This window comes from Lolium perenne, chromosome 5 (assembly GCF_019359855.2).
Source record: "Lolium perenne isolate Kyuss_39 chromosome 5, Kyuss_2.0, whole genome shotgun sequence".
NCBI lineage: Eukaryota > Viridiplantae > Streptophyta > Magnoliopsida > Poales > Poaceae > Lolium > Lolium perenne.
Genome location: NC_067248.2, coordinates 219,874,945 through 219,947,033, shown reverse-complemented (window position 1 = coordinate 219,947,033; position 72,089 = coordinate 219,874,945). Strand labels below are relative to the sequence as shown.

The 72,089-nt window shown below is 43.0% G+C and overlaps 1 protein-coding gene and 1 long non-coding RNA gene across 3 annotated transcripts; both read left to right on the top strand.

Moving 5' to 3' along the window:
• Positions 1-39,364: 39,364 nt before the first annotated feature.
• On the top strand, positions 39,365-45,023 carry LOC139831090 (uncharacterized). Its single transcript, XR_011745513.1, has 3 exons — positions 39,365-39,682; positions 40,230-40,405; positions 44,349-45,023. It is a non-coding gene; the product is annotated as an uncharacterized lncRNA (long non-coding RNA).
• An 8,438-nt stretch (positions 45,024-53,461) lies between these two features.
• LOC127301974 (uncharacterized) lies at positions 53,462-56,144 on the top strand. Of its 2 annotated transcripts, XM_051332291.2 has the most exons (4): positions 53,462-53,591; positions 54,770-55,190; positions 55,341-55,496; positions 55,592-56,144. In XM_051332291.2, exons 2-4 carry the CDS (start codon positions 54,789-54,791, stop codon positions 55,985-55,987), a joined length of 954 nt encoding a protein of 317 aa, XP_051188251.1. In that variant the 5' UTR covers positions 53,462-53,591; positions 54,770-54,788; the 3' UTR covers positions 55,988-56,144. The 2 variants fall into 2 exon arrangements, with proteins under 2 accessions (XP_051188251.1, XP_051188252.1); XM_051332292.2 differs by lacking the exon at positions 53,462-53,591 and having other exon boundaries at positions 53,599-55,190.
• Positions 56,145-72,089: the final 15,945 nt, after the last annotated feature.

The following is a 72,089-nucleotide window of genomic DNA, read 5'->3' as shown; positions in this document are numbered from 1 at the left end:
TTTAGAAACCCTTCTTAGAGAATTTGGTGGTCTAGCAAGAGAAGCTAGAAAGGTCTTTGCTAAATTTAATATGCTTGGTTCTCATACTAATTTTGTTAGTCTCCTTGAAAAGATGGATATGGATAGAATAAGATACACTAATAATATTGATGATGGAGGGGAGATCAAAGCACCAATACCATGTAAACTCCTAGCTATGAATGATGCACTAGAAAATAACTACGCTTGGCTTGTTCCCGAAAATTTGTTTGATGAGAGTAGCAAGCCCAAAACTAATGAAAAGGGAGACGCTAAAACTTATGTATCTAATATACTATGCTTGGTTGAGAAAAATCCACACCCCGCTGTAGAAGTACCACCCTTTGATAATACTTGATACACACTTTCTGCGCCTAGCTGAAAGGCGTTAAAGAAAAAGCGCTTATGGGAGACAACCCATGTTTTTACCTACAGTACTTTGTTTTTATTTTGTGTCTTGGAAGTTGTTTACTACTGTAGCAACCTCTACTTATATTAGTTTAGTGTTTTGTTGTGCCAAGTAAAGTCGTTGATAGAAAAGTTCATACTAGATTTGGATTACTGCGCAGTTTCAGATTTCTTTGCTGTCACGAATTCCGACCTGCCTCTCTGTAGGTAGCTCAGAAAAATATGCCAATTTACGTGCGTGATCCTCAGATATGTACGCAACTTTCATTCAATTTGAGCATTTTCATTTGAGCAAGTCTGGTGCCATTTTAAAATTCGTCAATACGAACTGTTCTGTTTTGACAGATTCTGCCTTTTATTTCGCATTGCCTCTTTTGCTATGTTGGATGAATTTCTTTGATCCATTAATGTCCAGTAGCTTTATGCAATGTCCAGAAGTGTTAAGAATGATTATGTCACCTCTGAACATGTTAATTTTTATTGTGCACTAACCCTCTAATGAGTTGTTCTAAGTTTGGTGTGGAGGAAGTTTTCAAGGATCAAGAGAGGAGTATGATGCAACATGATCAAGGAGAGTGAAAGCTCTAAGCTTGGGGATGCCCCGGTGGTTCACCCCTGCATATATCAAGAAGACTCAAGTGTCTAAGCTTGGGGATGCCCAAGGCATCCCCTTCTTCATCGACAACATTATCAGGTTCCTCCCCTGAAACTATATTTTTATTCCATCACATCTTATGTGCTTTGCTTGGAGCGTCGGTTTGTTTTTGTTTTTGTTTTGTTTGAATAAAATGGATCCTAGCATTCACTTTATGGGAGAGAGACACGCTCCGCTGTAGCATATGGACAAGTATGTCCTTAGGCTCTACTCATAGTATTCATGGCGAAGTTTCTTCTTCGTTAAATTGTTATATGGTTGGAATTGGAAAATGATACATGTAGTAATTGCTATAAATGTCTTGGGTAATGTGATACTTGGCAATTGTTGTGCTCATGTTTAAGCTCTTGCATCATATACTTTGCACCCATTAATGAAGAAATACATAGAGCATGCTAAATTTGGTTTGCATATTTGGTCTCTCTAAGGTCTAGATAATTTCTAGTATTGAGTTTTGAACAACAAGGAAGACGATGTAGATTCTTATAATGTTTACAATGTGTCTTTTATGTGAGTTTTGCTGCACCAGTTCATCCTTGTGTTTGTTTCAAATAACCTTGCTAGCCTAAACCTTGCATCGAGAGGGAATACTTCTCATGCATCCAAAATACTTGAGCCAACCACTATGCCATTTGTGTCCACCATACCTACCTACTACATGGTATTTCTCCGCCATTCCAAAGTAAATTGCTTGAGTGCTACCTTTAAAATTCCATCATTCACCTTTGCAATATATAGCTCATGGGACAAATAGCTTAAAAACTATTGTGGTATTGAATATGTACTTATGCACTTTATCTCTTATTAAGTTGCTTGTTGTGCGATAACCATGTTTCTGGGGACGCCATCAACTATTCTTTGTTGAATATCATGTGAGTTGCTATGCATGTTCGTCTTGTCTGAAGTAAGAGAGATCTACCACCTTATGGTTAAGCATGCATATTGTTAGAGAAGACCATTGGGCCGCTAACTAAAGCCATGATCCATGGTGGAAGTTTCAGTGTTGGACATATATCCTCAATCTCATATGAGAAAATTATTAATTGTTGTTACATGCTTATGCATAAAAGAGGAGTCCATTATCTGTTGTCTATGTTGTCCCGGTATGGATGTCTAAGTTGAGAATAATCAATAGCGAGAAATCCAATGCGAGCTTTCTCCTTAGACCTTTGTACAGGCGGCATAGAGGTACCCCTTTGTGACACTTGGTTAAAACATGTGCATTGCGATGATCCGGTAGTCCAAGCTAATTAGCACAAGGTGCGGGCACTATTAGTATACTATGCATGAGGCTTGCAACTTGTAAGATATAATTTACATGATACATATGCTTTATTACTACCGTTGACAAAATTGTTTCATGTTTTCAAAATCAAAGCTCTAGCACAAATATAGCAATCGATGCTTTTCCTCTATGGAGGACCATTCTTTTACTTTCATTGTTGAGTCAGTTCACCTATTTCTCTCCACCTCAAGAAGCAAACACTTGTGTGAACTGTGCATTGATTCCTACATATTTGCATATTGCACTTATTATATTACTCTATGTTGACAATATCCATGAGATATACATGTTACAAGTTGAAAGCAACCGCTGAAACTTAATCTTCCTTTGTGTTGCTTCAATGCCTTTACTTTGAATTATTGCTTTATGAGTTAACTCTTATGCAAGACTTATTGATGATTGTCTTGAAGTACTATTTATGAAAAGTCTTTGCTATATGATTCACTTGTTTACTCATGTCATATACATTGTTTTGATCGCTGCATTCACTACATATGCTTTACAAATAGTATGATCAAGGTTATGATGGCATGTCACTCCAGAAATTATCTTTGTTATCGTTTTACCTGCTCGGGACGAGCAGAACTAAGCTTGGGGATGCTGATACGTCTCCAACGTATCGATAATTTCTTATGTTACATGCCACATTATTGATGTTATCTACATGTTTTATGCACACTTTATGTCATATTCGTGCATTTCCTTGAACTAACCTATTAACAAGATGCCGAAGTGCCAGTTGCTGTTTTCTGCTGTTTTTGGTTTCAGAAATCCTAGTAACGAAATATTCTCGGAATTGGACGAAATCAACGCCCAGGGTCCTATTTTGCCACGAAGCTTCCAGAAGACCGAAGAGGAGACGAAGTGGGGCCACGAGGTGGCCAAACCCTAGGGCGGCGCGGCCTGGCCCCTGGCCGCGCGGCCCTATGGTGTGGGCCCCTCGTGCCCCTTCCTGACCTGCCCTTCCGCCTACTTAAAGCCTCCGTCGCGAAACCCCCAGTACCGAGAGCCACGATACGGAAAACCTTACTGAGACGCCGCCGCCGCCAATCCCATCTCGGGGGATTCAGGAGATCGCCTACGGCACCCTGCCGGAGAGGGGATTCATCTCCCGGAGGACTCTACGCCGCCATGGTCGCCTCCGGAGTGATGTGTGAGTAGTCTACCCCTGGACTATGGGTCCATAGCTGTAGCTAGATGGTTGTCTTCTCCCCATTGTGCTTCATTGTTGGATCTTGTGAGCTGCCTAACATGATCAAGATCATCTATCTGTAATTCTATATGTTGCGTTTGTTGGGATCCGATGAATAGAGAATACTTGTTATGTTGATTATCAAAGTTATGTCTATGTGTTGTTTATGATCTTGCATGCTCTCCGTTATTAGTAGATGCTCTGGCCAAGTTGATGCTAGTAACTCCAAGAGGGAGTATTTATGCTCGATAGTGGGTTCATGTCTCCGTGAATCTGGAGGGGTGACAAGAACCTCTAAGGTTATGGATGTGTTGTTGCCACTAGGGATAAAACATTGGTGCTATGTTCAAGGATGTAGTCACTGATTACATTACGCGCAATACTTAATGCAATTGTCTGTTGTTAGCAACTTAATACCGGAGGGGGTTCGGATGATAACTTTGAAGGTGGACTTTTTAGGCATAGATGCATGCTGGATAGCGGTCTATGTACTTTGTCGTAATGCCCAATTAAATCTCACAATACTCATCATAATATGTATGTGCATGGTCATGCCCTCTCTATTTGTCAATTGCCCAACTGTAATTTGTTCACCCAACATGCTGTTTATCTTATGGGAGAGACACCTCTAGTGAATTGTGGACCCCGGTCCAATTCTCTATACTGAAATACAATCTCTTTGCAATCTTTGTTCTCTTGGTTTCGCAAACAATCATCATCCACACTATACATCTAATCCTTTGTTACAGCAAGCCGGTGAGATTGACAACCTCACTGTTTCGTTGGGGCAAAGTACTTTGGTTGTGTTGTGCAGGTTCCACGTTGGCACCGGAATCTCTGGTGTTGCGCCGCACTACATCCCGCCGCCATCAACCTTCAACGTGCTTCTTGACTCCTACTGGTTCGATTAAACCTTGGTTTCTTACTGAGGGAAACTTGCCGCTGTGCCCATCACACCTTCCTCTTGGGGTTCCCAACGGACGTGTCAACTACACGCATCAGCCGGCAAGGCGGCCCATCTGCTACCTCCAAGACGGAGGCCCTTCTGTGCTCTGTTCGTCGGAGCTCGCCGTTTCACCACCAACAAGTGGTTCGTCCCCGGAGGAGGTGGAGCGGTCGGCGGATCAGAAGCTTCGCCGGAAGTATGCTGTCGAGCAATCTGGCATCGCATCTCGACGGCAACGTCTCGAGGTCGCCGGCGAATGGTGGCGGAGGCGTCCAGGAACCCGATTGCTTTCTCAGTTTCTGTCTCAGGGTGCTTGATGTAAAATCTGGAGGGCCTTTCTTCAAATACTGGTATCTCTGTGCAATAGATGCCATAGGACCTCCTTGTAAATTGTACCCGCCACGTGTGATCTAATGAAACTCTGGGGCCTTCTAAGAAAAAAAAACTCTAGTATCAAACAGGCCCTAAACCGGATGAACCATAACCAGCACGCGTGCGGGGGTTAATATGCGGCGGGGCGATATCCTTAGAGCATTGATACGTCCCCGACGTATCCATAATTTCTGTCGTTCCATGCTTGTTTTATGACAATACTTACATGTTTTGCTTGCACTTTATGATGATTTCATGCATTTTCCGGAACTAACCTATTAACGAGATGCCACAGTGCCAGTTCTTGTTTTCTGCTGTTTTTGGTTCCAGAAAGGTTGTTCGGGCAATATTCTCGGAATTGGACGAAATCAACGCCAAACCTCCTATTTTTCCCGGAAGGCTCCAGAACACCGAAGAAGAGTCGGAGAGGGGCCAGAGGGCCACCACACCCTATGGCGGCGCGGCAAGCCTGGGCCCGCGCCAGCCTAGGGTGAGGCGCCCCCAGGTGCCCCCCTGCGCCGCCTCTTCGCCTATAAAATCCCTTTCGACCTAAAAACACCGTACCAATTGACGAAACTCCAGAAAGACTCCAGGGGCGCCGCCACCGTCGCGAAACTCCAATTCGGGGGACAGAACTCTCTGTTCCGGCAACCTGCCGGGACGGGGAAGTGCCCCCGGAAGCCATCTCCATCGACGCCACCGCCTCCATCATGCTCCGTGAGTAGTTCCCCCATGGACTACGGGTTCTAGCTGTAGCTAGTTGGTACTCTCTATCCCATGTACTTCAATACAATGATCTCATGAGCTGCCTTACATGATTGAGATTCATCTGATGTAATCGGTGTTGTGTTTGTTGGGATCCGATGGATGATACATTATGATTAGTCTATCTATAAAGTTTGTGAAGTTATTGTTGCTGCAATCTTGTTATGCTTAATGCTTGTCACTAGGGCCCGAGTGGCATGATCTTAGATTTGAGCTCTATACTTATTGTTTAGATTGTATCTACAAGTTGTATGCACATGTCACTGTCCGGAACCAAAGGCCCCGAAGTGACAGAAATCGGGACAACCGGAGGGGATGGTAGTGATGTGAGGATCACATGTTTTCATGGAGTGTTAATGCTTTGCTCCGGTACTCTATTAAAAGGAGTACCTTAATATCCAGTAGTTTCCCTTGAGGCCCGGCTGCCACCGGCTGGTAGGACAAAAGATGTTGTGCAAGTTTCTCATTGCGAGCACGTACGACTATATACGGAAAACATGCCTACATAATTAATAAGCCTGATGTTCTATCTTAATGCTTTGATTCCTATCAATTGCCCAACTGTAATTTGTTCACCCAACACTTGTCACTTATTGGAGAGTTACCACTAGTGTAGATCGCTGGGAACCCCGGTCCATCTCTCATCATTATATACTCGTTCTATATGTCATTGGAAGTAGTATCAACTATCTTCTGGTGCCATTGCTCTCATATTGCTATTACTGCTGTTGTGTTACTGTTACTACTGCTCTCATATTACTGCTACTTTCACATCACCCCTGTTGCTAGTGCTTTTCCAGGTGCAGCTGAATTGACAACTCAGTTGTTAAGGCTTATAAGTATTCTTTACCCCCCCTTGTGTCGAATCAATAAATTTGGGTTATACTACCCTCGAAGACTGCTGCGATACCCTATACTTGTGGGTTATCAAGATCAAGTTTTAAAGCGCCGTTGCCGGGGAGGCATAGCTCTACTCATAAGTTCACCTGGGGAGTACACTCTACCTCTCTCTCTGTTTTATTTTATTTTGTTTTGCTTAGTTTACTTTTTCCTAGTTTACTTGTGCTTAGTTTATTTCTGTCTAGTATTACTTTGCTTAGTTTACTTTTGTCTAGTTTATTTCAGTTTTGTTTTATTTTCCTCATATACCCAAAAATCCATAAAAATTTGAAAAACCGAAAAATTAAAAACTGCTGTCATGGGAGAACCAACAACCTACTTGGAGCTTATGGAATGTTATAATTGTTATAGAGAATCAAGAACTGGTAAAGTAATGAGTGCTATGATAGAAAAATTGAATACAATTGCTAGAATCTTGCTTAGACGCCATGATATAAACTGTTGCTCTCAACAGGATACTAAACATCTTAAATTTGAATGTGGCTTTAGTGAGGAATTTTTTATTAAGAGCTATAATCGGAATTGCTATATTCATTATGGGTTCGAAGAGGTAGAACAATTTGTCTTATTTATGGGAGCCTCTGATGGCGTGTAACTCACACGTTCGTTGGGAACCCCAAGAGGAAGGTATGATGCGCACAGCAGCAAGTTTTCCCTCAGAAAGAAACCAAGGTTTATCGAACCAGGAGGAGCCAAGAAGCACGTTGAAGGTTGATGGCGGCGGGATGTAGTGCGGCGCAACACCAGGGATTCCGGCGCCAACGTAGAACCTGCACAACACAACCAAAGTACTTTGCCCCAACGAAACAGTGAGGTTGTCAATCTCACCGGCTTGCTGTAACAAAGGATTAACCGTATTGTGTGGAAGATGATTGTTTGCAGAAAACAGTAAAACAGTATTGCAGTAGATTGTATTTCAGTAAAGAGAATTGGACCGGGGTCCACAGTTCACTAGAGGTGTCTCTCCCATAAGACAAACAGCATGTTGGGTGAACAAATTACAGTTGGGCAATTGACAAATAAAGAGAGCATGACCATGCACATACATATCATGATGAGTATAGTGAGATTTAATTGGGCATTACGACAAAGTACATAGACCGCCATCCAACTGCATCTATGCCTAAAAAGTCCACCTTCAGGTTATCATCCGAACCCCTTCCAGTATTAAGTTGCAAAGCAACAGACAATTGCATTAAGTATGGTGCGTAATGTAATCAACAACTACATCCTTAGACATAGCATCAATGTTTTATCCCTAGTGGCAACAGCACAACACAACCTTAGAACTTTTTGTCACTGTCCCAGGTGTCAATGCAGGCATGAACCCACTATCGAGCATAAATACTCCCTCTTGGAGTTACAAGCATCTACTTGGCCAGAGCATCTACTAGTAACGGAGAGCATGCAAGATCATAAACAACACATAGATATAACTTTGATAATCAACATAACAAGTATTCTCTATTCATCGGATCCCAACAAACGCAACATATAGAATTACAGATAGATGGTCTTGATCATGTTAGGCAGCTCACAAGATCCGACAATGATAGCACAATGGGGAGAAGACAACCATGTAGCTACTGCTATGGACCCATAGTCCAGGGGTAGACTACTCACACATCACACCGGAGGCGACCATGGCGGCGTAGAGTCCTCCGGGAGATGAATCCCCTCTCCGGCAGGTGCCGGAGGCGATCTCTGGATCCCCGAGATGGGATCGGCGGCGGCGGCGTCTCGGTAAGGTTTTCCGTATCGTGGCTCTCGGTGCGGGGGTTTCGTCACGGAGGCTTTAAGTAGGCGGAAGGGCAAGTCAGGAGGGGGCACAGGGGCCCCACACCATAGGCCGGCGCGGCCAGGGGGGGCCGCGCCGCCCTAGGGTTTGGGCACCCTGTGGCCCCACTTCGTTTCGTCTTCGGACTTCTGGAAGCTTCGTGGAAAAATAGGCCTCTGGGCGTTGATTTCGTCCAATTCCGAGAATATTTCGTTACTAGGATTTCTGAAACCAAAAACAGCAGAAACAAAGAATCGGCACTTCGGCATCTTGTTAATAGGTTAGTTCCAAAATGCACGAATATGACATAAAGTGTGCATAAAACATGTAGATAACATCAATAATGTGGCATGGAACATAAGAAATTATCGATACGTCGGAGACGTATCAGCATCCCCAAGCTTAGTTCTGCTCGTCCCGAGCAGGTAAAACGATAACACAGATAATTTCTGGAGTGACATGCCATCATAATCTTGATCATACTATTTGTAAAGCATATGTAGTGAATGCAGCGATCAAAACAATGTATATGACATGAGTAAACAAGTGAATCATATAGCAAAGACTTTTCATGAATAGCACTTCAAGACAAGCATCAATAAGTCTTGCATAAGAGTTAACTCATAAAGCAATAATTCAAAGTAAAGCATTGAAGCAACACAAAAGAAGATTAAGTTTCAGCGGTTGCTTTCAACTTGTAACATGTATATCTCATGGATATTGTCAACATAGAGTAATATAATAAGTGCAATAAGCAAGTATGTAGGAATCAATGCACAGTTCACACAAGTGTTTGCTTCTTGAGGTGGAGAGAAATAGGTGAACTGACTCAACATTGAAAGTAAAAGAATGGTCCTCCATAGAGGAAAAGCATCGATTGCTATATTTGTGCTAGAGCTTTGATTTTGAAAACATGAAACAATTTTGTCAACGGTAGTAATAAAGCATATGTATCATGTAAATTATATCTTACAAGTTGCAAGCCTCATGCATAGTGTACTAATAGTGCCCGCACCTTGTCCTAATTAGCTTGGACTACCGGATCATCACAATGCACATGTTTCGACCAAGTGTCACAAAGGGGTACCTCTATGCCGCCTGTACAAAGGTCTAAGGAGAAAGCTCGCATTGGATTTCTCGCTATTGATTATTCTTCAACTTAGACATCCATACCGGGACAACATAGACAACAGATAATGGACTCCTCTTTTATGCATAAGCATGTAACAACAATTAATAATTTTCTCATTTGAGATTGAGGATATATGTCCAAAACTGAAACTTCCACCATGGATCATGGCTTTAGTTAGCGGCCCAATGTTCTTCTCTAACAATATGCATGCTTAACCATAAGGTGGTAGATCTCTCTTACTTCAGACAAGACGGACATGCATAGCAACTCACATGAAATTCAACAAAGAGTAGTTGATGGCGTCCCCAGTGAACATGGTTATCGCACAACAAGCAACTTAATAAGAGATAAAGTGCATAATTACATATTCAATACCACAATAGTTTTTAAGCTATTTGTCCCATGAGCTATATATTGCAAAGGTGAATGATGGAATTTTAAAGGTAGCACTCAAGCAATTTACTTTGGAATGGCGGAAAATACCATGTAGTAGGTAGGTATGGTGGACACAAATGGCATAGTGGTTGGCTCAAGTATTTTGGATGCATGAGAAGTATTCCCTCTCGATACAAGGTTTAGGCTAGCAAGGCTTATTTGAAACAAACACAAGGATGAACCGGTGCAGCAAAACTCACATAAAAGACATATTGAAAACATTATAAGACTCTACACCGTCTTCCTTGTTGTTCAAACTCAATACTAGAAATTATCTAGACCTTAGAGAAACCAAATATGCAAACCAAATTTAAGCATGCTCTATGTATTTCTTCATTAATGGGTGCAAAGCATATGATGCAAGAGTTTAATCATGAGCACAACAATTGCCAAGTATCACATTACCCAAGACATTTATAGCAATTACTACATGTATCATTTTCCAATTCCAACCATATAACAATTTAACGAAGGAGAAACTTCGCCATGAATACTATGAGTAGAAACCAAGGACATACTTGTCCATATGCAACAGCGGAGCGTGTCTCTCTCCCATAAAGTGAATGCTAGGATCCATTTTATTCAAACAAAACAAAAAAAACAAAAACAAACCGACGCTCCAAGCAAAGCACATAAGATGTGATGGAATAAAAATATAGTTTCAGGGGAGGAACCTGATAATGTTGTCGATGAAGAAGGGGATGCCTTGGGCATCCCCAAGCTTAGACGCTTGAGTCTTCTTGATATATGCAGGGGTGAACCACCGGGGCATCCCCAAGCTTAGAGCTTTCACTCTCCTTGATCATGTTGCATCATACTCCTCTCTTGATCCTTGAAAACTTCCTCCACACCAAACTCGAAACAACTTATTAGAGGGTTAGTGCACAATAAAAATTAACATATTCAGAGGTGACACAATCATTCTTAACACTTCTGGACATTGCATAATGCTACTGGACATTAGTGGATCAAAGAAATTCATCCAACATAGCAAAAGAGGCAATGCGAAATAAAAGGCAGAATCTGTCAAAACAGAACAGTTCATATTGACGAATTTTAAAATAGAACCAGACTTGCTCAAATGAAAATGCTCAAATTGAATGAAAGTTGCGTACATATCTGAGGATCATGCACGTAAATTGGCTTAATTTTCTGAGTTACCTACAGGGAGGTAGACCCAGATTCGTGATAGCAAAGAAATCTGGAACTGCGCAGTAATCCAAATCTAGTACTTACTTTTCTATCAACGGCTTAACTTGGCACAATAAAACACAAAACTAAGATAAGGAGAGGTTGCTACAGTAGTAAACAACTTCCAAGACACAAAATAAAAACAAAGTACTGTAGGTAAAAACATGGGTTGTCTCCCATAAGCGCTTTTCTCTAACGCCTTTCAGCTAGGCGCAGAAAGTGTGTATCAAGTATTATCAAGAGACGAAGTGTCAACATCATAATTTGTTCTCATAATAGAATCAAAAGGTACCTTCATTCTCTTTCTAGGGAAGTGTTCCATACCTTTCTTGAGAGGAAATTGATATTTTATATTACCTTCCTTCATATCAATGATAGCACCAACAGTTCGAAGAAAAGGTCTTCCCAATATAATGGGACAAGATGCATTGCATTCAATATCCAAGACAACAAAATCAACGGGAACAAGGTTATTGTTAACGGTAATGCGAACATTATCAACTTTCCCCAAAGGTTTCTTTGTAGAATGATCAGCAAGATTAACATCCAAATAACAATTTTTCAGCGGTGGCAAGTCAAGCATATCATAAATTTTCTTAGGCATAACAGAAATACTTGCACCAAGATCACATAAAGCATTACAATCAAAATCTTTAACCTTCATCTTAATGATGGGCTCCCAACCATCCTCTAGCTTTCTAGGAATAGAGGCTTCGCGCTCTAGTTTCTCTTCTCTAGCTTTTATGAGAGCATTTGTAATATGATGTGTAAAAGCCAAATTTATAGCACTAGCATTAGGACTTTTAGCAAGTTTTTGTAAGAACTTTATAACTTCAGAGATGTGGCAATCATCAAAATTCAAACCATTATAATCTAAAGCAATGGGATTATCATCCCCAATGTTGGAAAAAATTTCAGCAGCTTTATCACGAGCGATTTCAATAGCTTTAGCAGCTTTCGTGCAGTTTCGCGCTTTGCATTAGAAGTGGAAACATTGCTAACACCAATACTTTTATTAGTATTAGTAGGAGGTGCAGCAACATGTGTAGCATTAGCATTACTAGTGGTGGTAATAGTCCAAACTTTAGCTACATTCTTCTCTTTAGCCAGTTTTTCATTTTCTTCTCTATCCCACCTAGCACGCAGTTCAGCCATTAATCTTATATTCTCATTAATTCTAACTTGAATGGCATTTGCTGTAGTAACAATTTTATTATGATGATTCTCATTAGGCATAACTTTCGATTTCAAAAGATCAACATCAACAGCAAGACTATCAACTTTAGAAGCAAGTATATCAATTTTCCCAAGCTTTTCTTCAACAGATTTGTTAAAAGCAGTTTGTGTACTAATAAATTCTTTAAGCATGGCTTCAAGTCCAGGGGGTGAACTCCTATTATTGTTGTAAGAATTCCCATAAGAATTACCATAGCCGTTGCCATTATTATAAGGATATGGCCTATAGTTGTTACTAGAATTGTTCCGGTAAGCATTGTTGTTGAAATTACTATTTTTAATGAAGTTCACATCAACATGTTCTTCTTGTGCAACCAATGAAGCCAACGGAACATTATTAGGATCAACATTAGTCCTATCATTCACAAGCATAGACATAATAGCATCAATCTTATCACTCAAGGAAGAGGTTTCTTCGACAGAATTTACCTTCTTACCTTGTGGAGCTCTTTCCGTGTGCCATTCAGAGTAGTTGATCATCATATTATCAAGAAGCTTTGTTGCTTCACCAAGAGTGATGGACATAAAGGTACCTCCAGCAGCTGAATCCAATAAATTCCGCGAAGAAAAATTTAGTCCTGCATAGAAGGTTTGGATGATCATCCAAGTAGTCAGTCCATGTGTTGGGCAATTTTTAACCAAAGATTTCATTCTTTCCCAAGCTTGAGCAACATGTTCAGTATCTAATTGTTTAAAATTCATTATGCTACTCCTCAAAGATATAATTTTAGCAGCGGGATAATATCTACCAATAAAAGCATCCTTGCATTTAGTCCATGAATCAATACTATTCTTAGGCAGAGATAGCAACCAATCTTTAGCTCTTCCTCTTAATGAGAAAGGGAACAATTTTAGTTTAATAATGTCACCATCTACATCTTTATATTTTTGCATTTCACATAGTTCAACAAAATTATTAAGATGGGCAGCAGCATCATCGTAACTAACACCTGAAAATTGCTCTCGCATAACAAGATTCAAGAAAGCGTGTTTAATTTCAAAGAATTCTGCTGTAGTAGCAGGTGGAGCAATAGGTGTGCATAAGAAATCATTATTATTTGTGGTTGTGAAGTCACACAACTTAGTATTTTCAGCGGTAGCCATTTTAGCAACAGTAAATTAAGCAAACTAGATAAAGTAAATGCAAGTAAACTAATTTTTTTGTGTTTTTGATATAGCAAACAAGATAGCAAATAAAGTAAAACTAGCAACTAATTTTTTTGTATTTTGATTTAGTGCAGCAAACAAAGTAGTAAATAAAACTAAGCAAGACAAAAACAAAGTAAAGAGATTGAGAAGTGGAGACTCCCCTTGCAGCGTGTCTTGATCTCCCCGGCAACGGCGCCAGAAACCTAGCTTGATGGCGTGTAACTCACACGTTCGTTGGGAACCCCAAGAGGAAGGTATGATGCGCACAGCAGCAAGTTTTCACTCAGAAAGAAACCAAGGTTTATCGAACCAGGAGGAGCCAAGAAGCACGTTGAAGGTTGATGGCGGTGGGATGTAGTGCGGCGCAACACCAGGGATTCCAGCGCCAACGTGGAACCTGCACAACACAACCAAAGTACTTTGCCCCAACGAAACAGTGAGGTTGTCAATCTCACCGGCTTGCTGTAACAAAGGATTAACCGTATTGTGTGGAAGATGATTGTTTGCAGAAAATAGTAAAACAGTATTGCAGTAGATTGTATTTCAGTAAAGAGAATTGGACCGGGGTCCACAGTTCACTAGAGGTGTCTCTCCCATAAGACAAACAGCATGTTGGGTGAACAAATTACAGTTGGGCAATTGACAAATAAAGAGAGCATGACCATGCACATACATATCATGATGAGTATAGTGAGATTTAATTGGCCATTACGACAAAGTACATAGACCGCCATCCAACTGCATCTATGACTAAAAAGTCCACCTTCAGGTTATCATCCGAACCCCTTCCAGTATTAAGTTGCAAAGCAACAGACAATTGCATTAAGTATGGTGCGTAATGTAATCAACAACTACATCCTTAGACATAGCATCAATGTTTTATCCCTAGTGGCAACAGCACAACACAACCTTAGAACTTTCTCCACTGTCCCTGTGTCAATGCAGCATGAACCCACTATCGAGCATAAATACTCCCTCTTGGAGTTACAAGCATCTACTTGGCCAGAGCATCTACTAGTAACGGAGAGCATGCAAGATCATAAACAACACATAGATATAACTTTGATAATCAACATAACAAGTATTCTCTATTCATCGGATCCCAACAAACGCAACATATAGAATTACAGATAGATGATCTTGATCATGTTAGGCAGCTCACAAGATCCGACAATGATAGCACAATGGGGAGAAGACAACCATCTAGCTACTGCTATGGACCCATAGTCCAGGGGTAGACTACTCACACATCACACCGGAGGTGACCATGGCGACGTAGAGTCCTCCGGGAGATGAATCCCCTCTCCGGCAGGGTGCCGGAGGCGATCTCCTGGATCCCCCGAGATGGGATCGGCGGCGGCGGCGTCTCAGTAAGGTTTTCCGTATCGTGGCTCTCGGTACTGGGGGTTTCGTCACGGAGGCTTTAAGTAGGCGGAATGGCAAGTCAGGAGGGGGCACAGGGGCCCCACACCATAGGCCGGCGCGGCCAGGGGGGCCGCGCCGCCCTAGGGTTTGGGCACCCTGTGGCCCCACTTCGTTTCGTCTTCGGACTTCTGGAAGCTTCGTGGAAAAATAGGCCCCTGGGCGTTGATTTCGTCCAATTCCGAGAATATTTCGTTACTAGGATTTCTGAAACCAAAAACAGCAGAAACAAAGAATCGGCACTTCGGCATCTTGTTAATAGGTTAGTTCCAGAAAATGCACGAATATGACATAAAGTGTGCATAAAACATGTAGATAACATCAATAATGTGGCATGGAACATAAGAAATTATCGATACGTCGGAGACGTATCAGCCTCCGAGATAGAATCCTTCATGGTTGAGAATTATGAAACTTGTGCTATTTGTAAGGACCTTAAAGATTATGTCTCTACTATCCTTTATTCTTGCATAGAATGCTATAGTAGGAATCCTTATATCCTTGATTATAAAGAGAGACACATTAATGCACAAGAATGCACTCACAATTTGCAGGAACCTGTGGAAGAAGAAATTGATGAACCTGAAAGCTCATTGGATGAAAAAGAGGAGGAAATTGATGAACCTGAAAGCTCATTGGATGAAAAAGAAGAGGAGAGCGAAGAACAAAAGGGGGAAGAATGGATTAGCTACCCATGCCAACCTTCTAATGAGAGTAACTCTTTATCTCTTACACTATTTGATTGTCCTCCATGCTTACCGAAAGAGGTTGAATGTTATGTTCCTGTGGATTCTCTTGAAATATTCCCTATGAGTAAAACTTGTGAGAATAATTATGCTACTGTTATTTATGATAATCCATGCTACTTTGATAAATCTTATGATAATGCTTTGTTTGTGCCTGATGTCGAAATGCATGGTACTAAAGAATTTTGCTTAGCAAATGTTTATGATAAAGCTCTAGATGATGGTCCTATGTTACTTGATACTATTAATTGTACTACTAATGAAAATGGGATTGGAGAGTCCTTGACTTATTCTATGAGTCCCATATCTCTTGAGATTGATCAACTACCTTGTTATTTTATTAATAAAAGTAAGTTTGAAAGTTTTTATTCCACTATTCTTGAACTTGATAAAAATTATGTGTTTGGAAATCATGAGAAGCATGCTGCATGTGATAGTTATATTGTTGAGTTTGTTCATGAAGCTACTGAAAATTATTATGAGAGAGGAAAATATGGTAGTAGAAATTTTCATGGTACTAATACACCTCTCTATATGCTGAAATTGTTGAAGTTACACTTGTTCTATCTTCTTATGCTTGTCACTTTGTTCTTCATGAATTTATTTGTGTACAAGATTCCTTTGCATAGGAAGCATGTTAGACTTAAATGTGTTTTGGATTTGCCTCTTGATGCTCTCTTTTGCTTCAAATACTATTTCTTGCGAGTGCATCATTAAAAGCTATGAGCCCATCTTAATGGCTATAAAGAAAGCAACTTCTTGGGAGATAACCCATGTGTTATTTTGCTACAGTACTTTATTTTATATTTGTGTCTTGGAAGTTGTTTACTACTGTAGCAACCTCTCCTTATCTTAGTTTTGTGTTTTGTTGTGCCAAGTGAAGCCTCTAATCGAAGGTTGATACTAGATTTGGATTTCTGCGCAGAAACAGATTTCTATCTGTCACAAATCTGGGCTGTTTTCTCTGTAGGAAAATCCGAAAAATATGCCAATTTACGTGCGTGTTCCTCAGATATGTACGCAACTGTCATTAGTTTTGAGTTTTCTGATTTGAGCAACGTAAGTATTTTATTAAAATTCGTCTTTACTGGCTGTTCTGTTTTGGCAGATTCTGTCTCTGTTTTTTTGCATTGTCTCTTGTGGACTTTAAGCGAGCTTTTCTAGACATAGAGAGCTGTAGCTAATGTTTTATTGAGTTCTTGCAATGTGCCACTACAGGACCAAGGTGGATTCAAATTTTTTGAGTACTAACCCCTCTAATGAAGTTTATGAGAAGTTTGTTGTGAAGGAAGTTTTCAAGGGTCAAGAGAGGAGGATGATATATGATCAAGAAGAGTGAAAAGTCTAAGCTTGGGGATGCCCCCGTGGTTCATCCCTGCATATTTTAAGAAGATTCAAGTGTCTAAGCTTGGGGATGCCCAAGGCATCCCCTTCTTCATCAACTTATCAGGTTCCTCCCCTGAAACTATATTTTTATTCGGTCACATCATATGTGCTTTACTTGGAGCGTCTGTGTGCTTTTATTTTTGTTTGTGTTTGAATAAATTCGGATCCTAGCAATCCTTGTTTGGGAGAGAGACACGCTCCGCTTTTTCATATGAACACTTGTTCTTCGTTTTACTTTTAATGTTCAATGATAAAAGTTGGAAGCTATAGCACTTATTATTATTTGGTTGGAAACAGAAAATGCCTCATAATGTCTTGGATAATTTGACACTTGGCAATTGTTTTGAGCTCTCAAATAGATTAAGTTTTTTTCATGTGGTTTAAACCTATTAGTGGAGAACTACCGTAAAGCTTGTTGAAATTGGTTTGCATAATTGATCTCTCTTAAGGTCTAGATATTTTCTGGTAAAGTGTTTGAGCAACAAGGAAGACAGTGTAGAGTATTATAATGCTTGCGATATGTTCTTATGTAACTTTTGCTGTACCGGTTCATACTTGTGTTTGCTTCAAACAACCTTGCTAGCCTAAGCCTTGTATCGAGAGGGAATACTTCTCATGCATCCAAAATCCTTGAGCCAACCACTATGCCAATTGTGTCCACCATACCTACCTACTATGTGGTATTTCCTGCCATTCCAAAGTAAATTGCTTGAGTGCTACCTTTAAACAATTCAAAATGCTTCTCAATTTGTGTTAATGTTTTATAGCTCATGAGGAAGTATGTGGTGTTTATCTTTCATTCTTGTTGGACTACTTTCACCAATGGACTAGTGGCTTCATCCGCTTATCCAATAATTTTGCAAAAAAGAGCTGGCAATGGGATTCCCAGTCCCAAATTAATTAAACTAAATAGACACTCCTCCATGGTATGTGATTGTTGGACGGCACCCGAAGGATTCGGTTAGCCATGGCTTGTGTAAGCAAAGGTTGGGGGGAGTGTCATCATAATAAAACTAAAATAAAAAGGCACTCCTTCATGGTATGAGATTGTTGGCAGGCACCCGAGGATTCGGTTAGCCATGGTTTGTGAAAGAAAGGTTGGAAGGAGTGCCACCCAAAAATAAAATAAAATGGGAGCCGCTCTTTGAAGGTTTGTCTGGCAAGGGGGTTAGAGTGCCCACTACCATTCGTTGACAACAACAAACACCTCTCAAAATTTTACTTTTATGCTCTCTTTATGTTTTCAAAATCAAAGCTCTAGCACAAATATAGCAATCAATGCTTCCCTCTGCGAAGGGCCATTCTTTTACTTTATGTTGAGTCAGTTTACCTACTTCCTTCCACCTTAGAAGCAAACACTTGTGTTAACTGTGCATTGATTCTTACATACTTGCTTATTTGCATTCATCATATTACTTTATGTTGACAATTATCCATGAGATATGCATGTTGAAAGTTGAAAGCAACTGCTGAAACTTATATCTTCCTTTGTGTTGCTTCGATGCCTTTACTTTGAATTTATTGCTTTATGAGTTAACTCTTGTGCAAGACTTTTGATGCTTGTCTTGAAAGTACTATTCATGAAAAGTTTTGCTATATGTTATCTACTTGTTAGCAACTATAGATCATTGCCTTGAGTCACTTCATTCATTTCATATGCTTTGTAATAGTATGATCAAGGTTATGTAAGTAGCATGTCACTACAGAAATTATTCTTTTTATCGTTTACCTGCTCGGGACGAGCAGGAACTAAGCTTCGGGATGCTGATACGTCCCCGACGTATCCATAATTTCTGTCGTTCCATGCTTGTTTTATGACAATACTTACATGTTTTGCTTGCACTTTATGATGATTTCATGCATTTTCCGGAACTAACCTATTAACGAGATGCCATAGTGCCAGTTCCTGTTTTCTGCTGTTTTTGGTTCCAGAAAGGCTGTTCGGGCAATATTCTCGGAATTGGACGAAATCAACGCCAAACCTCCTATTTTTCCCGGAAGGCTCCAAAACACCGAAGAAGAGTCGGAGAGGGGCCAGAGGGCCACCACACCCTATGGCGGCGCGGCCAAGACTGGGCCCGCGCCAGCCTAGGGTGAGGCGCCCCCAGGTGCCTGATGACCCACAAGTATAGGGGGTGTATCGTAGTATCTTCGATAAGTAAGAATGTCGATCCTAACGAGGAGCAGAAGGTGTTGACAAGCAGTTTCGATGAAGGATTCACTGTAAATGCTCACAGACAAGTATTCAGGGGGTTTTGATGTAACAGTTGAATAAAGTACGAGTAAGTAAAGTGCGAGAGTAATAATTGCAGCGAGTGGCCCAATCCTTTTTAGCACAAAGGACAAGCCGGTTTGTTTACTTATAATGACCAAACGTTCTCGAGGACACACGGGATTTTAGTCTAGTGCTTTCGCTACATACGGCTAAATAATCTTCATTGTTATGATAAGTGTTGTGTGGGTGAACCTATGCTAATGTACCGCCCTTCCTAGGACTAATACATACTTGTGATTATACCCCTTGCAAGCATCCGCAACTGCAAGAAAGTAATTAAGAATAAATCTAACCACAGCCTTAAACTCTGAGATCCTGCGATCCCTCCTGCATCGATATACCAACGGGGGTTTAGGTTTCTGTCACTCCGGCAACCCCGCAATTAGCAAACGAATACAAGATGCATTCCCCTAGGCCCATAAATGGTGAAGTGTCATGTAGTCGACGTTCACATGACACCACTAGAAGAATAACACCACAACTTAAATATCATACCATTGAATATTACTCAACCATAGTTCACTACTAACATTTAGACTTCACCCATGTCCTCAAGAACTAAACGAACTACTCACGAGACATCATATGGAACATGATCAGAGGTGATATGATGATGAATAACAATCTGAACATAAACTTGGTTCAATGGTTTCACTCAATAGCATCAACAACAATTAGAGATCGATACCGGGAGAGTTTCCCCTATCAAACAATCAAGATCAAACCCAAATTGCTACAGCGGTGACGAGGTGCTGCGGAGGAGACGGCGGTGATGATGGTGGAGATGATGATGATGGTGATGGTGATGATGTCCAGCTCGATGACGGTGACGATGGCGTCGATTTCCCCCTCCCGGAGGGAATTTCCCCGGCGGATTCCTGCCCGCCGGAGAGCTCTTTTCTCTCTGGTCTTCTCCGCCCCGCAGAGGCGGCTGTGACTCTTCGCGAGGTACCCTCTGTGGCTTAGGTCTTCGGGACGAAGGGTTTCGCGAAGAAAAGGAGGCGAAAGGGGTCATGGGCCTCCCAAACCACATGGCGGCGCGGCCAGGGCATGGGCCGCGCCGCCCTAGGGTGTGGGCCCACCCTGGGTCCTCCTGGCCCCTCCTTCTGGCTTCCTTCGTCATCTTGAAAAATAGGATTTTTGGTATAATTTCCTCCCACAGTTGATCTTCCGAAATATTGTATTCTGACGGTGCTTTTTCCAGCAGAATCCTGGCTCCGGTGCTTGATCCTCCAATAATGATGAAACATGCAAAATAGATGAAATAACATAAGTATTGTGTCCCAATATGAAATATATCAATGAATAACAGCAAATTATGATATAAAATAGTGATGCAAATTGGACGTATCAACTCCCCCCAAGCTTAGACTTCGCTTGTCCCCAAGCGAAACTGAGCTCGATAGACAGGACCACATGTTTATGGAGTGAAGAGTCGATAAATAAAATACGGACAAGAAGCATCATATTCATTCACACATGACATTATAGTAAACAACCTCTTATAACTCATCTTGAAACAAGTATAAGGTAGTCACAAGTAAAGGTACATAAGAAATCATAATTAGTGATGGCAAACTTCGTTCTTGGTCAGAGAACAATTAACAGATTATATTTACCTCATTGAGCAGCGCTCTCATGTTAAAGTTTATAGGGCACAACTTGCATACTCAATCATAATGGTCTCTTCATAATCATTGATAACGTGCAAAGCTATATTCATTCAGATAAAACTTGTACTAAACAAGGAAGAATAAAAGACATGATGAAGCAAATCACAATATAATGGTTTGATCACAACTACTCAAATGCTTGCTTGAGATGGAGGGAAATAGGTTTACTGACTCAACATAAAGTAAAAGACATGCCCTTCACAGAGGGAAGCAGCGATTAAATCATGTGCTAGAGCTTTTTCAGTTTTGCAATCATATAAAGAGAATAAAAGTAACATTTTGAGAGGTGTTTGTTGTTGTCAACGACTGGTAGCGGGTACTCTAACCCCCTTGCCAGACAACCTCCTAAGAGCGGCTCCCATATTATTTTCATTTTGTGTGGCACTCCTTCCAACCTTTCTTTCACAAACCATGGCTAACCGAATCCTCGGGTGCCTGCCAACAATCTCATACCATGAAGGAGTGCCTTTTTATTTTAGCTTTATTATGATGATGACACTCCCCCCAACCTTTGCTTACACAAGCCATGGCTAACCGAATCCTTCGGGTGCCGTCCATCAATCACATACCATGGAGGAGTGTCTATTTAGTTTAATTAATTTGGGACTGGGAATCCCATTGCCAGCTCTTTTTGCAAAATTATTGGATAAGCGGATGAAGCCACTAGTCCATTGGTGGAAGTTGCCCAACAAGATTGAAAGATAAAACACCACATACTTCCTCATGAGCTATGAAACATTGACACAAATAAGAGATACTAAGTTTTGAATTGTTTAAAGGTAGCACATGAAGTATTTACTTGGAATGGCAGAAAATACCATGTAGTGGGTAGGTATGGTGGACACAAATGACATAGGTTTGGGTTAAGGTTTGGATGCACGAGAAGTATTCCCTCTCAGTACAGGTCTTTGGCTAGCAAGGTTAATTAGCAAGCATAAGAGTCGAGGGAAACAAACAAATATACATATGATAGAAACAATCATGCATCTTCCTTGTAAGCACAAACAATCTTAACTTCAGAATAATAAGCTATGAGCTAACAAGAAAGAAAGACAATGAAACATCTACATGTATTTCTCTTTTCTATTTAAACCTCAAAGTGTTGTTGCTATTGACCAATGCTAAGTTTGCCAAAACCAAATAGATTTATTCAATGCTCCCAAAGTGATACCAATACTAACCAACAAGGTAAATCATATGATAGAGATTGCAAACTAGAATAAGATGTGCAATATGTAAATGATAAGACTTCTCATTAATATTCCATAACGATAACTCACACCAAGGGATACATAGATAACCAACTAAAGAGAGATACTTCCAACTGCAACCCATCTTATATGATAACTTCCCTACTCATGATATGACACTACTTGACAATAAAAGTAAAAGGTAGTGATGATGTGATACCGCGGCACTCCCCCAAGCTTGGAACAAACCAAGGGGATGCCAATACCGATGATGAATTACTCCTTTGGTGATGGTGGTGATGAATTCACGACAAGCTTCTCAATAAGCTCCTAGCTCGTCAATCCTGTATATGAGGTTGCGAATCATCTCTGAATTGTGCTCGACGCGGTTAAAGAGTCTGTCTGACGGCGAGTCCCAGCTCTTGGAGTTATTTCCCCACTCTTCAGCCTCAGGCTCCTTCTCTCCTGCAGTGTTAGAGCGATCTATATCCCACTGGCTAGGCAATGCTGCCTTGGGAGTCCCTTCAATTTGATTATTGAAAATTAGATTGTGGAAGGGGTGATGAGTGCCTGATAGAGATGTTTTCGAAGCTAGGTAATGACGTGGAACCCCTCCTCCAGTGCGAATTCTTGCGCTCTTGTTTGCACTAAAAGGGTTGTCCTCCACCTTGATGCTTGCGATAGTAACACGCGGGCGTGCGCGCGAATCTTCCTCCACCTCTTCTTCATCCTCTTCCTTGACGTCCTTGTCTTCCTCTTTCCACCCAAGATCTCGATCTTCTTCATCCGGAAACTCCTTGTCCTTGTTCTTGGAGACCATGATGCTTCTAAACTGAAAACAGATCCTGGCAGAAACAGCTCGAAACAAAACACGTCGAGAAAGCGATATACGGACCTCCAGGGGTCCGGGGATTATATAGCAAAAATTTTCGCAACATAAGGAAAGTACCAGATCGAACTAGAGTCGGAAAGGGGCGACGGGGCGGCCAAACCATAGGTCGGCGCGGGCCCAGGGTTGGCCGCGCCGGCCTATGGTGCCACGCCCTCGTGCGTCCTTTCCACTCCGTTTCGAACTCGTAATTTTTCATATTTTCCAAAAACAGCGAAAATATTGTTCGGAAAGTAAATTGCGTACTTTTCATTACCAAGCATCGTTACCTATTCAAAGTCGAGTTCTGGCGGACTGTCAATTTGCCCTTTGATGAAAGCTTCCGGTGTTTCCACTTGAATAATATCAACATCAACATTATAGGAATCACCTGAGATATAATGCTTGAGTCTTTATCCATTCACTACTTGCGTAGCATTGCCTTGGAGAGAGCTAATTTTGATTGCTCCTGAACGATACACCTCCTCGACAACATACGGTCCTTCCCATTTCGAGAGTAATTTCCTGCAAAGAATCTGAGACGAGACCGATACAATAGGACTTTATCCCCAATATTAAATTCTCTTTTGATAATCCTTCTATCATGCCATTTTTTAACTTTCTCTTTAAAGAGTTTAGCATTTTCATAAGCTTCACTTCTCCATTCATCTAGAGAACTTAATTGCAACAACCTCTTATCACCGGCAAGTTTAGTATCTTTATTTAATTCTCTAACAGCCCAATAAGCTTTGTACTCTAGTTCTAAAGGTAAATGACAAGCTTTCCCATAAACCATTTTATAAGGTGACATTCCCATGGGATTTTTGTAAGCAGTTCTATAAGCCCAAAGTGCATCCTTCAATTTACTAGCCCAATTCTTTCTAGTTTTATTAACGGTCTTTCCCAAAATAGATTTAATCTCTCTATTTGATAATTCTACTTGACCACTAGTTTGAGGATGATAAGCAGAAGCAATTCTATGATTAATACCATACTTAGCAAGGGTTTTTCTAAAACCTCCATGAATAAAATGAGAACCTCCATCAGTCATAATATATCTAGGTACTCCAAATCTAGGAAAAATAATATCCAAAAGCATTCTTAAAGAGGTCTCACCATCAGCACTTTTTGTAGGTATAGCTTCCACCCATTTAGTAACATAATCAACAGCAACAAGTATGTGAGTGTTACCTTCTGAAGACGGAAAAGGTCCCATGAAGTCAAATCCCCAACAATCAAACGGTTCAATAACAAGAGTATAATTCATAGGCATTTCATTGCGTCTGGAGATATTACCAACCCTTTGGCATTCATCACAAGATAAAATAAACTTTCTCGCATCCTTGAAGAGAGTTGGCCAATAAAAACCTGATTGTAGAACCTTTTGCGCGGTTCTTTCTCCGGCATGATGTCCTCCATAAGCACTACCATGACATTTACTCAATATCTCCTGTTGTTCATATTCGGGAACACATCTTCGCATAATACCATCCACTCCTTCTTTATATAAGTGTGGGTCATCCCAGAAATAATGCCTCAAATCATAAAAGAATTTCCTCCTTTGCTGAGCTGAAAAGGTTGGAGGCAAGTACTTGGAAACAATAAAGTTAGCATAGTCAGCATACCAAGAACTGTCTCGCGAGCTCACCTTTATTACAGCCAATTGTTCATTTGGAAAACTATCATTAACAGGAACAGGATCATAAGCAATATTTTCTAATCTAGACAAATTATCAGCAACAGGATTATCAACACCTTTCCTATCTACAATATGTAAATCAAATTCTTGCAAAAGAAGTACCCATCTAATAAGCCTCGGCTTAGCATCTTTCTTTGTCATAAGGTATCTAATTGCAGCATGATCAGTATGAATAGTAACTTTTGAATCAACAATATAAGATCTAAATTTATCGCAAGCAAAGACTACATCTAATAATTCTTTTTCAGTTGTAGCATAATTTCTTTGAGCAGCATCAAGAGTTTTACTAGCATAATGAATAACATTCAGCTTTTTATCTACTCGCTGTCCAAGAACAGCGCCTACAGCAAAATCACTAGCATCACACATAATCTCAAAGGGTAAGTTCCAATCAGGAGGTTCAACTATAGGAGCAGTTGTTAAGGCTTTCTTAAGAGTTTCAAAAGCTTCCTTACAATCATCATCAAAAACAAATGGTACATCTTTTTGAAGAAGATTAGTAAGAGGCTTTGAAATCTTGGAGAAATCTTTAATAAATCTCCTATAAAACCCAGCATGACCAAGAACACTACGAATACCTTTAACATCCCTAGGATAGGGCATCTTCTCAATTGCTTCAACTTTAGCTCTATCAACTTCAATACCTCTCTCGGAAATTTTATGTCCCAATACAATTCCTTCATTAACCATAAAGTGGCATTTCTCCCAATTAAGAACAAGGTTAGTTTCTTCACATCTCTGCAAAACTTTATCAAGGTTTCGCAAGCAACTATCAAAAGAATTCCCATAGACGGAAAAATCATCCATGAATACCTCTACAATACTTTCACAAAAACCATGAAAAATAGCAGACATGCATCTTTGAAAAGTAGCAGGAGCATTACATAAACCAAAAGGCATGCGTCTATAAGCATAAGTTCCATAGGGACAAGTAAAAGTCGTTTTCTCTTGATCTTTAGCTTTAACAAGAATTTGTGAAAACCCAGAATAACCATCAAGAAAACAAAAATGAGTGTTTTTAGACAATCTTTCTAGCATTTGATCAATAAATGGTAAAGGGTAATGATCTTTCTTAGTAACTTTATTAACTTTTCGAAAATCAATGCACATTCTATACCCTACAACTACTCTTTGAGGGATAAGCTCATCATTATCATTAGGCACAACAGTCATTCCTCCTTTCTTGGGAACGCAATGCACAGGACTAACCCATCTACTATCAGCAATAGGATATATAATACCAGCTTCAAGAAGTCGTAATACCTCATTCCTTACCACTTCCTTCATCTTCGGAATTAGACGACGCTGATGTTCAACAACGAGCTTTGCATCATCTTCCATATTAATAGCATGTTGGCAAATAGAAGGAGAAATCCCTTTCAAATCATCAAGAGTATAGCCAATAGCTCCTCGGTGTTTCTTCAATATTTCCAATAACCTCTCTTCCTCAATCCCTGAAAGCTTAGAACTAATAATAACAGGATATATTTTCTTATCATCAATATGAGCATATTTAAGATTATCAGGCAAAGGCTTTAAATCAAAAACAGGATCTTCCTTTGGTGGAGGTGTTGTACCCAAATCTTCCACCGGTAAATCATGCTTGAGAATAGGTTGGCGAAGAAAAATTTCCTCAAGCTCATCTCTTTCTTTCCTAAAAACTTCACTCTCGCTATCCTCCAAATGTTGTTTGCCAAAGGATTGTTAGGAACAAGAACAATAGATGCACATTGCTCCATTTTAAAATCATCACTAGGCAAATCAGCTTTATAAGGAGTTTTGGTAAATTTAGAGAAGTTAAACTCATAAGATTCCCCAGCAAATTTAGTCAAAATTTTCTCTTTCTTGCAATCTATAATAGCTCCACAAGTATTTAGAAAAGGTCTACCGAAAATAATAGGACAATAATCACTAGCAGCAGAACCAAGTACCAAAAAGTCAGCAGGATATTTAATCTTACCGCATAAAACTTCCACATCTCGAACAATACCAATTGGAGAAATAGTTTCTCTATTAGCCAGCTGAATAACCACATCTATATCTTCAAGTTCGCAAGAATCAATTTCGTGCATAATCTCCGTGTAAAGCTCATAAGGAATAGCACTAACACTTGCACCAATATCACATAATCCATAATAGCAATGATCACCAATTCTAACAGATAGCATAGGAACACTAGCTTGTTTGGGTTTATTAGGATGTGAAACAATATTAGAAGCATCTTCACAGAAAATAATATGACCATCCTCCACATTTTCAGTCACAAGATCTTTAATTATTGCAACAGCAGGTTCAACTTTTATTTGTTCTTCAGGTTCTACAGGTTTCTTTTCACTTTTATGAACCGCACTATTTATAACAGAGTACTCCTTCATTTTAGCAGGGAAAGGAGTTTTTTCAATATAAGCTTCAGGAATAATATGATCAGCAGTTTCAACTACAACACATTTATTAATAGACGAATCAATTTTATCTTTATACGGTTCATGATACTTATCAAAATTCTTCTTTGGCAATTCATAATGAGAGGCAAAAGCTTTATAAAGATTTGCAGCAACTTGAGAATCAAGACCATATGTAGCACTCATATTACGAAATTTATCAAGATCCATAAAAGCTTCAATGCATTTATAATCATAAATTATACCGATTCTCTATCCTTGTCGTTCTCCCAACCTTCAAGATTTTCTTGGATCCGATCAAGAAGGTCCCTTTTAAACTTTTCTTTGTTGCGTGTAAATGATCCAACAAGAAGTATCCAAAGAAGGTCTTGTCTTGAAAAGAAAGTCTTGCATAGAAATTATCAATAATAACATTACCAGGAAGCTCATGAATGGGGCATTTGAGCATTAAAGACTTCAATCTCCCCCAAGCTTGGGCAATACTCTCTCCATCATGAGGCCAAAAATTATATATGCGATTCCGATCCTTGTGAATTTCACTTGGAGGATAGAACTTAGAATAAAACCGGGGCACAATATCATTCCATTCAAGAGAATCCCCATTATCCAAGAATTTATACCAATGCGCCGCCTTACCAGACAGCGATAAAGAGAATAGTTTCTTCTCACTTCATCCATAGCAATACCTGCACATTTGAATAACCCTAATAATTCATGCAAAAACAGTAAATGATCACCGGGATGGAAAGTTCCATCCCCTTCATAGCGGTTATCCATAACACGTTCAATAATTTTCATAGGTATTTTATATGGTATTACTTCCTCACCTGGCGCCTCATCCACTACCGTTGCAGTAGTAGTAGATTTCCCAAATAAAAATTGAAGAGAAGATCTCTCCATAATGACTTATAGCAAGAAAGTAAATAAAATCAGCACAACAAGAAGGTTTTCCTTACCAATTCCCACTTACCAATAGCGCTTCACTCCCCGACAACGGCGCCGAAAAATAGTCTTGATGACCCACAAGTATAGGGGGTGTATCGTAGTATCTTCGATAAGTAAGAATGTCGATCCCAACGAGGAGCGAGAAGGTGTTGACAAGCGGTTTCGATGAAGGATTCACCGTAAATGCTCACGAGACAAGTATTCAGGGGGTTTTGATGTAACAGTTGAATAAAGTACGAGTAAGTAAAGTGCGAGAGTAATAATTGCAGCGAGTGGCCCAATCCTTTTTAGCACAAAGGACAAGCCGGTTTGTTTACTTATAATGACCAAACGTTCTCGAGGACACACGGGATTTTAGTCTAGTGCTTTCGCTACATACGGCTAAATAATCTTCATTGTTATGATAAGTGTTGTGTGGGTGAACCTATGCTAATGTACCGCCCTTCCTAGGACTAATACATACTTGTGATTATACCCCTTGCAAGCATCCGCAACTACAAGAAAGTAATTAAGAATAAATCTAACCACAGCCTTAAACTCGAGATCCTGCGATCCCTCCGCATCGATATACCAACGGGGGTTTAGGTTTCTGTCACTCCGGCAACCCCGCAATTAGCAAACGAATACAAGATGCATTCCCCTAGGCCCATAAATGGTGAAGTGTCATGTAGTCGACGTTCACATGACACCACTAGAAGAATAACACCACAACTTAAATATCATACCATTGAATATTACTCAACCATAGTTCACTACTAACATTTAGACTTCACCCATGTCCTCAAGAACTAAACGAACTACTCACGAGACATCATATGGAACATGATCAGAGGTGATATGATGATGAATAACAATCTGAACATAAACTTGGTTCAATGGTTTCACTCAATAGCATCAACAACAATTAGAGATCGATACCGGGAGAGTTTCCCCTATCAAACAATCAAGATCAAACCCAAATTGCTACAGCGGTGACGAGGTGCTGCGGAGGAGACGGCGGTGATGATGGTGGAGATGATGATGATGGTGATGGTGATGATGTCCAGCTCGATGACGGTGACGATGGCGTCGATTTCCCCCTCCGGAGGGAATTTCCCGGCGGATTCTGCCCGCCGGAGAGCTCTTTCTCTCTGGTCTTCTCCGCCCCGCAGGCGGGCTGTGACTCTTCGCGAGGTACCCTCTCGTGGCTTAGGTCTTCGGGACGAAGGGTTTCGCGAAGAAAAGGAGGCGAAAGGGGTCGTGGGCCCCCAAACCACATGGCGGCGCGGCCGGGGCATGGGCCGCGCCGCCTAGGGTGTGGGCCCACCCTGGGTCCTCCTGGCCCCTCCTTCTGGCTTCCTTCGTCATCTTGAAAAATAGGATTTTTGGTATAATTTCCTCCCACAGTTGATCTTCCGAAATATTGTATTCTGACGGTGCTTTTTCCAGCAGAATCCTGGCTCCGGTGCTTGATCCTCCAATAATGATGAAACATGCAAAATAGATGAAATAACATAAGTATTGTGTCCCAATATGAAATATATCAATGAATAACAGCAAATTATGATATAAAATAGTGATGCAAATTGGACGTATCAGTGCCCCCCTGCGCCGCCTCTTCGCCTATAAAATCCCTTTCGACCTAAAAACACCGTACCAATTGACGAAACTCCAGAAAGACTCCAGGGGCGCCGCCACCGTCGCGAAACTCCAATTCGGGGGACAGAACTCTCTGTTCCGGCACCCTGCCGGGACGGGGAAGTGCCCCCGGAAGCCATCTCCATCGACGCCACCGCCTCCATCATGCTCCGTGAGTAGTTCCCCCATGGACTACGGGTTCTAGCTGTAGCTAGTTGGTACTCTCTATCCCATGTACTTCAATACAATGATCTCATGAGCTGCCATACATGATTGAGATTCATCTGATGTAATCGGTGTTGTGTTTGTTGGGATCCGATGGATGATACATTATGATTAGTCTATTGTAATATCCCAGGTATTGGTGTTACAAAAATAGAGGAAACAGATGTGTGCATTGCATTCATGCATAGAAAATCCGGGGAATTTTCGCGCTTTAAAGTAAAACAGTCACAGTAACTGAAGTTTCACTTGACCTTGGTGGAATTGAAGTAGCGCATCAAGTCAAGCGCTATAAACCTCAATGTGACTTTGCTAAAACCTTGTTTTGGGTAGAGATGATTTGATCTAGGGGGTTAGATCAAATGGAACTAAAATCAACACAACAACACTTTACTCAATGATCAATTGCTTGATCTTATAAAGGGTCATAACATGGAATTCCTTGTCATAACATATGAACATACATCTATTTGGAAATCAAGTAACAATAAATGGACAAACCATTCTTCACTTATCTTTTCCATTTCTTAAACAAATCCATGATCCTACCATGAACCTCATGGTATTCATTCTACTTCAATCTTGGAAACATAACAAGAAGATCAACCCTAGAAATATATTCTTCTCCATTCCAAATTATTATACATCAACCCTAGAGAGGTGAGAGTTCTATAATAATTTTTAGAGAAGCAATAACAAACCTTGAGCTAAACCTTGGATATACATCCAAATATTCAAATCATCATCTTTAAGAGGAACCCAAGGATATTATTCAAGACATTCCTAGAAAGAGAATCCATTTATGTTAACCATAGATATTGGTGAACACATCATTCTCTATGGAGCCTAACCTTAGGTTAGTATTCAAGTCCTTCCCTAAATGAGAGAAACCACTCATACCAATCTTAGCTTTACCTATTTAAGAATAAAGGACAATCATTGAACTAAAGTATGGAGAGATTAACCATTCCATCTTGAAGTGGTGAGATAACCAAATATCAAATGGAATAATACCATATCCATGAATTGATAAAGTAAGGAGGAGATATTAGGAGAACATCATAAAAACCTAGAATAACTATTCCTATGAAAGAGAGCTCAAGCTATAATGTTACACTCAAGTAGTTGAGGCAACACTTGAATGTGAGGGAGAGAACTATCCATATACCAGATGATTATATCATCATTGATTAAGCAGAACCCTAACATAATATCTCAGGCATTTTTCCTGGGATATAAACTTAAGAGGCAACCATAGTAGTCCCATTTAAGAAGATAAATTAGAAGTGCTATACTTAGTTGATCAAGACAATACTTAATCTTGGGAGTGAGAAACCTAATTCTTGAGAGATAACTTAGGAAGCCAAACCTTGATCATTATAAATTGAGTGATGATCATAAACCCTAAGAACTTGAGGTAGAGATATTAAGAACAAGTTGATCATGCCTAATCCATGATCATGCTCTGGAGGTATGTGAGGATAAGTTAAACCCTAGTAGGATAAGAAGATATCATTCACCACATGAAATCATAGGGAGGTAACTAGTAAGCAACCCTAAGCTTATATCCCAACCTTTACCTGTGAACCACTGAGTGATCATAAGTAGAAAACCACCCTATCTATATTTCATAAATTAAAGCACCTAAGAAAACCTTAGAATAAACCTCTATACTTAATATGGTGAGAAACCATACATCCATATGACCAAAGTTAACTATAAAAAGAACTATAACCACTGTAGTTACTTTAATGATTAATTGAGTATAATAATAGAAGTTAATTGGTAGAGGATAAAACCAATTCTCAAATCCTTAGTAATTAGAGAAGCACATAACATATGAAGCCAGTAACCATCTTATCATGGTTAGGGGAGATCAAACCCTAGCAAATACTCAATGTGCCATCTCAATTCTACCACCTAGAGTTATATCTGAACCTTAGTTGGTGCATCATTTGGGTGATCACAACTAAAAACCTAAGCTGCACTTAAATTCCAATCCATGTATCCTTAGATAAATAGCAATATAACCCTATAAGTGCACTCTAATTAAATCCTATTTTTAACTATGGAATATAAGATGAACCGGTGTTAAATCTTATAATTGAAACTATATGGGTGGCTATCAACCACTTATTTCCATTTATCAAAACTAAACCATGATAAGAGTATTATTAGCTATAAGTATTTCAAGGTGACATTAAAGTATCATGTAGGAAACAATTTGAATCATTCACAGTTATTATTCAAATTCATGTCCATATGGAAATTTAATCCACATACCAATACTAATTAATAAACTAATGTTATAGTATCATATTAAATTGCAAATACACCACTCAAGAAATTGTAGTACCCTGGACTAATCCTTGTATGAATTAAATTTGCAATACCTGCAAGATAGAAAATAAATTTGAATTTGAATTCAACAAATAAGAATACAAAACAGAGAATAAAGAAGAAAAAGAAAAGAGGAGAAAACCCACCTGGAGCTTACCTGGCCGAGCAGCCCACCAAAGGCCCAACTCATCGCCCAATCGCACCAGCCAGACAGCCATCACGGCCCAAATACCTCTTCGCGAGGATAAACACGAAGGAGACGTCCTCGCCTTCATCTTCGTCCTGGACGCGCGGGAGCTCGCCACCGCGATGGCCAGAGCCACGTCCCGCGGTCGTCGCCGCCATTGCTGACCGCCAGCACACGCCGGAGCACCTATAAAAGGCGTAGAGAACCTCCATTTTCCCTCTCTTCGCCCAATTTCCGCCCAAATCGAAACCCTAGCCTACCCGGACCTCGACCATCGCCGTCGATGGAGGCCACCCCTAGCCTCGACGTGACCACCATCGGGACCGCCGTCCTCGACTTGTTCATCCTGCAAGAGGAATCGAGTCGCCGCGCTCAGAATCGTCGCCGATGACCTCGTCTTCTCCGACGCTGGCATCCATTAATTCCGGCGAACCAGACCTCCGTTCGCCTCGCCACCAAGCTCATCGTGCTCCTGGTGAGCCACTGAACCCCTAGAGCTTCATAGCCCTCTCCCTAATTCCCTGCATCGCCGTAGCGCCGTCCGACTGCGAGCGCCGCCGCTTGGCCTCGCCGGCGAGCACGCTCCGGTGACCAAACCGGAGCGGCGCCACCGCCACGAGGTTCGCCTCGACGTCTTCTTTCCAGCGCGCACGCACACGTCCCCGCGGGGACGCGGAATCGCCGGCGGCGACCACCACTGGCCGCCGGTGATGCACATGGTTGCCACCTCGGCACCACGTGGCAGCCAACGTGGCACTGCCCCACCTGTCTGTGTCTGCGGGTAGCAGTAGCCTGGGTACGTTTAGTAGTTTCAATTTTAATTCAAATTCTATAAACTGCTGCAACTTTACATGAATTCATAAAATCCATTACAACTCAGAAAAATACAAATGAGATATCAAAATGATCCTAAAAATAAGATCTATCCAATAAAAATATAATATGAAATTTTTATTTTTAATAAAAAATTAATATTTAATAATTAAGCCTTTTCTTTTATTCTTAATTGAATTAAAATTCAATAATTAGGAAAAATTCTCCAAATTAAAGAAAACCAGTAACTAAATAAAGAAAACATTAAAACTAATTCTCTTTATTTATTTTATGTGTTAAATCCTTATTAAAAAGATTTAAACCATGATTAACAAACACCTTAATCATTAATTCATTAAAAATAATAAAATGCCAAATCCAACATTATTTTTATTTCAAAGTTATTAATAACTTCAATTTCCTTAATGAAGTTATCAATCCAATAATTATAGGGTAATTAGGAAACTCTAGTTCCATTATAAATAAAGTGATAACCTCATCATTTCATGTGGAGTTCTAAAACCCTAATTCATTAGGAACCCTAGCTCCACTAATCCATTTGAACCCTAATTTTCCACTAACCTAAACCCTAGGTTATAGTATATGATCATAACACTTTCTTTTCATTCATAGGTTTATATTGAGCAACTCAATGGTTGTTCATACCCACATAAAATGTAGAAGACCTATCACTAATAAATTGGTATCCCATGTGTTCATCTTCATCAGAACTAAATAATCAAGTAGGGTTAACCAAGTGTAAACCCTAGATCCTATTACCAAAACAATCATTCCTTATTATCCATGCTTAGCATCACACCATTGTGATGAACCCTAATAGCAACCATACTTACTATTTTGCATTACCTAACCATATTCCACTAAACCCTACTTGGGTTGGATACTTATCAAACATCCCATTTAGGAGTCAATTATTCCTTACTTAATAAAACCAACAGTAAACCTAGACCACCTCAACCCTAATTGTTATACTTCTTATTATTTAAGAAGTATGTTCTTCAAAAGTTATTCTTTTGAAGTAAATAAATAATCATCATCAACCCTACCTAATAGAACCTATAAACCCTAGCCAGCTATCACCAACAAGGTATACCAACCTTGATAGCACCATGTTTAATAAATTACCTAAGATATGCTTCCAACCTTGTTGAGATCCGTCTAATCCTTACTCCAGAAACCAAATGGGAACCATAGTAAACCATAGAACCCCACAACCCTAATTATCATACTTGTTCTTTATTAAAGAACATGTTCTTCAAAAGTTATTCTTTTGAAGTATATGATAATTAATCATTAACCATGCCATGTAGTGTTAAAACCAACCACTATTCATTACATGTTAAGATTATACCAAATGTTATAGTTGTGTGCTATTAATCTTATTGTTATTATATATTGCAGTACCTGTTCATGATACCATGTAACCACACCTGAATAAGAACCTTGTTTGTGAATCACTCTAAAAGTGCAACACACCCTAAGCCAATCATTTCAACTAAATAATCCTAAATCATCGGGGTTAGGTCACGCTTAGAGCGATTGCATCTCATACTTATGCATTATTGCATCCTTGCCAATCTTTTAAACATCGTCCTTACCGGACGATGATGCTATTTCAGAATTTGGAGTTATTACGTATCGAAGACCCTTGACTGCATAATCTTGCAGTCAAGAAAGGCAAGTTCATCGCTTGCTCATGCCATTTGAGTATTTTTATCAAATTACTTGCAAAGTACTATGTTTATCACTATTGCATAAAAAGCAAAACCACTATTTTCATAACTATGAATATGACTATGTGGTGGGCAATGGAACCATGGATTGTGTTGATATGGTGGAGGTTCCATTGCAAGGGTTTATATCCATCTAGGATTAAACAACAAATGTCGTCCAGTGATTCTTGTGCCGTAATAACCGTGTTAACCATAAGATCTGGAGTGGGACGGAATAGTCAATCGTATTTCCACCTCTTGTACATCAACGGACGCGCTTTACCGTAGCACACTTGTCATCTGTCGGGGCAAGCGGTAGGCTGGGGAAGCCAGTTAAGTCCCCACGGCTTTGTCCGTAGCACACTTGTCGCCGAAGTGCAAGCGGTAGGTTGGGGAAGCCATCTAAGTCCCCACGGTATTGCGGTCTATGAGGGGTTGCATCTGCCGGCGAAGGAGTTTGGTTCGATCCCAGACTGTCGTCGTGGTCGGGGTCTACCCTGAAATATGGGAATAATGGGACCGGCGAGGACCCAGGGTCGGGGCATGCAACAAAGGGTGGGTGTGCGAGGTAGCGGAGGAATATGATTGGCTATGACCTTATACCGGGCCTCACACCAAAGGAAGTGTGGACGAGCTCGCGGCTCGGTTGGCACCAAGGTTAAGATCTCTTATGGGTAAAGCAACACACCTCTGCAGAGTGTAATGAATCGTGACCTGGCACTCCTCGTTCGGGATATGGAATCTGACAGCCGCCGGAAAGGAACTCCATGAAGTTCTAGTAAACCGGTGAAGGCTGACGGACATAGTTCTTCTGAATAAAAGCAACCTTTTGAAGAAATGATTATGAAAACCTGCATTGGTATTAGACTCTCTGATCTAATGCCGTAGCTAGTGCATTAAACACCTCTTTCCTATAATGAACTTGTTGAGTACGCTCGTACTCATCCCACTCTTAAATCCCCTGCTTAGATATGGAGGCATCGAAGGAGGATCCACAGTGCAACTCGAAGGCCGAGGAGTCAATAACTACTTCAAGGGACAATACCCTGTCAGAGGAGTCAAACACCACATCCAACAAGGAGAAAACCTAGATTAGCAATAAAAGGGAACTAGCTTCCTAAACTTAGCTCCTATTTAGCTAGAATCTATTCATAGCCTCTATAGCTAGTTAAATACTCTACAACTAGAGTTCGTGATGGGATTAGACTACGAGTCGTTCTTCTGGAGTTTATTTGCAGTTTTACCTCATTGTAAAGTAGGAGGCTGTGATGATCTTATGTAACAGAGTCTGTGTGTAATTCTATAGACATGCCTTGGACCCGCATATGTTTCTGTTGTACCACTCTGAGCGATATAATACTAGTGGAACGGTGTTTCATTGGTATTATATCAGACTTGCATACTACACCATGCAGTGGTATGCTGGGTCACCACATCTATCTATAAAGTTTGTGAAATTATTGTTGCTGCAATCTTGTTATGCTTAATGCTTGTCACTAGGGCCCGAGTGGCATGATCTTAGATTTGAGCTCTATACTTATTGTTTAGATTGTATCTACAAGTTGTATGCACATGTCACTGTCCGGAACCAAAGGCCCCGAAGTGACAGAAATCGGGACAACCGGAGGGGATGGTAGTGATGTGAGGATCACATGTTTTCATGGAGTGTTAATGCTTTGCTCCGGTACTCTATTAAAAGGAGTACCTTAATATCCAGTAGTTTCCCTTGAGGCCCGGCTGCCACCGGCTGGTAGGACAAAAGATGTTGTGCAAGTTTCTCATTGCGAGCACGTACGACTATATACGGAAAACATGCCTACATAATTAATAAGCCTGATGTTCTATCTTAATGCTTTGATTCCTATCAATTGCCCAACTGTAATTTGTTCACCCAACACTTGTCACTTATTGGAGAGTTACCACTAGTGTAGATCGCTGGGAACCCCGGTCCATCTCTCATCATTATATACTCGTTCTATATGTCATTGGAAGTAGTATCAACTATCTTCTGGTGCCATTGCTCTCATATTGCTATTACTGCTGCTGTGTTACTATTACTACTGCTCTCATATTACTGCTACTTTCACATCACCCCTGTTGCTAGTGCTTTTCCAGGTGCAGCTGAATTGACAACTCAGTTGTTAAGGCTTATAACTATTCTTTACCTCCCCTTGTGTCGAATCAATAAATTTGGGTTATACTACCCTCGAAGACTGCTGCGATCCCCTATACTTGTGGGTTATCAAGCATCTCCACTCGTCTCCCCGACGAGGCCCCCGAACGACGTTTTTTCCATCCGGACGGCGTAATTTGGCCCAGTCGCGCCCCCGGTTCCTCGTTTTCGTCCGGATTTGGGCCTAAATTCATCCGGCGATCCCACGCCATCCCCGGCCCCCCGGGGAGCGCTCGGGGACTCCGGACGAAACGAAAGCGCGGGAAACACCGAGGAAACTTCCCGCGCGTCTGGTGGCCCCAACTTGTCGGCGAGAGAAACCAATCGTCGTCCTCATCGCATCGTCTTCCGCGCGCTGTAAAAGCCTGCCGCCGGTCTGCATTCGCCGGCCACACGGCGAGTTAATGTCGTCGTCTTCCGCGCACGCATCGTCTTCCGCGCGCACTAAAGGCTGCCGCCGGTCAGCTCGCCGCGGACGCGTCGCATTCCACGTGGCATTAATCACCAGCGCCAGCCGCGCCTATATACGCCGGTCCGCTCGCCGCGAGGCGTACCCCGTGCTCCACTCTCCCTCCACTCTCCCTCTGCTCTCCCGATGGCGCTCTACGACGACGACAGCGCAGCCAACAACGGCTTCCCCCGCCGGTCGCTCCACGCGTGGGAGGGGCACCTCCTCCACCAGGCGGGGTACCCCTGCCCGCCGGACACGAGGCCTCCCGGCGGCGGGTGGCGGCTTAGTGCTGGCGGCGTACCAATCCCGCCGCCGCCTCATGGCCACGCCCTCGACGTCGCCATCGAGGAGGCGCGGATGACCTTGACGGATGAGGAGCACGCCGAGCCACGCCACCACCCCGACAACTACACGGCGTGGAACTCGTACTTCCTGCGGCGGTGGGAGCGGGAGCTCGCCTCCTACGACGGCCCGCCGCCTCCGCCTCTGCGCAACAACGCCGCGGGCCGCCGACGTTGGTGGAGCGCGCCGGGCCAGACACTCGAGGCCGTCCTCGATCACATCGAGGGCGGAAACTTCCCGGTGCTCACGATGCCCCCTCCATCGAGGGCATCGGCGAGCCGCCGCCGGGGAAACGTCTGGCAGCCACGGCGCATGGCTGCCAGCTCGTCGTCTTCCGGATCGGCGCCGAGGTCATCCTTGGCGCCGGTGAAGAGGGAGGAGGCGACGTCGCCTTCGACGCCGGTGCGCGTCAAGAAGGAGCCGGCGTCTCCGCCGCCGACCGAAGGCGCAGCAGCGGCGCCCTCGTCATCCGCGATCAACCCTCCCGGCACCGGGCGGAAGAGGAAGGCGGCGAAAAAGGAGGACGCCGCGGCCGCCGCCGCAAACAAAGCTCGCCGAGGAGGAGGCGAAGCGCGCGGAGGACGCCGCCGTGGCGGAGGCGATCGCCGTGTCGCTCAACGACCCGGTGCCCGCCGACAACGCCCTCCCGAGGACGCCGCCCTGGCGTGGTCCAGCGCGAGTGGGAGCGCGAGGAGGCGGAGCAGCAGCCGGCGGCCGATGGACCTGGCCGCCGCACGCCGACTCGCCGCGCGCGCCGCTCCAACCGCCGCCGACGACGCCGCGCGCTACCGCCGTCCTGCGACGCCTCCATCCGGCGTCGTTGCCCCGTCGTCGACCTCGAGTCCTCGGACGACCAATGGTACAAGCCATCCCCGGGTGGGGAGACGCCGCCGTGGCAAGAAATAGGCCGCGCCGCCGAAGGTGCCGAAGGTCGAGGACGACGGCTCCGACGACGGCGGCGACGACTACACGGTGTTCTACCGCCGTTTGGGCATGTAGAGCGCCGTGTTTTAAAATTAGCATTTGAATTCCCATAGCCGAATTCGAAATATAGTCGAATTCGGCCTCTATGTATTAACTCCGCCCGTTTTAGTCTAAATATCATTAAATTTAGTCTATATTTGCCCGAATTTAGCCGAAGTTTATCAAGTTTCCGTTTTTCAAACTCGCATCGTCGTCTTCGCCTGGGCACGCGGCTGGGAAACTACTCCTCCCCACGCCAAATCTTCCTCCAATCCGGACGAAAATTTCGCCGAATTTGGGCGTGGGGAGCGCCAACTAGTGGGATGCTCTTACCCAATCGCTCACAACTGGGTCCAATCATATTGCTAATGGGCCTCCAAGATTGGAACAGCAAGCATCAAGGCCCAGGCGCGGAGTTATCTTAGGGTTTCGTTACGGTTCGGATTGTTCTCATGATAGTTATCCCCGCCCGGCTACTCTCTCTAAAAAAAAAAAGTTATCCCCGCCCGGCGGCGCCGACGCGGTTTCCGCTGCTCGCGCCTTGTTGTCGGACTTGAATCGAAATCGAACTCATGGCGGGCGGGCGGGCGGTCGCCTTTGTTGGGTTCAAATAAATAGAGCGGTAAACAGGGGTGCCTCTGAATTTTCCTGTCGACCCGAGGAGGTATCGTCGTCTTCCTCGTTGTCGTCGTCGCCGTCGCATGGGGCTGCTGGCGCTCAACCGGGTCATCTCCAGGCAGCGGGATCGGCGCCACCGGCAAATCCAGTCCAGCAGTAAGCTGCCCCATCGCCTCTGTTTTCTTCCGTGCATATTCTCCACTTGTTCAGACTACTACTATTTTTTTCCGCGTTCTTAGGCAAAAAAGACTCGATTTTTATCGTCTCTGCTGTTTGCGGTTTCTTTTCCCCCAAGCGGAAATCCGTTGTTTCTTCTTCTTCTTTCATACTGATTTACTTAGGTGGATCAAATCCTTGCTATGTGTGTTCGGGCATCCAATCTTACTATGATGGATAGCAAGATCTTATCTTTTCGGATAGGCTAGATCTCCAACCCAGCACTTTTATTCCTAATCCAATTCGCATCTGTAAACAAAGGAAAATTAATCTGGGAGGAGATTGCAGGATAAGTAACTGCCTCAGTGACCAAATAGTCGCACAGTATTGCTGTTCGAGATGGGACACTCAGCAGTACAGACTGAAATACTTTTTTTTTACTTGCAGACTGAAATACTACTTACATTGAACATGACATGCTGCCTGAGTTTGTTGTTTTCTAATGTTAATCTTTGCACTATTCATAACCCTGGATGATGCCCCGTAGGTATGTCGATAGATTCCGTGGCTAGAAGAAAGGGCTCGCCCCGTCAACAAGACGATAATCCCCAAGTCCGCAAAACTTTGGCTAGAAGAAAGGGCTCTCCCGGTCTACAGGATGATCATCTCAGAGGCGGCAAAAGAATGAGATATTCACTGCCAGAGCTGCCAGACCTTCCAAAGGTACGCCATTAATATGCTGATGAATCCTAGCTAAATAATGCATTATAGCTAGCTAAATGTAAGCTCTGAATATATATTCTAGAACTTCACTGCTTTGTTGTTACGAGTGTCACTAGCGAAGTGCCTGTCTGTGCGCTTTGTAGCGGATCCAACATAAATCAATATGTGCTGTAACCTGAAAAACACCACTCAACCATCTTACGTTTAACTGTGATTTTTTTGCTTCCGTTAGGGGTTTCACCACAGTTGATAATTGTACTCAGCTTGTTCCACTATACAATATCCTCTGGAAAAACACTTCCGTTTCAATCTTCTTTGTTTGCATCATGGATATCCAAAATGATAATACAGAAACTTATGACAGCATATGCACTTATCCTTAAATTAAATATGAAGATCAACAACAATAATAACAACAACAACAGCAGCAGCAACAACATCAAAGCCTTTTCCCAAGCAAGTTGGGTTAGGCTAGATATGAAACCCAACAGAAAAGAGAAACCAAAACAAGGAGAAAGAAAGAAAGAAAGAAAGAAAAAAGCGAGTTAACAATGAAAGAGGTGTACGGTGCATGATTATTACATGTTTTAGCCTCCAGTCTAAAAACAATTTGCATGTAGCAAAAATCAACAATGAAATTACATCTAGATCAACATTTAGAAGTACATAAGCCTCTCCTATTGCATTGCATCGTTGGATGAGATTTGCATAGTCTTCCCCTACCAGTATTGTTTCCTCGCTTGTCATGTTCTGCTGCCGTATGCAAGTCACGATGAATTGTGCGTCGACACGGCTAGTGATACTTCTCTCAATTATTTGGTTCCCTGATCTAAACAGCCCAGCAGTGTATCCTAAATACACCAGACAACCCATCAGGTCTAACCTCGTATGCTTGCACAGAGTCACCCAAATACTCCCTGGAGCCATTAAATTTATCATAGAGAGAAGGGGGATAGGCATATTTTTCGTTTTGGTGTCATGAACATTCTCCATGCCAGTTGTTCCATCTTATGCATTTTAAGCCTTGTATATTCAGTGCTAAAGGAAAAGGAATATTATGTACATGAATGTTCCCACTATTCTCTGCTTCATCGATTTATCTAGCCTGCATTCACCATATGAGGATTATTGCACCACGCTTTCCGCATTATGAAAAAAGATTGGGTCCACGTTCTGCATAGGTTGGTACATCACCTCAATGTAACCTTGCAGCTATATTTCTTGTCGCATAAAACAGTCCAGCTATGATCACACTGGTACATAGGCATACTTCCCAGCCTATTTGGTACACTTTGCAGAGCCTTCTTGAAGACTCGATTATTTCTCTGGACACAAAATAGTCCTAATTGAAGGAACAAGCCAAATTTCTTTCCTAGATTAAGTAAGACAAAGCTTTTGGCAATCCTGCCGAAACTTTTCCTCCATAAATTCATATCTCTATCAGATAATTAACTTGTGGAATGAGAACTTATTTTTTTAATCTTATTTAAGTGCTTTTTCCACCCACATTCTTGGAAGCCCTCTTACTATCTTATGTATGCTTCTTTGCATCATTCACTCTCTTGGCCGTACGTTTACTGTCAGTCTTTATCAGTTGAACTTCATTCTTGCTGCTCAAGTGATGAGCTCTAGTTTCTTCTTTTGTGGATCATGAAATCAAAGCCAACCTTCAGCAATTTCGATTTAATCTTAGTCACTAAAGAAAAAACAAGACAGGTTAAGTACTTAAGTCTAAAGCTACTTCACCAAGAGCCCTTCGCCATCCTGTGTTAGATGATCGACTTTGTCCGGTTCTCACCAATACGCGGAATCGTCATTCACGGGGATTGGGAGGAGGTTGGATCCTCAAGAAAATTCTAGCAACTTCCTGATCATTACTGGGCTTAAGATGAGCTTCACTGAATCTATTGTTGTTCTGATCAAGCGGGAAGGTGCTGATATTGCTGAGATCCTTGGGTGTCCGATTGCATCGTTCCCTTAAATCTTATCTGGGGATACGACTCTAGGATAAGGAACTGCCCAGAGAGGTGTTTTTGCCATATATTAAGCGATCGAGAGATGCATTGGTTTTTCGTCGGGGTTTATTGCAAGAGGGAATAGACTAACCCTCACTAAAATCAGTTTTGTTAGCTCTCCCGCGTACCTAATGCCCTGTTTAACCTTGCCACAATGGGTGATTGAGGAGATTGATAGGACCAGAAGATCCTTCTTCAAAGCTAATGGGAGTTATTGTTTGGTTGCTTGGGAGTATGTTTGCAGAAGCACTAGCGAAGGTGGCATGGGCTCTAAAAACCTTGAAATTCAGAATGTCTATTTGTTGGCTAAGTTCATTCACTCAATTCTCACCAAACCGGACTCTCTGTGGGCTAGATGGGTGAGGGCTGCTCATTTGCGAGGAAAAGATTTCGGTGATGATTTGTCCATACAGCCTAGAGCTTGGTTGCATATTAGTGGGCTCATTGACACATACAGAATTGTCACTTCTGTGCAAATTAGCAATGGGGAAGGTACATCCCGATGGAAAGACAAACAAGTGACTGCCCGCCGTGCCATTAGTTCCTGCACTATTCTGACAGGTGATGAGGCCGAACATTATGGTCGCAGACTGTTGCCAGGATAGGGAATGGATTATCTCCCTGAAATACCTCATGTCTGATCATGCCAAACGAGAGATGGATGCCTTGCTTGATTGCCTGAATTACTGCTACAATATTTAAATCTGCTTTAAATGGATGATAGATGACAGAGAATGAATGCATCAGTTACTTTCACAGCCAGGAACTTGTATGAGCTACTTAAGTGGGAGAGGTGAATTATATCAGCACCGGCACGATTTGGGAACATGCAACCCCCCAAGAAAAGGGAACTCTTTGCTTACTTTTTTTTATCAAAGTAAGAATCAAAGCTAGGCGAGTGCTTGTTAAACAGAAGATAACGATCTCTACCCTTTTGGGTGTAAAGAAAGTGAGAAGGCACAAGACTTTGCTCTGGACTGCCGGTGCATGAAACAAATCCTCGGCTTCTTAGGAACTAGGCTAGGTTAGGAATTCAGATGACCAGGATTATATAGCTGGACAACATCTTCATTGATCTGAAGAAAAGATATTCTCCCAGTAAAATGTGGGCCTAGGATCTGGTGATTACAACTTCATACCGAGGCATTTGGTTGTGAAGGAACATAAAAGTTTTCGATGACATTGAGGTGCCTGCAGAGATGATTGCAAGGAAATGCATTGAACTGGTGAAGCTATCACAGAGCCAAGAGGGAGAAGAAAAAAGTGATCCAAAAATGTAGTGATTTTCAAAAGTAACCTCTTGCTGTAACCCTTTTTGTTTTCACGACTCCTTTCAATGATTTTTTTGGTAGGGAGCTCTCTTCTTACGAAGAATAAATTCTCTCATATATTCTTGGTGAGTCTAGAAACATATAAGTATGCAATTTTAGAGTTTTAGGTTTTCAGAACTGAGGAAGTTGTCAATTTTGATAAACTTGAGTGCAAGTAAAAATAGATCACCTTCTTCTGCTGCACATTTTCCTACTAGAGCATCAATTTCAATGCTACACCTTTCAGGAACAAGTAATACCACGGTTTAGTTAATAATAACTTTAGGAAGGCCACTAATGACACTGGCAAGGAAAACCACTTGATGTAATGCTTAATTTACCTAATCTTGGTACAACTATAATCTAATTGGTACATGATATGATCTATTCGTGTATTTGCTCGAGGACGAGCAAAGGTTTAAGCTTGGGGGAGTTGATACATGCATTTTAGATCATCAATATAGTGCTTACATGATTTGTTATGAATGATATTTTTCATGATCTATCATTATTTATGCCTTTTGAGTTGATTTATGAGACTTTCCTACAAAGTCCCTTTCATTGGTATTTAATTTCTGGGAGGCAAAAAACATCCATTTTCGTATTTTGCTGTTTCAGGGACTTTCTTGACGCCTAAAAATCAAAGGAAAACAAAATACCTGATCAATTTTTCACCAAGAGAAAGACCGTGGGTTAAAGAAGCACGAGGGGGGAGCCACGAGCCCCGAAAGAGACTAGATGGTGCCCCATCAACAGGGCGCGCTATCCATGCAAGTTTCGGCCTCGAGCGTCATCTCGGATCCCCCTTTTACAGACCGTCTCACTAGAAAACCTACGCCATATTCTTCCGACGATTTATAGAGGGGCGAAAGTCCTCTCCTACTCCGGTAGAGGGCAGATCCTGCAACACTAGTGCCTCCGGTGACAGGGGAAATCGACACCATCGTCATCAACACTCCTTGGAGTAGGGGGGGGTCTCTCAGTCAACATCTCCATCAGAGCCATCATTATCACCATCTCCAATATCCAACTTTTCCCCTCATAGTTTGTGATTGATCGAACCCTGGATATTGTTTAAGTGCTATTTGCATGTTTGTGATTGACAACTTGTCTTTATTTGGTGGAGGTATTATATTTTCAAATTGTGTTGTAGTCCATATGCCTCTGATCCATATCATGTTTATCACTTGTGAGTAGATCCCATGTTCCTCAGGGCATAGGATGAATTGGCCATGATTTTCCTATACTATGCAATAAGTATTTTGTTAGGTTCTTATCTTTTTTGTGGTTGTATGATGGTTTTATGTGAACTTCGACTGTATACTTCACCTATATGGAAGGGTTGGAAGGGACGGAATGACAAAAACCGTCTTCCAATACTTTGAGTTGCATTAGAGCGATTTATGTCGAGGACTAATGAACTAATTGCTATGGTAGGACATTTATGTCTTAATGATTTCTATACTTGCTAATGAAACTAGCTTTAGAATCCATCGTAAGGGGTGTATGATGAGGACCTAATCTAGGCTTCAACCTAAAGAAATGAAACTTGACAAGATATTTACCATGTTGTATAGAAATCCAAATGCTAAGTAAATTCATGCTGCCCTCGGGAACGCCTGTCACATATAAGTTCACACACACACTTGAAATTATCCTCTTGTTGCATGGAGGTTTGGGATTTCTCTCATTAAAAGCATGTAACTATACTCGTGCTCACTAAGTTGTACTCGTCATCTGCTGCACTAGTGCTCTGCATGTAGCTATGCGCGCGGCTGGACACGCAGCCGAACGTACGCGGTTCTACGCGCGTGGATGTAAGTACTAGAGCTGCTCTACTCGCGTGGTTGAACGTTTCGCGCGAGGCAGACACGTGTCAACCGTAGGTACGTTGTGCGGGATAAAGTTTTCCTTGCGAAGGTCCATCTCTAGCTAGTGGTACCCTTCAAACAGTTTTTTAGCTATTGTGATTTCTAATGTTTTCTCGCGTTCAATTTTTTTATGTCATGCTCTATAGTTTTTTTAATAAGTTATTCTCCTACTAAATTCTGATAAAAAAGCCCACAACTTCGGCAATAAGGAGCCCGTCTGCTGCGGCGCTTTGGATTCCTTAACTTGGCTAAGGCAAGTTAGAGAGCTACAATATTCCTAACTTGGATTGATTTGTAACCGTTGGATTGAAAATGAACACCTAGATCCCACGCTACAGTGCAACTACAAGATCCTGGCCACAATACCTAGGTACACGGTCGATTGCTACAGTACCAACGCGACAGTACCTCGCTACAGTATTTAGCTACAGTGCTTAGATTCGATCTTTCATTTGTGATCCAACGGCTCATGTTCCAAGTCAGGGCACTGTACATGTCTGACTAGAGAAGCTGCGCGCGAACCGCCGGGTGGATACATGTTTTTCCCGCCAATTATTTCGCTCGCTCGCCATCCCGCCAATTTATTTCGCTCCCTCCCCTAATGTCTCGTCCGCCCAATTTTTTGTTCCGTGCTTTTGCACATAAGTTGCAGCCGTAGGATCCGTCTAACGGTCTTGATTCAGTGCTGGTGAACCAATCCTATGCGAGAAGCTAGGATCACGCGGATCGCCGATCTTGCTCTCCCTCAATAAATACCGCCTCGGTTGATCCATCAGGCATCAGAGAGCTAAGTCAGATCTAGACGCAATGGGGCTCGTCTGGTGCGTTCGCGATGCCGAGCTCCTCGTCGCAGTCGCCGTCGAGTCCCTCCCTGCTGTGTACCACATCAAGGCTGTCGACTCCATGGCAGAGGCCGACAAGCTGATCGCGGTGTTCGCCGACAAGCCTGGCTGCACCGTGGTGCAGAGCGAGAGCCTCAGCCACACCTCCGACGTGGCTGCGATCGTCACGAACGTGCTCGACACCGCCTCCAAGATCGTCGGGCAGCGCCGTATCAACCCCGACCGCACGCTCTTCCTCGACGCTGCGTACAAGGATATGTGCTCCCTCGTCATCCCGGAAGACACCGTGCTCCGCCTCCAGTACTCGCCGCGCCGCCCCCTCCTCTCTCTACGGCCCCCGTGGCCTTCGCTTGGTCAACCTCAACAAGCGCCCCAAGGTCAAGCTCCGGAAAATGAAGGCGATGCAAAGAGTGGTGTACGCTCTTGGAGAGCGGGTTCGCTCCTTCGCATCCAAACTTTGATACTCACGATTCCTCACCGCCCGCCTCGCAAAGATCCTCTATTCCCTTCGCCATGACCTGCGAGCACTTCTTCGTCGGAGGGTGATTTTCCGCGATGCATAGGGGATGGGTTTTAGTTGGATGCTTGATGTTGATAGTCGGAAATCAGGATACGTGATGTGATATGTTCAATTTGGGATACTGTTAATTTGAGATAGATGGAAACTGGGATACGGGTTGGTATGTGAACATAGTTGTGTCTGTCTGTCAATGCTCTTATAATCAAAATAATGTCGGCGCCAATCTTTATTTTTGTGTCTTGAATTTCTCTTTATGTTGAATGAATTTGGTTCTGCCTTCATTACTTTGACATGTGAACACCATTGAACCGAACAAACAGCATCGTGTAGTATCAGTAAAAAGAAGACAAGAAAAAAGGGGTAAAATAAGTTACGAAATGTGTAAATGTACTACAATACGTAGATGATTTTCCAAGTCTAACGAACACCCGGAGGATCCCACGTGAACCATCGTCCTGCTGCGAATTCTCTAGATTTGTCTATGGATTGATTAACATTTCAAAACACAACATAATTGGAGTTAATGACCAATTTTATTAAGTGTTAACTGAAAAAATGAGATCCAAGATAGCGCATGGTTCTAATAATTTACAAAAGGATGCCAAGTTTGTCTTTCCCCAAGAGGAAGAACCGGTTCTGGTATGGTTATGCTGCTCATCTCAAAGATCAACAAGTACCGGTTGTGGTGGAACCTTACAACGATTGAACGATACACTCTTTGTTCATCAATTTGCTGAGAATGCTGATCAGGGACCAAAAGCAGTCCACCATACCTCCCTTGTATAACATTAGCTAGCGGCCATGTGAATGCTTGTTTTAGGCTTAGCGTGACAAAGGGAGCACATCGGTCTGGGAGGCACATCGCGATACACTGCTGACAAGGCACATCGGTCGGGTTCTGAAGGCCATCCACACTTGGCAAGGTTGTCAGCAGTGTATCGCGATGTGCCTCCCAGACCGATGTGCTCCCTTTGTCACGCTAAGCCTAAAACAAGCATTCACATGGCCGCTAGCTAATGTTATACAAGGGAGGTATGGTGGACTGCTTTTGGTCCCTGATCAGCATTCTCAGCAAATTGATGAACAAAGAGTGTATCGTTCAATTGTTGTAAGGTTTCACCACAACCGGTACTTGTTGACCTTTGAGATGAGCAGCATAACCATACCAGAATCGGTTCCTCCTCTCGGAGAAAGACAAACTTGGCATCCTTTTGTAAATTATTAGAACCATGCGCTATCTTGGATCTCATTTCAGTTAACACTTAATAAAATGGGTCATTAACTCCAATTATGTTGTGTTTTGAAATGTTAATCAATTCATAGACAAATCTAGAGCATTCGCAGCAGGACGATGGTTCGCATGGGATCCTCCGGGTGTTTGTTAGGCTTGCAAAATCATCTACGTACTGTAGCTGATTCACACATTTCCTAACTTATTTTATTTTACCCCTTTTTTCTTGTCTTCTTTTTACTGATGATGCTGTTTGTTCGGTTCAATGATGTTCGCATGTCAAACTAATGAAGGCGGACCAAAATTCATTCAACATAAAGAGAAATTCAAGGCACAAAAAGAAAGATTGGCACCGACATTACTTTGATTATAAGAGCATTGAATGACAGAGATGACTCTGTTCACACACCAACCCGTATCCCAGTTTCCAACTATCTCACATTAACAGTATCCCAAATTGAACCTATCACATCATGTATCCCGATTTTCGACTATCAACATCAATCATCCAAGTACAACCCATCCCCTACGCATCGCGGAAAATCACCCTCCGACGAAGAAGTGCTCGCAGGTCATGGCGGAGGGAATGGAGGATCTTTGCGAGGCGGGTGGTGAGGAATCGTGAGTATCGAAGCTTGGATGCGAAGGAGCGAACCCGCTCTCCAAGAGCGTACACCACTCTTCGCATCGCCTTCGTCTTTCGGAGCTTGACTTGGGGCGCTTGTTGAGGTTGGCCAGGCGAAGGCCACGGGGGCCGTAGAGGGAGGGGGAGCGGCGAGGCGAGTACTAGAGGCAGAGCATGGTGTCTTCCGGGATGACGAGGGAACACAGATCCTTGTACGCATCGTCGAGGAAGACCGTGTGGTCGGGTTTGATGTGGCGTTGCGCGGCGATCTTGGAGGCGATGTCGAGCATGTTCATGACGATCGCAGCCACGTCGGAGGTGTGGTTGAGGCTCTCGCTCTGCACAACGGTGCAGCCAGGCTTGCCGGCGAACACCGCGATCAGCTTGTCGGCCTCTGCCATGGAGTCGACAGCCTTGACGTGGTACACAGCGGGGAGGGACTCGATGGCGACGGCGACGAGGCGCACAGCATCGCGGACGCACCAGACGAGCCCCATTGCGTCTAGATCTAACTTTGCTCTCTATGATGGATCAACCGAGGCGGTATTTATTGAGGGAGAGCAAGATCGGCGATCCGCGTGATCCCACCTTCTTGCATCTGATTGGTTTCATCAGCACTGAATCAAGACCGTTGGATGGATCCTATGACTGCAACTTATGTGCAAAAGCATGGACCCGAAAATTGGGCGGGCGAGAGATTAGGGCAGCGAAATAATTGGCGGGATGGCGAGCGAGAAAAATAATTGGTGGGAAAAACATGTATCCACCTGGTGGATCACGCGCAACTTCTCTGACTTGGCTTAACAAAGTCAGACATGTAACTATGACTTGGAACGTGAGCCGTTGGATCACAAATGAAAGACCAGATCTTGGCACTGTAGCTAAATATTGTAGCGAGGTACTGTCGCGTCGGTACTGTAGCAATCGACCTTGTAGCTAGGTACTGTGGGCAGTATCCTGTAGCGTGAGATCTAGGTGTTCATTGTCAATCCAACGGTTACAAATCAGTCCAAATTAGGGATACTGTAGCTCTCTGACTTGCCTTAGCCAAGTTAGAGAATCCGGAGCGCCGTAGTGGACGGGCTCCTTATTGCCGAAGTTGTGGGCTTTTTTTCTGTCAGAACTCAGTAGGAGCATGATTTGTTAAAAAAATGTAGAGCATGACATAAAAATTGAACGCGATAAAACATTAGAAATCACAATAGCTAAAACCTGTTTGGAGGGTACCACTAGCTAGAGACGGACCTTCGCGAGGGAAACTTCTTCCCGCACAACATACCTACGACACGTGTCTAGCCCGCGCGAAACGTTCGCCGCGCGAGTAGAGCAGCTCTAGTACTTACATCCACGCGCGTACAATCGCGTACATTCAGCCGCGTGCACAACTGCGTATGTCCAGCCGCGCGTGTACAACTACATGGAGAGCATGAGTGCAGCGATGACGAGTACAACTTAGTGAGCACCCTAGTATAGTTACATGCTCTTAATGAGAGAAATCCCAATCTTCTATGCAACAAGAGGACAATCTAAAGTGTGTGTGTGAACTTATATGTGACAAGCGTTCCCGAGGGAAGCATGGATTTACTTAGCATTTAGATTTCTATACAACATGGTATATCTTGTCAAGTTTCATTTCTTTAGGTCGGAGCGTAGATTAGGTGCATCCATAAATATGAGAAAATACACCCCTTACTATGGGTCCTAGAGCTAGTTTCATTAGCAAGTATAGGAATCATTAATACATAAATGTCCCACCATAACAGTTAGTTCATTGGCCCTCGACATAAATATCTGTAATGCAACTAAAAGTATTGGAAGACAGTTTTTGTCATTTCGTCCCTTTCAACCCTCATCATTATTACATCCAAGTGCATCCCTATTATCGTGGATATGACCACGGCAGGTGCTACAGGGTGCAACACTTCGTTGATGTGGGAGCAAGGCGACGTAGCCATCTGCGGAGCGAGGTGCACATGACGCAAGGTTTTACCTAGGTTCATCCCCTCTGGAGAGTAAAAGGTCTACGTCCTGCTAGATCTATTACTCAGTGGAGAATTACAATGGGGGGGGGGGGGGGGTGGGGCTCAGTCGGCGCAGCACCGAGAGTTATGGAGATGAGATTCTATCTCAGATTGTGTGGCGTTTAGGGTTTAGCTCGAGGGTTTATATAGGCACCCCCAATCTAGGGTTACATGAGGATAAGTCTGAATCATATCAGTTGCTACAAGCCCGTGATCCGTTATCCCGTGCTCAAATGATCTAGATCTTCAGTCGCCTGGCCTCCGGTCCAGTCACCACCCCAGAGGTTTTAGGCCCAGTCGCACCAGGGTTTGAGGCCTAGTTGCCACTGTTCACTGGAGCTCTCTCTGGGCCTTCTTTTCTTTGGCGAGTGAGACTGATGATGCCCCCCCTTGGGCATATCCCCATCATTAGTCCCCGAGCGCGTCGTGGATTCACCAAGAGGTTGAGGCGCGAAGAGGTTTGGCGATGGGTTGAGGCGAATCGACGGCGAGCTCTTGAAACAAATGGAACAAACAGGGCCTCAGTCCTTAGTCGTAACGAGCCAGTCGGAGTTGTCCAGTCGGCGTATGCCAGTCGACGTGTCAGTCGGCGTAAGTTGATTGTGAGGAACCAATCGGCGCAAGCCAGTCGGTGTGAGCCAGTCTACGCAGGTCAGTCGGCGTGAGTCGTCTAGGGGACGCACGCGGCGATTCCAACGGCTAGTTTCACTTGATCGAGGCGCAAGCAGTTGCTCCGCAGTTGACCGTTGGGCCTGACGTGACGGGTAACGGCAAGTTAACGGCCGCGCAGATAACTCCGCCGCGAATCTCGGCCGTTGATCTTCGGGCACCGATTGCGGAGCGGCATTGAACGGCGGATCTCCTTCCTTATCTGGGGCGAGTGAGAGGGTATAAAGGGCTAGTTTGTGACGTAGTGAGAGTCACTTCGCCCCATTTCTCCTTCTTCATTCCTCTGTGCTTCCAAGGACGCCCGATGCGCCTCGATCACGGTCGCGGTTGTGGTCGCGGGTAGCGGCGTGGTGAAGGGCTCGTTGGGCGGATCGTCACCGGTCGCCATGAGGACGGCGGTGGGATACTGGTACCGCGGGGCCTCGACGGAGTCGGGCTCCGAGTCGCTGTTGAAGAGGGGGAGGATGGAGCTATCCTCGTAGTCGACCGGGTTGGAGACCGGGGTGATGGAGTCTGCGACTGACGCCGCGACGATGGATCCGGCGGCTGACTCCGTAGCCGCTGAATCGGCGTCGTCCTCAAGGGCCGAATCATCCTTGACGTATGCCTCGCCGGAGAGGGGGAGAGTGGCAGTGAGCAGCTAGCCCGGCGCGTACGTGCAGCTGGCCGGGGTGGACCTTGGTAGGGTCGCTGACGCCGGCGAGTCCGACGAAGAGGTTGATCGTGCCGACCGGCACCATCCTAGCATGGGTGAGAGGCGACGGAGCCGGGTGGTAGGTGCTCGGCTGGATGTGGAAGCAGCCTACTCGTTGTCGAGCTCGATATAGACCTCGTCCTGCGCCACCCGCTCGCGGTGCCACTCCTGCTCCTTCTTGGCGTCGCACGCGGACTTCTCCTCGACGAGCTTCGTCACCGTGCCAGGGGCTGCCTCGGGGACGAAGTTGCCTGGCTTGAGCGCGTCCTGCGCCTCCTTCTCCAGCCTCACCGCGATGGCGGCGATGTCCTCGTCTCCGCGTAGTCAGCGGGGTCGAATCGTGGCGGTGGGGGCGGCCCGCTCGAGCTCGAGCCCTCCGAGAAGGCGAGGCGGCGCGGCGCCGGGGCGTTGGAGGTCACGCGGCGCGCTGGAGCTGGACGCCTCCATGTCGTGGGAGCTTGAGTGGCACTGTGGCGGAGCCCGCGACCTCGACGCCTAGATGTCACGCTGGTACTACGACTCGTGCCACACGAAGGCGCGCGACGGCCCTAAGCCCCTGGTGAAGCCACCGGTACGTTCCGCGGATGCTAGCGGCGTCGGAGGTCCGCCGCTGCCGCTCGATCTCCGCAGCAGTGAGCTTGCGCTCGCCGGCGGAGCCACCGCCGCCCACTCTACTTCCCCCGTGTCCTCCCCGACTTCCGCTGGACACCATCTCGCCGGGATTTGTCGCCGGCGCGTGCTGATTTGACGTCGGAGCTGGGCGGATTTCTCGTCGGCGGCAGGCTGACGCCGACCGCTATATATGCGGGCAGTTTGGCGATTTGGGCTGCGGCCTGCATCGAATATCCGGGCCAGACCACCGATGTGGGGTCTGGTCTGGCCCAAAAATGCGCCGAAAACCGCATATCAGCCCGCTGCTGCGTTTGCAGGCCGATATGCCGTATCTGCTAGAGATGCTCTAATCCAATTCGCATCTGTAAACAAAGGTACATTAATCTGGGAGGAGATTGCAGGATAAGTAACTGCCTCAATGACCAAATAGTCACACAGTATTGCTGTTCTAGATGAGACACTCAGCAGTGCAGACTGAAATATTTTTTTTTTACTTGCAGACTGAAGTACTACTTACATTGAACATGACACGCGACCTGAGTTTGTTGTTTTCTTATGTTAATCTTTGCACTATTCATAACCCTGGATGATGCCCCGTAGGTATGTCGATAGCTTCCGTGGCTAGAAGAAAGGGCTCGCCCCGTCAACAAGACGATAATCCCCAAGGCCGCAAAACTTTGGCTAGAAGAAAGGGCTCTCCTGGTCTACAGGATGATCATCTCAGAGGCGGCAAAAGAATGAGATATTCACTGCCAGAGCTGCCAGACCTTCCAAAGGTACGCCATTAATATGCTGATGAATTCTAGCTAAATAATGCAATATAGCTAGCTAAATGTAAGCTCTGAATATATATTCTAGAACTTCACTGCTTTGTTGTTATGAGTGTCACTAGAGAAGTGCCAACATAAATCAATATGTGCTTAGTAACCTGAAAAACACCACTCAACCATCTTATGTTTAACTGTGATTTTTTGCTTCCATTAGGGGTTTCACCACAGTTGATAATTGTACTCATCTTGTTCCACTATACAATATCCTCTGGAAAAACACTTCCGTTTCAATCTTCTTTGTTTGGATCATGGATATCCAAAATTATAACACAGAAACTTATGACAGCATATGCACTTATCCTTAAATTACATATGAAGATCAACAACAACATCATCAACAACATCAAAGCCTTTTTCCCAAGCAAGTTGGGGTAGGCTAGATAGGAAACCCAACAGAAAAGAGAAACCAAAACAAGGAGAAAGAAAGAAAGAAAAAAGCGAGTCAACAATGAAAGAGGTCTACGGTGCACGATTATTACACGTTTTAGCCTCCAGTCTAAAAACAATTTGCATGTAGCAAATCAACAATGAAATTACATCTAGATCAACATTTAGAAGTACATAAGCCTCTCCTATTGCATTGCATCGTTGGATGAGATTTGCATAGTCTTCTCCTACCAGTATCGTTTCCTCGCTCGTCATGTTCTGCTGCCGTATGCAAGTCACGATGAATTGTGCGTCGACACGCCCAGTGATGCTTCTCTCAATTATTTGATTCCCTGATCTCAAACAGCTCAGCAGCATATCCTGAATACACCAGACAACCCATCAGGTCTAACCTCGTATGCTTGCACAGAGTCACCCAAATTCTCCCTGGAGCCATTAAATTTATCATAGAGACAAGGGGGATAGGCATATTTTTCGTTTTGGTGTCATGAACATTCTCCATGCCAGTCGTTCCATCTTATGCATTTTAAGCCTTGTATATTCAGTCCTAAAGGAAAATGAATATTATGTACATGAATGTTCCCACTATTCTGTTTCATCGATTTATCTAGCATGCATTCACCATATGAGGGTTATTGCACCACGCTTTCCGCATTATGAAAAAAGATTGGGTCCATGTTCTGAATAGGTTGGTACATCACCTTACTGTAACCTTGTATCCAACATCTTAACCTCAGTTGTTGCGCCTTCCACCCCATGGTGGGACTTGGTTCCTTGACAAGGCTGCATCTGTCTGAGGTGCATATAACGGGAGATGAGTTAGGGCAGCTTCTTTCCAATTCTGTTGCCCTGGAAGAGCTGCAACTCGTGAATTGTCATAAGATCATTTCTCTCAAGTTACCATGCCTGCTACACCGGCTGAACTGCCTGACAGTTTTTGAGTGCAGAGGTCTGAAAGTGATAGAAAATAAAGCTCCAAAGGTTTCCGTTGTTCATATCAATGGTTCCTTTGAGAAACTTAGAGTTGGAGATATGTTGCAAGTAAAGAAACTAGAAATGATCGACACCTACGGAACTAGCCTCGTTCATCATGCTCGTGCCAATCTTCCATTCATTATGCCAAATCTTGAAACGCTCAATCTATATTCGAATGGCGAGGTATATTCTCAAACTCTAGTTTTTCCATTTTAAAGGATGGCTAGCGGTAGATTTGATTGACATGTACAGTCATTTTATTCATAGCAGTAGTCCTACCATAAACTTTTTTTAGGGAAGAACGTATTTAACCTAGACATCATCTGTATGCAGAAGCTCAGTACGCCAATGTTAGCTGCCAGATTCCTCTTCCTCAGGAATTTGCTCATTTTTCTTGGCGATGGAAATACTCGGGGCTTTTCCTATGATTATTTTTCTCTAGTTTATTTTCTTGATGCCTGTCCTGTCCTGGAGGATTTCGTCTTGTGTGTAAGTAACCTTTTCCTCTAGCTTCCAACTACGATATCTAGTAATCTGCATGCGGTAACTCTTAACATGTGTATCTGTTGTTCCTGTGGTTGCAGGTGTCACAGACTCGCGTAAGGCAGGATTTGATTTCTGCTGAAGACTCGCATATGAGACAGATGCTAGAACATTGCCACGGCAGCATCAAGAATGTGAAAATATTGGGCTTCTGCTCTGCAAAGAGCATGGTTGAACTCACGTGCCATATCATTGAAAATGCAACTTCACTAGAGTGCCTGACGTTGGACACCATATATGACAACAGCAGTCGTGGAGAGGCTGATAGGTCTCATGAACACAACAAATTTGATGAATGCCGCCCTGTGCGAAGCAGGCGTATGATCGAGCACGCCCATAAAGGCCTCTGGGCTATTGGAAGATACGTTGTGCAGAAAGTTCCCACCAGAGTCAAGCTAAATGTTAAGAAGCTCTGTAGCCGTTGCCATAAAATTTAATGATGCCACCCATCAAGTGTCTCCATTTCCAAAAATAAGCCTTCAAAAAAGTGTCTCCATCATCTTTCCTTAAAAGTACATGTGTATTACTTCATGTTGCATAGGATGTCTTTTTTCGATAAAGGGAATATATTAATATCAAACGATACCAGATGCATACAGTCAAAAAAGAGAAAAAGAAAACTAAGAAATAAAAATCCTGACCAAGACAACACCTGAAATTCAGACTCTTCAAAAACGACGCCTCCAAGAAGAGAATAGTGCACCAGCGCTGTCGTCGCTCAATCAAAGATCTTAGGTTTTCATCCTGAAGATAGTCTCCGTTCTCAAAACAATGCCTTCAATAAGGATATTGTCAGGCATAACCAGTTAAGGCCAGATCTTGGTTTTTTACCTTGATAGGTAAGACTCTGAATTTCATATGTGCTGCCGCCCCCACTTCCATACCACTTGCATAGGATGTCTTTGACTGGAAACGATCTAGTGTTGTACAAGTATTGTACTACAAGTAATGGATGAGCATTTTCTTTCTTGAATCAGTGCATGGCTGTGCTAAGTAATACTACCTTCATCCTAAATCTTAAGGCTTATATTATTTTTAGAAAATAAAACTATGTCAAGTTTAACTAAGTTTTTACTAAAAATCATTAACATGTAAAATACAAAATTTATATCATTAGATAAATAGTAAAATATATTTTCATATGATATCTGCAAAATATCATATTTGTAGATAAATTTATCTAAAAGTTTAGTCAAACTTTACTTGGTTTGATTTTTTGAAAAGGGATTTCTATTTTCGTGCCCTCGGGTCCTTAGTTGTACCCAGTTTTCCCCAGCTCCTTAGTTTTTCCTCAGTTTTCCCCAAGCCCTTGTCTGAAACCCGCAGAAGGAGCTCGGACGAGCGTTTAGTTGACCGTTTCGTGCTGACATGTGGGGTCGCGTCGTGTGGGGCTTGTGGAAAGGGACCGCGTGGGATAGGACGAGACCGTGTTTGGTCATACGAGCGGAGCGGGGGCCGTAGCGTGTGGGGCCATAGCGTGTGGAGCCGTATGGGTCCTGGACGTGGGCACGAGTGGTTTGTAATCTTTCGCCGCAAATCTAGAGCAGCTTCTCCTTCCGTTTTTAACGTCATTCATTTCTTTATGCCTTCGTTTTTACCCAATCAGGTAGGAAATCTAGGGCAGTTGAAAATATAGGATAAGCTGCATATGGCAGCCAACATAGCATATATATATTCACGTCCGATCCAACAATACTACCGATAGATCCAACATAAGCTACATTTTACATGAATTTAAGCTGCTCTACAGAAAGAGCAGTCACATACAGAGAGTGCAGTAGACATGTTCAACGTCTCCAGGTAGCACCTGTGACTCGCTTGGAGGCTGCGCATGTGAATCCCAAGTGCTTTGTGTTGGGCCATGAACGCATGCACATTCACGGTTGTTCCAACTCTAGTGCCGCATCTGCCAATGGATTCAGCATGGTTCACCAGGCAGTTGAAGTCCGTGGCGCGGAGCTTCCTGTTCCAGAAGGGGCACATGTAAACGCCTCGAGCAAAGTGGCCATCGTAATGGCCGGACTTCAGCCTCCTGAGGACGTGACGAGTCTTGGTGTCGAAGGACTCGTCGTCGCTGTCGATGTTGCTGCTCTGCACCTGTCACGTAGCACCAAAGATCGTGCAAAAAAACATAGAGTCAATTGCAACGATGATGGAACAGAGAGTGAACAAAAGATCATGCATGATAATATGGACACGAAAAAAAGAGGTAGCCTCAGTTACATTGGACAAACTTATATCCAGGATTTGAGTCAGTGAACCAAAGATCATGCACAATAAATTTATACACACCAATTGTTCACTAAGCAAACCCTGAATCAATTTGTGCCCAAATATTCATCATCATCGGCAAAAATTAACCTAATAACACAAGATCTAACACAAAAGGATTGAACTAGGAAGAGACGAACCCTAATAACGCCAGATCTAACACAAAAGGATTGAAATGGGATAATAACAAGGGAACAAAGGGTTTCCTCCGTCTCGTCGTCGATGATGCTGGTGTCGTAGGGGTTCTCCGGCGCGACGTACGACACTGGTCCGTACGGGTCCCAAGCGACGGGGGCCTGGACGGGGGCGACGGCCGATGCGCCGGCGGCTACGTTGGAAGCAGTGGCGGGGGCTTGGACGTGGGCGACGGCTGATGTGCCGGTGGCTACGTTGGAAGCAGCGACGGGGGCGGCGGCCGATGCGCCGGCGGCTACGTTGGAAGCAACGATGGGGCCTGGATGGGGGCGGCGGCTGATGCGCCGGAGGCTACGTCGGAAGCGCCGACAATGGGCATCTCATTCTTCTCCATCGCCGGCGGTTTTCTTCGGGGTTTTTTTTTCGGTTGTGGAGAAGATGATGGGACAAGAGTGGCGGCGTTGCATGAGGGAGCGAGAGTGATAGTGATAATGCGAGGAGGCGAACCGGGAGACGCATCTATAAAGGCGAGGGGTCCTAAATGTGACCCGCGTCCTACGCGTCCACTATTGCACGTCTACACGTCTTCGACATCTGCACTGCGACACGCGTCCATGATTGCACATCTTCAACTTCTGCACCGCGACCCGCGTCCTAAGCGTCAACAATTGCACGTCTTCCACTTCTGCACCGCAACACGCGTCCTCGAGTCTAACCCTGAAAATTTAGATATACTCAGGTATACCCTTGAGTCTTATACTAGCATTTTTTGTGTGCTTAGTTTTCTCCTTGAGTGCTAATATTGGCTAGTACAATATACTCAGTTTTACCCTCAAGTGGCTAGTCAACAAAGAGTCAACAAATGGGATTAAGCTAGTTAAATAAGTCATTTAATGTGCAAAAAATTCCAAAATAGATAAAACCATAGTGGCACTTACTCATGGAGTCTTCTTACGCGACCTGCAACGTTACGGACCATAATAATCATAGATAAATCAAGTTTTACAACAAATTACCACTTCTCAAATCACCTAGTAGCTATGAAGGTGCATGGTTTCCACAATAAGCCCTTCCCAAAATAACTTTTCCCAAAACATACTTTCTCTGAATGAGGCCACAATTTTCACACTCATGTATATTTGTATTGTAAATAGTTTGAGGTAGGCCAAGATGGATTTCATTGTACAAAACACGTATTTTCCACTTTTAAAATCTCATATTTGAATCCCCTAGTCTGTTTAGTACTCACGTGCCCTTGGTTACTTGATACTACTCAGTTTTTCCCTCTCCCTTCACAAATTCTCACAGACGCCCAACCTTGCCCTGATTGGTCTAGCCCTTGTCACGCGGATTGTGCCAGCCGACCGTTGATCGTATGATCTAACGGGCAGGATAACCCCTCTCTCTCTGATCGGGGCCACCACCCTCTCTCTCTATGTCGGCGGCTAGCTTCCACCCTCTATCTATGCTAAATACCCAGTTTGCCACCGGATTCAGCAAGTTTGGTTTTCTGTATTATTTTTCACGTGCTAAAAATTATAAACTTTTTTAGGCATTAATTTTCACACAAAAAATGATAAACCATCTCCGATTTCTTGTAGCCATTACTTTTCACGCAAAAATTAGATTTCGGTGAATGCATTATTTGTCACCCCTCTAACAATTATTAACTCTCTTTAGCATTCCTTTTCTTTTAGGGAATATAGTTTGGGATATAGTTTTGGTAATTTGAAACGGCCCAAAAGTGGTATAATTTTGGTATAAACGTGAGGCATAGATATTTGAGGGATTTCGGTGAATGGATTATTTATCACCCCTCTAACAATTATCAACTATCTTTAGCATTCCTTTTCTTTTAGAAAATATAGTTTGGGATATAGTTTCGGTAATTTGAAACGACCCAATGGTATAATTTTGGTATAAACATGAGGCATACATATTTGAGGGATTTTGGTGAATGGATTATTTATCACCCCTCTAACAATTATCAACTATCTTTAGCATTCCTTTTCTTTTAGGGAATATAGTTTGGGATATAGTTTTGGTAATTTGAAACGGTCCAAAAGTGGTATAATTTTGGTATAAACATGAGGCGCGGGGCTGGCTCGGGCTCCCATTTTGCAACAGTCACCTGGGTAAGCTGTGGGTCCGGCACGCTAACGTGGACAAGTTGTGGGTCCCACGATGATCTGGATAAGTGGAGACGTGTCCACTGCGGGGCACCAACAGCGGCCCCACTTGCCAGCACCAATAAACGGTCAACTAAACGGGATTCCTCCCATCCGAGCTCCTTGTGAGGGTTTCAGACAAGGGCTTGGGGAAAACTGAGGAAAAATTAAGCGGCTAGGGAAAACTGAGCACAACTAAGGACCCGAGGGCACGAAAATAGAAATCCCTTTAAAAAAAATATAGTAAGACTTAAGCTTTTAGATCGAGGTACTATACTTGGAGGAAGGGTAGGAGGTTTGATTGATTTGAGCCTTGGCACGTGGTTGATATTATTTTTGAGAGTACTATAGAAGGCAGAATTTTGTTTACACGAATGACCACATCTCGTTGTGAACAACAAGTGAAATTTGAACTCCACAATAGGGCTAGTCCGGAAACAACCACTACCGACACACAACTACAAAGTCAAAAATCTACCCGAAGTTGAGCAACATCACCATGTCGCCGCTGACAATGGTCACCTTCGAAGAACAACGACTCGCATGACTTCCCTTTCCCACGCACCATCCACCCTTGATGTCGTATAGGAGATGACACGTGAATGGCGGGACATGGAAAATCCAGAGAAAGGCGTCTTGGATTCACTGCGATGACATTGCATCTCTCAAGCTTGAACTTAGAGCATCTCTAGCAGAGCCCGTAAATGGGCCAAAACCAAAAAATAACTGCCAGTTTAAGGGTTCGGGCTTAAAAATGGCGCTGAACAGTTACCATAATAGGGCCAAAACCGAAAAAAATTCGGGCCCAGACCGTAAACCCAAATCGGCCTGTATTTGTAGGGGTCGCTTGAGCGAACCGAACGCTCGATCCATATCTCGGGCGCGCTGAAATTTCAACTGATGCAACTACTCACTCTCTCCCTCCCCGCGCCACCACCACACTCCGCCGCAGTCGCACCGCCCAATTCGCCCGAGCCCCACATCCCGGAGGTAGCGCAGGTCGCCCTGCACCCCGCTCGCTGTTCCTCGCCCAACTCCGGGTGCTAGCCCACCGCCGTCGCCGTGCTGTCGGAATCGAGGATGAGCTCGGGTGATGAGTTTGTCGATGTCGATCTGTCCGATTCATCGAGCCCGGATGATTCCGACCTCGACGAGCTGCTCCAGGACGATAGGCCACCATGCTCCTCCTCTCCGTCAAGGAGCTGGAGGACCGCACGAAGCTGCTGAATCGGAGGCTCGGGTCGATGATGGGCCGGAACCACATCCAGCGGAATCGCCTCCTCGGCCACGAGCAGCTCATGTAGTACTACTTCGCCGAGGTACCTACCTATCCACCCCATCTATTTCGTAGGAGGTATCGCATGCGGCGTAGTTTGGTCGTCAAAATCGTCAAAGCTTTCAAAGCCAATTCGAATTAGTTCAAGCAACATAGAAATGCCGCCGGCGTGATGGGTTTCAGCCCGTTCCAAAAAATCTCTGCTGCCATGAGGGTGATTGCGTATGGCATCTGAACGGATCGTAGCGAACAAGAGGGGGGGTGAATGGCGCTACGACAATTTTTAGTCTTTTTCAAGTTTTATGCAACGGAAGGTAAAGGTGTGACTTTTAGCAATGGGGGTGATCCTACAATGAAGCTAGAGCATGTGCAACAAGTAAAGGAATCAACAAGATAAACAAAGTGAGGAGCGAGACAACCGGGGGGGCGCGAGGCGAGTCGAGGTTTGTTTCCCGCAGTTCCCTCCACTAAAGGAGGTACGTCTGCGTTGAGGAGGTGCTAGTCTCACACAAGAGACTAGGCGGCCACACCACGAAGGAAGGCCTCACCCTCTTCCTCGAGAGAGCTCCACGGAGGTGCTCTCCCTCTTCCACTAAGGCACCGGTCGAGGCGGTGATTCCTTCACAAGGTTGGGGCGAGCTCCACACACACAAGGATGCTCCCAACACCCTATGGAGCTAGTACATCACCAAGCTAGACTCCATAGCTGCACATCTCCAATGCTCCACCATAGGAACCCATCACCAATGCTCCACCAAAGGAACTCTTCCAATGCTCCACCAAGAAACTCTCCAAGGCTCCACCAAAGGAACTCCCCAATGCTCCACCAAGAAACTCTCCAAGGCTCCACCAAAGGAACTCCCCAATGCTCCACCAAAGGAACTCTTCTCCAAGATCCACCAAAGGAACCCTACCACCAAGATCCACTAAGGAATAGCTAGTATTTGTGAAATCTCTCTTGGTAGAACTATAGATCGGGGTCTCCTCCACCTATCCTCAAAATTAGGGCAAGATTGGTTGGAGGGGGAAGGAGATCCTCAAGGATTAAGCTCAGCAACAATGGAGGAGAGAGAAGGGGAAGAGATAAAATCAGGTGGGGAAGAAGGGGCCCTTAAATAGGCTCCTCCAAATCCAACCGTTACACCCAGTTTTGGCCTAAGCGGTACTACCGCTTTGGTACAAGCGGTACTACCGCCCTGAGTTTGAAATCCCCCCAGATCTGGTCAAACGACACAGAGCGGTACTACCGCCCGCGGTACCGCCCGTGGTACCGCAATAGGGTCCAGACCTTACTGGACTCGAAGCGGTACCAGAGCGGTACCGGAGCGGTACTGCCGTAACGCGTTACGGTACCTCGAGCGGTACCGTGAGCGGTACTACCGCTCGTGAGCGGTACTACCGCCCCAGGTACTGCAGGGGTACCGCAACTCGTTCTGGGGGACGAATTCAGCGCAGACTCAGAGCGGTACCGAGAGCGGTACCTATAGGGGTAGCGGTACTACCGCTACAGGTACCGGTAGTACCGGCCTGGCTAAAACTGGTTTTCTTCCCTTTTTCTCTCCAACTTTGTTACCTCGCTAAACACACACAAAACCGGAAAACCTATCAACTACGCTTCAGTCTTCTGATCTTGACGCGTCCGGCGAGGTCACCGTGTACTTGCAAATCTAACAATGATACTCAAGGCACACGGTGAGATTACTTAAGTGTTGTCATCAAACACACAAAACATGGGATATGAATTTTGCTCTTACAATCTCCCCCTTTTTGGTGTTTGATGACAACACAAGAGTTGACAATAACATATGATATTATGATGAGAACATTAGATTTGCAAAAACTAGACGGAGCTCCCCCTACACATGTGCATATCATGAATATGTATTTGAATACAAATACACATGTTATAGAGACATCTCTCCCCCTAGTTTTTACAAACCAAGCGCATATGCAACATAGATAGATGACATGTTCAAGAGGCATATGCACGATATGGAGACAACATGAGATCATATACGGAGATTTGGGTGAAGTTATCATACCATAGCCTTGAGAATACCCAAACTCACAATAGAATGCCTCCATGGGGTTGTTGATGTAGCCAAGAGACAAGATAAGCAACTAGAACCAAACGGCTACAAACAACAAAGGTCTCCATCCACCTAGGAACTTCTCCCCCTTTGGCATCGGAACACCAAAAAGGAGGGAAACGGAACTAGAGAGATGGAGAAAAGAACATACAACCAAGCTTGCAAAAATCACGAGAAAACAAGCTTGGAGGAGGTTCTCAAAAACAAAAAGAAGAAAGCAAAGAAGAAAAACAAAAACAAGGTCACGAAGAACCGAAAAACCCGCAAAGAGGGGGTGTTGGTGGCCGAAGCCACCGTGTAAGAGTATAGTAGTTGTGAGGTCGCGTAGATGTATCTAGGACTCACGGACTACAACTCAACATGAAGCTCATAAGTCACTTAATTGACAAATAGCAAATGTTTTGGATTTCTTTATGCATTATGGGGGGGAGTGATAGCTCAATGGATTTAAACCGCACTCCCCCTATGTCCATGCGTGCCTTTCATCTAGATATGACGGTAAGATTGGTATGTGCGCACGACGGTCAAGCAAAGTTCGACGGATCAATGATGTTTAGCTCATGCCTCAACTCAATAAAGCGCTTCTGAAAGGACACGGATGTCGCCTAGAGGGGGGGGGGGTGAATAGGCGATTTAAAACTTTTACGAGATGGGCTTAACAAATGCGGAATAAAACTAGCGTTTACTTTGTCAAGCCCAAAGCCTATATACTATGGTTCACCTATGTGCACCAACAACTTATTCTAAGCAAGAGTTCACCTATGTGCACCAACAACTTATGCTAAGCAATACAAGCAAGTATGTGATAGCAAGATATATATAACTTCAAGCACGATGGCTATCACAAGGTAAAGTGCATAAGTAAAGAGCTCGGGTATAGAGATAACCGAGGGACGCGGGAGACGATGATTTATCCCGGAGTTCACACTCTTGCGAGTGCTAATCTCCGGTGGAGAGGTGCGGTTGCTTAGTGCTCCCGAACGCCACAAGAGGCTCACCTTGAGGTGTGGTTGCTCGATGCACACCAACGCCACAAAGGCCTCACCCCAAGATGCGGTACTCACACCACACACCGAACGCCACGAAGGCGCCTCACCTAAATCTCCGGTGACCCTCGCCACAAAGGCCTAGGTCACGGTTCCACTAAGGGATTTCCTTCGAGGCGGAAACCGGGCCTTACACAAAGATTGGGGCACACATCCACAACTTAATTGGAGGCTCCCAACAAATCGCCACAAAGGCCTAGAATCCGTCTAGGGTTCCAAGAACCCAAGAGTAACAACCTTCTTGTTTTCACCACCACGAATCACCGTGGAGAACTCAAACCGATGCACCAAATGCAATGACAAGAACACCACAAAGATGCTCAAGTCCTTCTCTCTCAAATTCCAACAAAGCTACAAAAGCTATTGGGGGAATAAGAGAGGAAGAACAAATAAGAGGAGGAACACCAAATTTCTCCAAGATCTAGATCTAGTGGATTCCCCTCACAAAGAGAGGGATTTGATTGGTAGGAATATAGATCTAGATCTCCTCTTCCTTTTCCCTCAAAAAGATTCAAGAAGCATAGGAGGAGTAGAGGGAAAGGGAAGCTCTCAAGGTCAACAATGGTGGAGAGCACAAAGGGGAAGAGGTAGCTGCCCAAGGAGGAAGAAGGGGGCTTAAATACCCTCCCATCGAAATATGACCGTTTGGGTGTGCTCAGGCCGGATTTTCCGGGCCGGATATTTGCAAAATATCCGGGCCCCAAAAAACGGCTAAGGACATGAGAAAACTGCTCTCAGGATGGGGGCCGGACATTTGGCCGGATATTTGCCCGGATTTGTCCAAAAACCGGATTTTTCCGGGGGGCCGGATTATCCGCCCTAAACTTGGGCCGGAATATCCGCCCCCCTGAAAACTGGCAGAAACATCAAACTGAAACGGGCATAATTTTAGCATCCGGACTCCGATTTTGATGATCTTGGGCTTGTTTTAAAGCTAGGAACAAGCTCTACAAGATCATGCAGGAAACCATCATAGTCCAACAAGGGAGGATAGAAACAAATGATGAAAGGTTTGACCTATCTAAAAAAAGACATACCGGTAAAACCTCCAATCTTGAAAATGCAACAAGTTGCCCGTGCAAAAACCATTCTTGATGAACTAGAGCTTGTCATGAGAATAAGCACAAGCTCTAAATCATCACATGGATAAGATCCAAATAATAACCAAGAAAGATGATGAACCAAACTCGAAAACGCAACAAGTGATCTATGCAAAATCCGTTTTCGATGAACTAGAGCTTGTCATGAGAATAAGCACAAGCTCTAAAACATCACATGGATAAGGTCCAAATAACAACCAAGAAAGATGATGCAAGGATGCAAAGGTTTGAGCTCTATCCGAACGATACGATCGAGTTACTCACTCGAGAGCCCTCTTGATAGTACGGCAACTAAACTATAAACCGGTCTCCAACTACACTATGAGACCGGTGAGAAAGAAACCCTATCAAGAGCAAACCTTATACTTGCGCATTCCACTTGAGCTTGATGACGACGATCTTGACCTCAACAAGATGGAACGCCTTTCTTGCTTGTGCTTGCTTGACGAAGTCTTGTAGATTGCTCCCCCATAAACCACCATGGGAGAGCTACTTCTTCGGCGCATCTTCACATAACCATGACCACCATGTGGATTGCTCCCCCATAATCCACCATGGGAGAGCTTCTTCTTCGGCGCATCTTCACATATCCATGATCACCATATGGATGGCAAGACTCAAGCAAAGGATCTCTTCGAGATGGCTCATCTTGAACTTGCACTTCATTTATTCATTCTTCATCATGTTGATGTCTTGAAGTAACTTGAGGGCTCACTTCATCTTCATCTTCAAGACATACTTGACACTTGATATCCTTCATCAATTTCTTCTTATTGCAACCTTGAAGCCAACATATGGTTCAAGAATTGCCTATGGACAACTCCTACAAATATAACTCAATGCAAACATTAGTCCATAGGGATTGTCATTAATTACCAAAACCACACATGGGGGCTCCATGCACTTTCAATCTCCCCCATTTTGGTAATTGATGACAATCTCTTTGAGAGGGTTTATATAAGGAATTTAAGTAACAAATAAGTTGAATATATAGAGCAAACTCCCCCATAATATATGCATGTGTGAATGATCTTGACTTTCATTGCATATATTGGCATTCAAAGCCTAGTGGAGTTTCCTCTAAATATTGAACTATGCAAAGCAACAAGATGCAATGCAATAAAGGCACATGCTTAAGCACAAAGCAAAGACATAACCAAATTCCCTTAAACCCTCCAAACTTCTCCCCCATTGGCACCAATTGCCGAAATGGGTGAAAAATTTAGAAGGCCAATATAGTGAGAGTTCCTCCATAGCGTGTGCATTTCTCATAATTTGAGTGGAATCAAATGCACATATCCAATGACGAATATTCGGAAGGAATCACACTATAGATAGGATCAAAGATTGCAAAAAGATAACAAAGTCAAGAAGCTTCAACAAATGAAGCAAGCAACCAAATGAACCACAAAGAGGATACTAAAAGAAAGATAGATATTATGATAAGATCAAGAAGATTGCTCTAAATAATATGAGGAAGCTCCCCAAGGTTTGTGCACAAAACTAGACAATTTGCATTAGAGTATAAAGTGCACAAACATGGAATCATCACTCCCATAATATCATTCAAAAACAAAAGATACCAAGTGAATCAAACTCTAATGATCGCCACAAGATAGTGCTCTAAATCAAATGAGGAAGCTCCCCAAGGTACATGCATAAATTAAAATGTTGTATTTGAATACAATATGCATAACATGGAATCCTCACTCCCTCATTTAAAACACAAACATTTGTAATAGATCATAGATAGAAAAGTAAGCTAAACACTTGCAACAAACAGATAGTTGAGCAACAAGTAAGAGGCACCATAATAAAAAGGCTCAACCAAGAGGATATGTGAAAGGCATGATAAAGCATATTATAAGACTATTACAAGGATGAGCAAAAAGCATCATCATAGTCTTCAAAGAATTATATTGCTTAGCATGACCAATCAACACGCAATAATAAATAAGATATCAAACGGAGATGTATCATCTCTTATGTGTATAAGTTTCTCTAAGTGGGAAATATCACAAAGATATTTATCCACAAAGAAACATGCACACATAAAATAGATACGCAAGAAAAATAGTATGATATCCAAGACGAAGTCATGCAATATACCAATAAGAATTTTTGCTTAATAGCATGGCCAAAGGCTCAATTTTATCTTATTGTACATTCATGAACTTCAACCACAAACAACTAAAATACATCACAAATATCAACAAGGGATAGAAGATAGTTGGGATGCATTTGAGAAAGGCAACAAGTATCACAAACGGGATACCAAAAGAAGTAACTAAATTTGCACTTTCATCTATATTGCACATGTGAGAGCCTTGAGGAATTGATATGCAACAAAATTGCTAGATAGGCATAGTTGGGATGGATGAATTATGAGCATGATTTAAAATACTTCCCAACAAATGCACTCATCTCAAATTACTCACATTCATAATAAAGAGGTTTCATTAAGACTTTTGCAAGAAGCACAACATTTGCAAATCAAGAGATTCATGCCAAGATGCAACCATAAGGTTGGATACAAGAAAAGTATGCATGAGAAGATACTTGTTACCAAGATAGCATTGGTGTGGATGTAGTAGATATGTGTTCGTTGACCATCCTAGCTTGCCTCAAGTTACCATTGAGTCACCACTTCTTTCCAAGAGTGAGACAAGCATTCAATGCATATCCATTGTACCTAACACAAAGGTAAGTACAAAATGGTCCCCAAACTAATTGGGTCCGAAGTAGTTAGACACACTACAACATATAGGACAAACTCCACAGTTCTATGTGCATATAGATATGAAATTGAATTTCATGCACATCTTAGCCAAATTAGGATTTGATGGAGTTTACCCTATATATTGGATCAAAGAAAGTGACACATGCCATAAGATATACATATATTAAATATGCATGCACAATACTTTCAAGAACCAAAGGAAGATACAATTTGGACAAAACACCAAATAAACCAAGAGACAATGGTTGTCCAAATTATATCAAAGAATCAAATCAACACAAGATTGACTCCAAAGACTTATCTCATTATAAGAAGCTAATTAAACCTAAACACAAAGGAATGAGATAACCAACTCCCAAGAGAGCAAGGTTCCAACAAATAAACCAAACCCTCGAAACTTTTTATGATGGCACAAAGTACCAAAAGAAAATTTTATGTCTCCCAAAACCAAATTTTTGATAAAGATCAAGAGATGTTAAGCATTCTAATAATATAGAAGAGCTCCCCAAGTTTGGTGCATTATCTAGGATTTTTTATATGAATACAAAATGCACAAAACTAGGATCATCACGCTACCTATATCTTCTAACAATGCTAAGAAAGTTTGAATAGACAACTTAGATCCATAAGATGCAAGGAAGACACATGGGAGTCAAAGCACAACAAATTCATGGCAATAAATAAGGCAATATAAATACAAGAGCCGATGTAGATATGATCAATAAATATCTACCTCATAATTGATTACCAATTGTCCTAGGACAAGAGGTATTAGGAAATATTTCCCGGTGGTAGTTTGTAAGTATACATAAGATCATATTTACAACGAACAAAGCATATGGTAAAAGATAAGAGTTAACCATCATGCAAAGATAGTTTCTTGATAGCTTCATTTAGTCATACCAACATGCAAGGCAATTAATAGTATTCATACCAACATGCAAAGCAATTAATAGTATGACTTGAAGCACATGGTTTTCCAAAAATGTATTGAGGGACACGTTGGGAAAAACCATGCCAAGAAAAACTTTCACAAATAAGATCCACAAAGATATTAGCAATGAAGCCATTTAAGCAAATTGGAGCTTGTTTGAGCAAACATGCCACATAGGAGAGAGATAATTTACGGTATCAATTCTATGTGACACAACCTCAAATGTTCACATTTTCTAGGCTTGTAATATGCACAAAGCTTATTACTCCCCCATAATGTGATAAGGAATTTATTTTCACAAGAGGCAAATAAGATCCAACTAGAGATATTAATGAACATTAGAATTTGAATTTCTCATGAAGATGACATACCACATAGAGACTAGATAATCTTGCAATATCAATTCTATGTGATATTCCTCATGTACACACATTGTTAGGATTGTGAAATTCCTAAAGGAATATCACTCCCCCAAAATGTTATAGTCCATTAATCTCTCATAAGAGCCATATAAGATACAACAAGATGCAAAGAGGCTCCAACACAAACACAAATACATGGTGTGCAACCCAACATGCATAGACTTGATTTCTCAAGAAAAAGCAAGTAGGAAGCACAACATATACAAACACATGTTAGGAACAAAACTAACACATGCAAAGGGACGAGTAACTTTCAATATAAATGAGTTGAGCACATGTTACCGCAAGGAGGAACATTGAATATATGATAGAAGCAAGATAACCAAGACTTGGCTTGAGATAATATAAATGATGAAGATCCCTTAATTCTTCATGATGTAGCCAAGTCTCCAATGCCCTCCAAAAAGCACCTATTGATCAAGTTTTGGATTGTTGGTCCCCAACTAAGTTGGGTCCTAAGAGGTTAGTCACAATAGGCTTGGCAACCCAAATGGTTCTTTTCTTGACACCACTTTGAGCACCAACATATTTGGCAAACACATTGCCACCCTCATCCTTACAAAGAGAATAAACATCATCAATGGAGATAGAGTTGGATGAGGTACCAATAGTGCAAAAAGAGGAGATGTGGCCCTTCTCACGGCATATGTAGCAAGTTCTTTTCTTCTCCTTCTTCTCACTAGATTTCTCCACAATGGGAGCATTGGCTTGATTCTTCTTGGGAAGTGGAATTTCTTCAACTTGAGGTTGAATATGAGTTTGAGCTTGAGGCCGCTTCCCTTTTTGCTTCTTCTTCAAAGGGCAAGATCTAACATGGTGCCCTTCAATTTTGCACTTGAAGCAAACAATCTTGGCCGGGTCTTTGACTTGTACTTGGCCCTTCTTGTTGTTGTTGTTCTTGGACTTGTTCTTGTTGTTGGATTTGAATCCAAGTCCACTCTTGTCATTGGGGGATTGTTGCATACTCAACATCGTGTCAAGTTTGCATTTCCCTTCATGACCCTTTACCAAGTCATTCTTCAAAGAAGTGACTTGGGCCTTGAGCTCTTTGATTTCCTCTACATGGTTAGTAACAACACAAGTACTAGAGGAAGTAGAACCTTCATTGTTAGAGCAACAAGGCAAGGAAGATAATTCATCACAAGATTTAGCAATACTATGAGTGGATGAATTACAAGGACTAGCACATGGCAATATAGCATTTTGAGTAGTAGTGCTAGTATCCACATGAGGCTCACAAGGTGTTGCCTTAGATATGATAGCCTCATGAGCTAACTTTAGCCTATCATGAGAGGCTAGAAGATCCTCATGGGAGCTAGAAAGCTTTCCATGATTTTCTTCCAATTTCCCATAATTGCAAGTTAGCAAATCAAGTTGAGCCCTTAGCTCAACATTCTCCTTCATGATAGATGCTTCACAAGAAGTAGAGTTAGTAGCACAAGCATCATCACAAGACATATCAAGAAGAGAGGGTAACATAGCATGCTCTTTTTTTAGTGAGTTTAGCAAATATTTCATTTTGAGACACCTCAAGGGTTTGAAGTTGCTCCTCAAGAGAGGCTACGGTCTCTTGTTCTTCTTCAAGATCATTCTTTAAAGATGCTACATCATCGGCATACTCTCGTTCAAGAGCACCCTTTTTATCAATGGTGTTCTCATGCATCCAAATAAGTTTTTGGCTCTCAATAGCGGTAGTCAAGATTTCAAAGAAGTGAGAGCTAGCAATTTTATCTTTGTAAAGAACCTTGAATACACTCTCACCTTTATCGCGTAGAGAGACAACCAATCCTCTTCTTCATATTCATCCTCATTCTTATCACCACGAGACGTATTAGGTTCCATGGTAGGAGGTACCGTGGAACCCTTGGCCATAAGGCATATATGAGGACCGTGAAATAAAGATGAGGAGTTACTTGAGGCTCCTTTCAAGATCTTGTCTTGACCAATAGAATCTTTGGTTTCCTCTACATTGTTAGACACACAACAACTAGAGGAAATAGAATCATTTTTATCATGGCCACAAGACAATGCAAGCATATCATCATTAGATTTTTTCAAGCAACTTACACATGATATGCAAGGACTATCAACACAAGCATGTAAATCATTTCTAGTGCTAGATGTGTTTAAGTCCAAAGATGAACCATTCAGTGAGATATAGATGAAGGATCATCAATAGTAAGCTCAATACCAACATTGCAATTTCCATCACCACTCACCATATCATTACCTTGTGTCTTGAAACACTTTGGTGAAGTGGATGAAGATGAGAACTCATCACGGCCGGAAGTGGAAGCAATACAATCATCCTCAATGATATTGGACACATCATATTTATCTCGAAGCTTTGTCCATAA

Coding starts and splice junctions, on each gene's coding strand:
- LOC127301974 (XM_051332291.2), top strand. CDS start 54,789: ATGGTGGGACTTGGTTCCTTGACAAGGCTGCATCTGTCTGAGGTGCAT. Junction 55,191..55,340: donor ATCTATATTCGAATGGCGAG/GTATATTCTCAA, acceptor ATCTGTATGCAG/AAGCTCAGTACGCCAATGTT. Junction 55,497..55,591: donor TGGAGGATTTCGTCTTGTGT/GTAAGTAACCTT, acceptor CTGTGGTTGCAG/GTGTCACAGACTCGCGTAAG.